Genomic DNA, 60,948 nt, shown 5'->3' with positions numbered 1-60,948 from the left:
TTCTTGAGTGGAAAATTTTAAATAAAATAGTTTCCTGTTCGTAAAACTGATCCCTTTTCGTCCTTAGATTTGCCATCCAACACTATTCGGTAATTACCCGACGAGATAATTACCCTCGAGCTGCAAGTGAGCACCATTCAGTGTAACAATAATTCTTTTATTTCTGGATACAAAATGGAAATGTGTAATCCATTTCCAATTGCTGCAGATTGTTCACCGCTGAAAACGGTGCATCAATGGATCGGAACGAGTAAAAATGAAGGAAATATCGATTATTTAAAAAGGGGAAATCTCCTTAAATGTACGAAAAAAAATTGAAAAGGCCGGGCATCCAGTTTGCAATGGTTTCTAACTTAATTGACGGGCTGATACTGTCGCCTGGCTTGATCGCCCCCGGTATCCTCGCCGAGGTGTGCGCCGAGGTACCTCAGCACAGCTATGCCCAACCTTTCCTATCCTCAGGAAGAGGTTCCACAGAAGACGGACCCGTTCGTCGCTGCTTCCTCTCCTGGGTACTCTGACGGCTACCCTAGTCTGCCTTATTCAAGGCTGAGTATCCGAAGGACCTCTTTCGCCACCTCAGCCCACAATTTCTGTCCTTTTCCTAATTGAACCCATGCGATTCTTCAGAACACCTTGAACAAGGCGACCTGATCTTTTCCTCTACTTTTGTGTGCATTTTCCTCACATTTTTAGCGTGAATAAGAAGCAAAGACAATTTTCCATTGTGGTCGAGGATCATAAGTCATCCTCAGTAACTCTTGCACCTTGTAGTTTTCCTAGAAAGTTCCCGTAATTTTACCATTCAGGAAGAAACCCATAATCCAGAATTTTTTTTTAATGATTGCTACCTCATAACAAAACCCTATCCAATGTTATTTTTGGATTCTCGAAAAAAAAAAGCAGACGGAACAAAACTATTGCACTTTTATTTTTTAGAACATGCAGATCATACTAATCCTATTCTGCGTGCTCACGGGTATACTGGCTTATACAAAGAATCCTGACACTTCCTCGGTAAGTCCCCGTCCCTTCTACCTTCCTTATATCTCTGGTGAATCAATATATAGGCACTAATTTTTTATTTATTTGCCAAGCGCAAATGACAAGGATATGACGCCAAGCTCAATTTACGTAGCTTACCTGCGTTAATGATTAAAGGCATTACTCCACGAATCTGAGGTGGTACGGATTTCAGGTGGAGTATTCGTATACGGGATGGGAGACTATGGAGAGGGGGTGATTCCGTCCATTTCTTCCTAATTACCGTAAAAAAACGGCCCGGAAGATACGGTTTCAGGCGTTCTGGCGCACTATTTTCTGCAAGGAGTTCGACTGGAGCGCGCCAGCCTTGTGCGGCGCCGCATCTTCCGGGCCGTTTTTTACGGGAATTAGGAAGAAATGGACGGAATTACCCCTTCTCCATAGTCTCCCATCCCGTATACTAGTACTCCACCTGAAATCCGTGCCACCTCAGATTCGTGGAATGATGCTTTTAAGTTGAGAGTCTCACCTAGGATTTAGTGGATTTAGTGGGAATGGATTTAGTGTTAATCACTACTTTTGCTGAGTATTAGGATAGAGCCTTAGGATTTTCAGAAGTAGCACTTAGAAACTTACTTTAAGAATTACTGGAGGAGAACAACGACTACAACTCCTGCTACAGCTTGGATGCAAACGACTACACGGAGCGCTGGACTGTGTAATGCGTGCAGTCTACTTAATGGATTCCATTATAACCACAATACTGTCAACAAGGGGAACAGCACACCATGTTTTTTAAGTAACATTTCAACTCGAGCAGTAAATGAATACAAACAAATCAAAGAGGTACGCGTAGAGGAATTCTGTGCTGAAAATCTTCATCTAAAGAAAAAGTTCAGAAAATTACCTATTTCAGGATATGCGGTTGCCTTTAAATAATATGGAGAAAAGAATAGAAGCGTGGGCCAGCAAGTATGGAGTAAAAGTGAGCTTCTGAAGCTTCACGTTTTCCCCCAACGGTGGTGCACACTGAATAATCGAGTGGTTAGACATCTATCAGATATCATCAAGTTTATTAAATTCGAAAATATTTAAGAAAAATCCTAGTGAAGGTTTCGATTTTGAGCTCAAATGACCGCCAGAGAAGTGGTTTACAGGAATTCGAATGAAAAAGTAAGACCATCCTTACAACCCTAGGAGACAGAGGATTCAGGATTACCTAGAAAATCCAGTTAAAGGCAACATACCACGAATCTGACAATATTTGAATCTCTATAGAAAAAGGTTAGGAGTGTAGATCAATTGTGTAAGCAAACTCCCTCCAATCATCTTTTAAAAAAAAACTTGCCGCCCCGTACGAATTCTCCTACGAGGCACCTCATGATGCCATTTCTGCGCTCATCGTTGGTTCCCTCAACAACCTATCGAGTGGTTTCACTTAAACAGGCTGCTGAAATGCCTTATAGGGAAATAAGGTCATTTCCTATGCCGTTTTCGAGGGCAGGGGAATTCAGCGTTAACACGCTAATCTATAACTCTAACCTTGTCCTCTTTTGGAGACATCCCAACATCCCAATTCCCGTAGTATGCTCCTTTAAAGCGTTCCAAGGAGAACGTTCTCCCCCACAGAAGTGATTAAATAAAACATGGAAAGTGATTTAATGTAAAAAAAAAGTTCCTGACAAAGAACTTGTTATTATCTTCAAGCTAAAACCCTTGAAAACTCCTCTATGCAGTTTATTTCGTCATTTGTACGGATGTAAGGAGTAGCGAGAGGGACAAACGTTCATTTGTCCAGCATTATGGTTCATTATCCAGCACAGATGGTCGGGTGAATAAAAAACAATAAAACAGTATCAGGTACGGTACAGTAAGCGTAAACGATTGCACTCGAAGGGGAACATTCGCCGGAACCACTCATCTTCCGAGTCCGAGTGGATCTAGGTCCCGCCTGGATCGCAACCGCCGCTACGCCGTTCCAAGCGCACTCGCTTACGCAACAGCACCTAGCTGCATGGTATTTTGACCCGGTCATACAATAAAAATAGTGTTTTAGTGGAAATACGACTGCTATAAGAAAACTGTTGGGAACAGAACGAACGAATTTTTCGTTTCCGTCAAGAAAATGGTGAGCAAATTAGATCAGTTCTTCACTAAGTTCCGAAACACTTACGAAAATAAGGTAAGCTCACATATGTTACCGTGGATAAAATTTCAAAATTGGGAATCATCTTCTTGCAGAGGAACTCGTTCTACAGTATGTATGAAACTACATGGGACCTATTCCAAAATTTAGATGAGAATCAACAGGCGGTCGTCAACTTTATCATCAACACATATCAAGGCCGTCAATTTCAATCACCAAGATGTGACAGTGCGAAATGTTTCCTTGTTTTCTTTTTTTCTCCACTCTTTTCGAATGTTTTTCTGCAATACATTGAATTTTCCAGGGAAATGTGGGCGAGGATGGAAACCAGACCAGAATGGAAATGGAGGCGGTTATGTTCCGGAAAATGACCGCGATTATCATAACGAAGAATTTCAAGGCAGCAGCAGCAACGAATGTCCATGCAAACGTAACGGACGATGTCCATGCAACAATGGAGATTATCCCAGAGGAAACGACAGACCAGAAGACCGCTACCCTAACAATAAAGGAGGATCTGGGGAAGGTGGTAGCAGCAGGTGTCCATACAGAAGGAATTATCCTAGTGGAAATGACAAATTAGAAGAGCGCTACCCTAACGGAAACGGTGGATTTCAAGGTAGCAGCAACGGATATCCATGCAAACGTAGCGGAAGATGTGCATGCAAGAACAGGGATTATCCGGACAGAAACGACGAACCACAAGACCGCTACCCTAACAATAAAGGAGGATCTCAAAGCGGTAACAGCAAGTGTCCATGCAACGGTGGATGTCCATGCAACAGAAGGGATTATTCCAGTGAAAGCGACAAATTACAAGACCGCTACCCTAGCGGTAACACCGGATTCCAGGACAGCAGCAGCGGATGTTCATGCAAACGTGACGGAAGATGTGCATGCGAGAATATGGATTATCCGGATAGAAGCGACGGGTCGCAAGTCCGGGAACAGCCTGACTTTAACGGAGGATATAAAGGAACCAGCAGCAGGTGTCCATGCAACGGTGGGTGTCCATGCAACAGAAGGGATTATTCCAGTGAAAACGACAAATTACAAGACCGCTACCCTAGCGGTAACGCCGGATTCCAGGACAGCAGCAGCGGATGTTCATGCAAACGTAACGGAAGATGTGCATGCAAGAACAGGGATTATCCGGATAGAAATGACGGATCAGAAGTCCGGGAACAGCCTGACTTTAACGGAGGATATAAAGGAACCAGCAGCAGGTGTCCATGCAACGGTGGGTGTCCATGCAACAGAAGGAATTATCCTAGTGGAAATGACAAATTAGAAGAGCGCTACCCTAACGGAAACGGTGGATTTCAAGGTAGCAGCAACGGATGTTCATGCAAACGTAACGGAAGATGTGCATGCAAGAACAGGGATTATCCGGATAGAAATGACGGATCAGAAGTTCGGGAACAGCCTGACTTTAACGGAGGATATAAAGGAACCAGCAGCGGATGCCCATGCAACGATGGATGTCCATGCAACAAAAAGGATTATTCCAGTGAAGACGTACGATTAGAGGATCGCGAATACCCTCAGGATAACAGAGGATTTCGAGGAAGCAACAACGGATGCCCATGCACCGGGGGATGTCCATGCAACAAAAGAAATTATCCCAGTAAGAACGACACACCACAACGGCTCAATGAACGACACCCGAGCAGCGATAATAGGGACACATGGGACAATGGATACACTGAAAACAGGCGCTCTTACCGTTATAACGGAGGATACGGTGGATCATATCGGGACCGCCACAGTACGGAAGAAGATCGTTCCTTTGATTTTGGTCGAGAACACCACTATCATTGATTGTTCGGTGTTTTGCATGTTGTATGATAAAGAACACTCTTTCCTTCGTCGTATCCTCAAATTTGGATCATAGAAATTACAGTACTATACGAGAAATGGTCCTAAGGACATGGTTTTACTGTTGTTGTTTTACTGCTTCAAGACAAATACATAATCGAGTTCAGAGGTTATGCAATTTTGAATGCGGACACTTCTGAACTAAACACACTTTTTTTCGGAGAAAACTCGAACCGGTAACTCATTTCATCAGAAAAAAAAATGGAGGTTTATTAGCAGACTTTTACTTAGAAATGAAGATGACGGATAAGAAGCTAAGAAAACAGCATAAAAGCAGCATATCTAGCGAAATTGACGAAGTACGGAAACCTCAGGGAACCCGTAGAGTTTGGGTTGCAGATTAGTGAATCCAGCGTGACTCCGCCTCAACTTCCTCTAATCGTCGTAAAACGTGGCGTGAGAAAAGCGTTTTTTCCTACGAGGTACGTTAGAACACGCCTACTCGTAACGTTTAAGTCCACTCAGGTTATTCATTAGTTTTACTCGAGTAGGCTGGTGAGCATGCATAACTGGTCTTTGGACGGCTTGCTGCACAGGCGAGGCGCGTTATGAGTTACCTCGTAGGAAGGAATGCCGTTTCTCACGCTGTTTTTTACGACCATCAGGAGGTTTTGAGCGGAGTCACACTGGGTTCCGTAATCTACCACCCGAACTCTATGGGTTCCGTATAGTCTCCGTCCTATCCGTCAATTTCGTGATACGCTGTCTTTAAGTAACAATGATTAACGAAAATTATGCTGCTGCGTGCGTACGTACTGGCGTACGACTTTGCGGCTTGAACAGTTGATACTCCTGTTTTCCTACAAGACTTTCACCGTATCGGCAGCGCTCGCTGAAACTCTTTGGAGAGAAGACACAAGAAAGATCTCCGAAGTTTCTCCTTCTTCCAAAAAATAAAATAAAACAGGAAATCGATAACTCAGATACTTTGCAAGATTGTTTGTTTTATTTACCAGTTCCCAAAAATTTCTCCGTGCAAAAATTCTGTGAATATCGGTGTGTACTTTGCGAGGTTTATTTATTTTTTGTTTATTTATTACGCTCAATGGCGTTCTAAAAGAGTGTGGCTAGGGCAAACTTAAACAAATACCACAAATACATAGTAACGTCCAGGTTCATAAATAATAAGGTCCCAGCGGTTTTCGTCGAATACTGAAAAAAACTAACGAATAGAGGTTCTATGATGTAAAACAAAAGATTTCTTACCTTAATGGGACCCACAACTCACGTATTTCTTCAACTTACCTCACATACTCGATGAATATTCGATGAAAGTTGAGTCTTCTGATCTAAGAGCCGAGTTGAGCACATCGAATCCTCATTCATGTATTTTATCCCTGCCCCCAAGATCCAGTTCCAATACTCAGAAGGGGCCGTCATGCCATTTTTCTCTTGTCTTAATTGGTCTAATTTAATTTTTCGTTACTTCTAACCTTGGACGTCTTGCTGCACTTATAGGTTTTGCTCATGTCATTGTGTTCTCGAACCTGTTTCTCTGCATCTGGATTATTCACTTGTAAATATTTTTTGTTGCACGTAGTCGGCTGAAAACGAAATGAAGCATAGTGCAATTACGTACGCGTCTTCACTCGAGGCGGTGCAGTGGAGCGTAGCGGTTAGGGGCCTACTGGGACCCTCGCTGGCACCACCCAACGCTGTCGTTTGTGACGATCTGCTGACTGCTGCTTCCACCGCGCCGTTTCGAGCGCGTACGCAAATGCACCGCAACTACGCTCGTGATTCATGTCGTTTTGACCCGACTATAGTTCCACGAGCAGTCGCGCTCGAGCAACGCGGTATCGCTCGCACACGGCTTGCATACAACTGTACCGTTTCTGTATTGTCCTTAAGGCTTTTGAAATTTGATTCAAAATTGTATTTATTTCGGCAAAAATGTAGTGGGGGGCATTCAGTGGCGCCCGTATTTCCCGACGCTCTAACTTATTTTTTCTCTTGGACTAATGCTTAGGCCTTAGTGCCCCGACTCATTTGATTATTTACTTCGAGAAATAAGGGCGCAACTGAGTGGGTCCCTCCCCTCCCCGCAACTATATTTTGTTCTTCTTTTGTTTCTTCGCCTACTCTTCCCCTCTTACAAAAGCAAAACCATTAACATGAAAATAAACACATAAACAAAAACAATATAATGACTTAAGAACAATACGGATACAGTATAGATCTCCATAACAAAAGCAAATACAGCAAACATATCGAAAATACGAAAAAAGAAACATAAAAGACGAAAAAAAAAAGAAAAAAGAGTGAAAACAATTAAGAAATTGTGGACAAATTCGATTCAGATCACGTCACTCGGCAGAATTTGGCAGATTGCCAAGCGAATCGCTCGCTAGAGGTGAAAAAGCGCGTTGCTCCAGCGTGACCGTCCCCATAACTATGCCTATAACTCGTGAAAAACTGCAATGCTGTGCTTCTTTAATTATTCAATTACTTAATTATTTAGAGAAAAACAAGACATTAAAAAACAGGTGATTCACTCGAAATTAAGCGGTGGGACCCTTACACAAGTGCAATCCGATTGGACCTAGCTAGTGTATCACTTCGAACGCAACCGCTTGTGAAATTGCCTGAGGTTTTTTTTCCCCCGACAGTACCTAGAACGCTTAACGCTTGAGGCAATGTTCAGTCCGAGTGGACTTAGCGTGGGTCCCAGCGCGAACGCAGCCGCCTGTGCACTTGCACCGGGTTTCAGATCGTTTTAGCCCGATGTAACTAGAAGAACTAGATGGCATAATGCGTGTTTCCAATGATACAAAATCAATGGGAATTTTCTGTCCCATTCTGTACGACGTTAGTTGGCACGATTCAGACTTACATACGAGCTGCACGTCTCCTTGGTGTTAATTGAAACACCTACGTCTTGAATTTAAATTGGCATTCGTGACGCAATCCAGCGATGATGTCCTTGAGAATAAATTTACTGTAGCTTCGCGTGGAATACACTGAGATTCAGTGGAAATATTCGACAACTTGCAGCATCATGCAACTAATAATCCCCGGGACCCATGGTCCCACAAATTTTCGAATGTCCGATAGTGTACAGTTCACTACAGTGCATCTATTTATGACATGATTGAGTTTTAATATACGGAACACATTCGTCGAAACGAGCAAACAAAACAAAAACCTCCGCACGTATAGGAGGTGTGGCCGCGCGCGGCGCTTCAATGGGACGAGTTACGCGTGCGAGCGGCTGCGCGTTCTTCGCCCTGTTCTTTCTTCTACGAATGCATTAATTATTCTTGATTTTATATGCTTGATTCATACTTGAATCACAACAAAGGAATCGATTCTCATCAGGACCTGTTTAGTTCCTCGTCGCTTCGTCTGCCTTCATTTTTCTCTTTTTTTCATCACTTTTTTTGTTATTCTTGACTTGTTCACAGGGAATTTACTCTTCTTCACAATTTTTCTTAGCTGAATATAATTCACATATGTTCTTTCTCTTCTTTCTATATTGATTTAAATCTGGATTTCGAATCTAAGCGTCTATAGTGTTTGAATTACTAATTATTTATTCATTTTTTCAAATACTAATCTCAAATTTCAATACAAATGTTGCCGCTACGGCGACTTGTAGTAAATTTATTAGAAACCAGGATTGGAACTTTATATCTGAACTTGTTTACTTTTTTATGCGTTCTATGTATAGAACATTCAGTGGTTAACCCTAAAGACTACCATTTTAATTCCCATAGTGTTTACAGGTATTTTTCTTCGCTCTTTACATAACATATAGAAAATAAGTTACCCTAGTGACCTTAGTGCATTTTCTGCGTTTTTTTTTTATTTTACATGAAATGAACTCGTTAAGTTTATTCTTTTCTTTGAAGATTTTCCCGTCGGAGTAGTCACTATTACAAGTATCACATTACATTCTTTCATTTTTCTTTTTCATTCTTTATATTTACACTCTTCTCGTGGACTAGTCTCTTAAATGGCAGTTAGTTTTATCTGCTTTTGTTTTTTTTAGGCGTAGTCCTGACAGATTTGGTCGTAAAAGGACACGATGGGATGTGTGAATAGTACAGATCAGCATGCAAAGTTACGTTCAAAGCATATCGATGAACAGGTTCGGCTCATTTTTTTTCTCATTCACCCCCATTATAACTTTCTGCATCTATGAATGGATCCACATCTTGTACCGGTTATTCAGTTCAATCCTTAGTTACGATAGTCGTTGTGCTTTCTTTTACTACTACCCTTATTCGTGAAATTTCTCTCTTTTTCCTTCTTTTCGTATTCGAAAATAAATGGAGAAATATATTTTCTTCTTTTCGTATTCGAAAATAAATGGAGACTTGCTGTTTGGTATGTATTCAATTTTGGTTTTACTATATTTGAGAGGGTAACGGTAGAAATTTACGTTCAGCGATTAGAAATGCTGCCAATGCATATTCTCGAAAAAAAATACATGGATAATAGTTTGGAAATATATCCCGAGAGTAGACTGGATGTACTCATATCCTTTCAATTTGTGAAAATGTGAGGCTTTCTACTGTTTTTACACATCACAACAGTCTAATTTTAAAGTGTCCTTTGTTTTCGGGCTTTGTTTTATGTAGCTTAGTTTAGTTCTTCGTATAGACCTAAAATTTTGCAGCATTCTGCAACTTGTTCACTGCAGAACTTTTATTTCTTCTCTTTTTCACTAGTCTCCTAACTTGAGGGAGAATTTTATTTATGTTTATTTCGTTATACTGGTATGCAAGGGAGTGAATGCTTCATCGTGAAGCAATTTTCAAGTTGTCATCTTTAAGTCCCGAGGGCGTAATAAATTAAAAGAGCTGCGCTTGTCAATGGTGCATGCTCCATTTCGTCCATCCCGCTACAAAACTGGAATATGGTGGTTGGATTTCGTGGAGAGTTCATCAGAAGAAATAAGGTTTACGAAAAGAAAGGGCAGTGAACTTTTTTCTTCAGTTAAAAGCTGATGGAGAACGTGCCGCTCGAGAAGTGAAGCTCCTTCTTCTGGGAGCTGGTGAATCCGGGAAGAGCACAATTGTGAAACAGATGAAAATTATCCATGAGACTGGCTATAGCGATGAAGAGCGGAAGCAGTATCGGCCAGTAGTCTTCAGTAATACCATACAGGTGTGTTTTCACTTTTTTTTTAAAACAGAAATTAGTTGTTCTTTGTTATCTACCGTACTTTTCCGAATTTGATATGCTTTCAGCATGAATTGGAGGAATTTGGTGAGTTGCATCCATGTCATTCCCCTAGAACTCACTCGTACCGTTTTAGTGTTGTTATTTGATGCACACAATTGGTGTTTTGTTACAGTTTAATTCTAGGAACCCACACAATTTGTATTGTAAGTGTAGATTCATCATAGTTTTGTTAGTTGCCAACAACTCCCTTTGTATAGTTTACTCCACTCATTCCCAGTGGATTTCTAAAGTTGTAAAGTCGTAGATCAGTTTTTTAAGGTATTTAAAAAAATTCCAATGCTATTTGAAGGTTTTTTTCTGCTCCATTGATGAATGGACGCTTTAAGTCCTCCTTTTTTCAAAGTAAAAGATGGTAGTGAAGTACTTGACTTGTGAGTTTCTTTTTCCTTCAACTGAACTCTTTCTGCTGCAATTTGAGATGACGGCGAACAGGTTAACCCCCTAAAATGGCTGAAATTAGAGTTTATAATAGCGAAATCACCTCTATTCAAACTTGTCTTTTGCTTTTGAACTGATTTGTGGTCCTCTTAAAAGATGTCAGAAGTGTTGAAGCGACGCTACTGTAGCATATCTAGCCCACTTTCTGCAAGTCTCATAAATGGCAAGGATAGCGAGCAGAAAACAAGTCTTCTCTTCTAACAATTTACATACAGATGGTTAAGTGAACGACTATAACTATTAGAAATGACCTTGGATAACAGGAATTTTTATTTGTTTAATTCCAAACGTCGTAAAGCAACTTATTCAGCTATGCTTTTGACCTATGAGAAGTAGTCAGTGAGTTTTTTTTTCCATTCAAAGTCAAGCCGAAGACGTTTTTGCGTATTTGACATTATGCTAATGTCTTAGTAAAGGTTTTTTAACTTTATTTTTTAAAGCGATGCAAGTAGATCATCCAAGGCAAAAAAATTAATTAAAAACTAAATAACTATTATTTATTGGTTGTATTGACCAATACGAATTATGTTGCTAGAATTCTTGAACATGTATAGACTTTCGTTTCTTATTTCTCAGTAAATCCTTAGATTTTGGAGAACCTCCTAAATGAGTCGCATTCGTATTGGTGTTTCCTGATGTTTCTATATATGAAAACTTAGGATCTCAGTTCTAGTGAGGTGCAAAAAATCCACTGATAAGTGACATGAGAAGTTCATCACATTAAAATAAGTAGTAAAGTTGGATTAGTAATAAGAGTGCAAGTATTTGGTTCTCCACTGTTCATTGTGATTTTTCAGTCAATGGTTGCTCTTCTTCGCGCTATGGGTACATTAAAAATCGAATTTAACTCACCAAGCCGAGTTGAAGATGCCCAACAATTCTTCAGCATAAGTCAAACATGTGATGAGGTACTATTTTAGAACTTCAAATATGAATTACCGTCATTTTTGTTTTATTTCCGACTTTCTGATGAGAATCTGCCTTTCTTGAGCTGAAGACATTTACTTTATACTCAATTTTTCGTTGGTTATTTGTTTAGATATGACTTATCTCTTCCATGATGTAGTGAAAAACTACAAACGGCAGCTACAGCTTACCGCTCCGCATCCTTTGATATCTGTTTTCCTTCCAGGGTGAGTTGCCACCTGATCTAGCAAGTGTTATGAAGCGCCTCTGGGCAGATCCTGGAATTCAGGAATGTTTTATGAGGTGAGTTGTTGTTATTACTGGTTTTTTAGTCAGCTTTTTAGAAATCTCTTTCCATTATTGCTTTTTCGCCTTAATCTCGCATTCGTTTTATATTGAAGTTACTGTTTATTCACCTTACTTGTTCCATATATACCAACTTTGTCTTGAATTTTACTTGAAATGATAACTGTTATCCTTATTTTTAATATACTTTGTCTTCTCCAGTTTTCTCTGTTGTCCCAACAGAATGGTTTTTTTTTCAAGAACGTTTCTGCTTGACGATGATAACTTTGTTCTTCTTTCTTATGTTTCAATGTCTCTTACTGGATACTTATGTTGACTTCCGCTTTCAGGGCAGTTTCCTTCGATTAGTTTAAAAAGCGCCTAAATGACATGTTCTGAAATCTCATAACCTTACAACATGTTCAGTTCGGGTGATTTACGTGGAATTTTTGCAAAAACATTGTAACACCTTTTCTTTACATCTTTATGTGTCTCCGAGAACTACCGCTGCCAGCTTTATGCTTTCCCTCCTATTTATTGAAGAGGGTAGAAGTGCTAGGTAGCAATGCTACCTTTACCTCTAACAACTTTGAGATTAGAGAAACTGCACCATTTTCTTTTCTTCATTTTGCTTTTCTCCTTTTTGGAAAGATATTGCTTCGGATTTTTTCTTAGCTATTCGATCAAAATGTTCAATTTTTTGCTATGGTTTCTTTTTTTCGTTTTCATGTACCTATTTTAATTCATACAAATGCAGTTGTCCACTTTTTCCACTTTTAAATTGTAGATCACGCGAATTCCAACTAAATGACTCAGCCCCGTACTACTTGAATTCATTGGAACGGATTGCACAACCAAATTACATCCCTACTCAGGTTTGTTAGACGAGTTCTTTCCTCATTTTCACAGTAAGATGGAGTCTATCGATTTTCACATCATATTTTAGGACGACGTACTACGAACTCGAGTAAAAACCACTGGCATCGTTGAGACACATTTCACGTACAAGGATTTACACTTCAAGTTTGTTTGTTTCTGAATGATCTTACTGGGTTCTTCCAGTCATTGTAATTGTGTTGTTTTAAGGATGTTTGATGTTGGCGGACAACGTAGTGAACGAAAGAAATGGATTCATTGTTTCGAAGGGGTTACTGCTATTATTTTCTGCGTTGCAATGAGCGAATACGACATGGTTCTAGCAGAAGACGACGAAATGGTAACATTTTCCATGCTAGTTACTTTTCATTCTCTGGCGTCAAGTGTTCCCATTTAGAATCGCATGATCGAATCTATGAAACTTTTTGACTCAATCTGCAATAACAAATGGTTCACGGAAACGTCCATAATTTTGTTTTTAAACAAAAAAGATCTGTTCGAAGAAAAAATCAAGCGTTCTCCATTGACACGTTGTTTCCCCGAGTATACCGGTGGGTTTTTGCGATTTTCTTAGAGTTTCTTATTATTAGTTTTCTTGTTGAATTCATTGTTTTCTTTTGTCTTTTTTTTTGTTCAGTTGAAATGGTTCCTCTAGTTAATTTAGCGGAGTACAACTAGATTTGGAGAAAAGTTTAGTAATTGGCAGCAGCTTGTTTGGAAAACATTAAGCTAGCTAGTAAACATTACTGTTCTAGATGTGGAAAAAATTTCTCTTCCTTATTTATTATCAAATGATCAGATGATTGTGGAGAAGGGATGTGTTTATCAATCGGTCGATTTTAAAAAGTTTCGCCGAACTGGTTCAGCACAAATCAACGCACATGCAGATCACACTGCAAAACTTTACCAGAATATTCTACTTTTCATTCCAACAATGTTGCTCACAAATTGATGTGAATACTGTATTTCTGCAAAACTGCAAAAACTGATGGTTGTGCATCCACACCCAAATAATTTTTGATATATCCTGCTGATATTGATATCTCGTTATCGTGCAGAAACAACATTAAACTTAGAACGAAAATATACTTGCGCTCCATAGATTTTAGTGGAAACAGCTGCATACCGGGATTTGCAACACTGAAGAAATAGTTGTCGAATAAATTATTGTTCGAAATTATATTAATTGATCGATATTCAAAAATTCGATAGAGAATTAACAGAAGATTTCTTAAACCATACTCACGGCCGTTACCCAAGAAATTTCTATCATGTTTTTTGTCACTTTCAACAAACTTTACCGGCTTCTCACACTGAATTCTGAATTAAGTCAGCTGGCATGGGTTAAAGGTGCGAATGGTAGAGTAATATGTGGATATTTGGGTACAAAACAAATCTATATGCTATCAGTATATTCAGGTAAATATTAAAGACGTTTATTTAAATTGCTGTGAAAAGATATCTCGTGCTTCCCAGAGGATAGCATTTATTCTGTGATTGTGATTACATTTTCCTATGAGAGAAGTTTTGACTATTCTTGTGATTTCGCCGGAGAAGGCAAACATTTTTACGCAGAAAGCAATCTCATATCAAACAAGAACGAGGAAAATCTTTTAGCTTGATTAAAGGCAGCAGAAAGATGATATATTTACATGGATTTTAAGGCAAATAAATCTAGGAACGAGCAATCCTACCCATTTAAAGGCACTACACCATGAATTTGATGTAGTGAAAGAATCCACGAGAAGAACTAGAGTTAGGGTTGTAGATTGTGGGATCAGGGGTGGTTCCGTTCATCTCTCCCTGATCGTCGTAAGAAACGGTATGACAGGTGATGTTTTTTGAGACGATTTCAGTTGCACCTTCCCTTGTGCATGCGCTGCATCCATGTGCGAACGGTCTAAGATCAGTGATCTTCTCTCCAGTTTATTCAAGTAAAACCAATGAATAGACTGCTAAGGGGACCGGAACGAGTGCATAGAGGTGCGTTCTAACGTACTTCGTAATAACCAACACGATTCCCACGCCTTTTCTTACGATGGTCAGGGAGAGATGGGCGGAACTACCGTTGATCAATCTACAACCCCAACTCTAGTTTTTTCCGCAGATTTCCTCGCCTTATCAGATTCGTGGCATGCTGCTTTTTAGAAACGAACACAGCATTGGAGTTTGGTGGAGAACGGATCTTCTTTTGTCTTAAAAAATCAGCGCAAACTGAAGTTATTGCAGTCAACCTAAGCGTAATTTTTTTTAAAACCTGCTGGTAAGCTTCGTTTGCACTTCAACATTGGACTTTAATGAATATAATACCTGGTTTTTGTTATTTCTGCTAAACTGAGTGTATGGATTCCATGATTCAAGAGCGGGAGTGTTGTTTTTGTAGAAAAGGTGATAGATGATACTTGTTCGCATATGTCTTTTCAGAAAAGGGTTTTAATATACCCTGCTGGAAATCTTTCGTCTCTATCATGGTTGAAGGCATCACCCCACGAATCTGAGGTGGTACGGATTTCAGGTGGAATATTCGTACACGGGTTCCGTCCATTTCTTCCTAATTGCCGTAAAAAAGGAAGATGCGGCCTGTGCACAATGCTGGCGCGCTCCAATCGAACTCCTTTTAGGAAATAGTGCACCGGACCGCTTGAAGCCGTATCTTCTGGGCTGTTTTCTACGGAAATTAGGAACAAATTAACGGAATCACCCTTCTCTCAATAATCTACAATCCCGTATACGAATACTCCACCGGAAATTCGCAGCACTCCAGATTCGTGGGGTAATGCCTTTAACTTAACAAATCAGCTATGGGTTGTGAATTTACTACAGGCATAATCATGTGTTGTTCCCCTTTTCCTTTAGATATATTAGTGACAACGAGATGTGATCTTCCGATTGTCATGTGAAACTGTCCTTTTCTTTTACGCAAAATTTTCGTCTTACTTTAGAGCTAGCACATGAGGCTGTTAGAGGTGCTGATCACAAGCGTGATCAATACTTTAATAAGATTCTCGACTTTATTTACTTTTCGCTGTGGATTTCTCTCATTTCATTGAAAACGTGGGAACAAAGAAGTTTTTATAATGGTCACGATCATGATTCCTATTTTGCACAGTGACATATTATTATCATGTTATGCAAAATTGGTATGATATAGTGGAGTCAAAACGACTTGAGGAAAGGTGCGGTTGCGTAAGGAGATGTGCTTGGAGCGGTGCGGTGGAGCGCAGCGGTAGCAGGAGGATCGAAACGTGACCCTTGCTATCACCGTTTGCAATTCGCGATGGTCCCACCTTGATTCCACCCCGCCGTTTCGAGCGCAGCCGCTTACGCAACTGCAGGATGCTTCACGTCGTTTTGACAGGACTATACTTTGGTCGCAATAATCATTTCTCCTGCAGAAATTACGCTGAAAATATGATTGTACATTTCAGAAGTCTACATGTTCCACCTATTTTCCACTCAGAAACTAAGATTTTCTTGAAAAGCTATTTTTTTTTTTGCGGCAGCATGGATAACGAACGCTGTTAATCGTAAGAAAATGAAAAAAAGATTTTTCTTTAAACAGTTTGAAGAGATGGTCCTAAGAGGAATGTTTCTGGGATGATTCCATGTAATTCTATCCAACACTAAGAAAATAAGTTGCTGTTTGTTATTCTTCAAATTTTCAATTTTCTTCAAATTTATTTTCAATTGTGCGTTATCAAGTGCAAAATATGTAACAGATATTTATGAGTTACAGTTTAATTCATTAGGGCAACCAGATTGTAATTATTAATGAAATTAAGAGTTATATGTGACAACAAATTTTCTTCGTTAAAGGAGCCAACACTTACGAAGAAGCGGCCGCGTATATGCAGTTACAGTTTGAAAATATGAATAAGCGACGGGATGGCCAAAAGGAAATCTATACGCATTTCACTTGTGCAACCGACACAAACAACATCCGCTTCGTGTTTGATGCTGTGACCGACATCATCATTCGTGAGAATTTACGTCAATGTGGACTTTTCTAATGACATTTAAACATTGTATAGTGCTCAACATTCAATGCAGTTCCGTTAGCGCACTGCTACAGTGTCGAATTGCTGTTGGTACTTTAGAAAAAAAAGCAATAATTTGTAGTCCTCTGTTTATTCCTTGTATTTTGCCCACAATTTTGTATTACGTTTTATTCGTTTGCAAGTTTTACACGTTTATTAGCTACTTTTACCTGCAGCAGCGACAGAAATCACAGTTTCCTATTTTCATATCATTTGCTTTTGATTTTTGTCACTTTTATTATTGTGTTTGTTAAGATATTGCCTTAAAATTGCTATATGAACAGATTTTGCAGCTTCGACACGTGCTTGAGTTTACTTTTTTTTCATAGTTTTTAATTTATTGTTTGTATCGACTTTCACTCTAGAATTCTGTTTCGTCGATTTTCATAGTTTAGGTGCATAATTGTTTATTACTTGAATTCTCGTTTTTGTAATAGGAAAATAAGCACTTGCTAGTTGAGTTCAGAACTTTTACTGTAGTATAAACGATTACAAATAATTATTATGACTCATCACTACATGATGAAGCAAAGAACAAAGATTTTCTAAAGTACTCTAGCGTCTGAACTCAACTAATCCTTGTAATACATACCGACGACTAGGCGTTCGAACGGCTAACTCAGTTAGCTGTCGCCTCTCACTCCGTTCTCATAACCGATCAAGTTTTCACAAATTTTTATCATGCTTGTTCTATTTACTGCAGTTATATGAATCCATTTTGTTACAATGTTCACTGCGAGCTTGTGAACGGTAATTTCTTTATACGGTAATTGCTCATGACCGCAGCGGGAAATGTGACAGATGGATGAAAGCTTCTCCAATGTTTTGCACACTTTCACACCGTTTTTCTACTTTAAAGATATTCATTTCTTGTAACGCGTGCACATACGGTTTTAATTTATGCCTAAGTATGTTACGTGTTGCGTATTTAATGAAGCTTATTATGAAATTTGCTTACATATACTATGAATATTTTGATGAAGTTAATTTGTAACCACGTGACTGGTGTTCTGACGCCAGACAGCTCAAGTTGAGCCTCCAAACGTCGTGAAGGGATGTGTCTTTAGAAAGGTTCGGATTAATTCTAAGAAAAAAAAAAACGTCTTCAGGATCCTCTGCGTTTGGAAATGAAATGTTTTATGAGGGGGAGCGGGAGAGGGTTTAAATGAATTTTGAATACTCGTGTTTAACTTTAAACTCCTCGACTCCATAAAACAAAAATCGAGTTTTTTTTTTCCAGCTGGGCTTATCTGATTTGAACTTCTGTGCCATGATAGAATGTAAAAATAAATCTAATAAATAAAATAACTATAATACATACAGTACAGAAACAATACAAGAATACAGAAACAGGTGAATGTCGAGAATTTATTGCTTTGTGTACATCTGGGGAGATGAATTTGTCAAAGAATCAATAAATCGAAAATTATACGAGTACATAAAGCATTATAGAATGTGAAAATGTCTTTCTACAGTAAAAATTACTAGTTACAGTCACCCCAAGAATCTTTTGGATTCGATAACGGCCACATATTGGTCAGAATGCATAGTTTTTAACACACACCGAGACACATTCCTTTTTCTCTTTCTTTTATTTCTTTTTTTCCTCCTCCGATGCAATCAAAAGTGTGCGGCGAACACGGCGGTTACTGAGAAGATTCGATGCCGACTGTATACCTTATAGACGGTATTATTGATTTGACACTTCGTTTAAAGTACAAGTTTCACTTTTCCGCTACAGAATTCAATCAAGTTATTTCTTTTGAGGGTGATGTAGTCATAAACGTTGTCAATAAAGGACATCTTTTTCCCAATTTTTGAAAATAAAAATGTCATGGATACACCTATCATCAATATGGTGTGTTACCTTATACTCGTTCGATTTTAACATTACCGCCACCACCACCACCCACCACACACACAGTAACTCTGATACCGGTTTTCACAACACGAGTTCGTCTGCGTGTGTGTTTGTGTGTGTTTGTGCGTGGAAAATTCGCGCACCACCACTGTTTCACTCGCTAATTTCAGCAGAACGCCGCCACTTTTTTTTCCATCCTGACATGTTCTCATCGTTTCGTCGTCGCGTCGTCTACAATTAAGACTAAATGAGGAGTTGTGAGAGGGACGCGTTCAATCGACCAATATGTTATACCTTGACGAGCGGGAACGCTACAGTTCTAGGATGAGCTACGGGGATCTTACCGCACCTATAACCTTTTATGTAGACCAGTGTGGTGATTTAGAGAGCCACCATGAAGAAAAAAACCTTCCCCAAAAAAGAATTATGATTAGAAGAACAAAAAAAATCACAGCAACAAGGACATAGGAAGCGATGTCCACCACATCGGGAATTTCTGATGTAAGAAGATCCTCGGCCCCTGACCGAAACAGCAATTGTGAAAATACAAGAAAATGAAAGAAGTACACATCTGATCATCAACGGCGATACGTCCTGCCAACCAACCGAAACCGGAGTTGGAAGGAGTGGGTGGAGTCGCGCGAAATTTCTGCGGACGAGTTTTCCGGTGCAGGAAATCCGATGCGCACGTTCGAGTTTTCGATGGGTCGTGTCTGCCGAGATGTAGCTGGGATGTAACAAATAAGCCTATGCCTAAATAAAGTAAACAAATATGCTAGCCTTTCTTTAGCACATACGAGTTTGAAACCATATGAATTGCCTTTCAGGATATGCCCATGTCTCTGTACTTCGGATTCAAAACCGCAGTAATTGAAGAGAGGTCTATGAAGGAAAGGAGGGAGTTTGTGTGAAGAACCTGAAGAGGACGCAGTTCCTTTCAATTGAAGGTCTTCCAAGAGTAGATCTTGCAGGAATGAAAATATGCATCCGCCAGAAGGTAAGCAGAAGTGGCGACACTGGTAGCCAAGTCCAGCGAGTGATCACTGACTCGGTGGAACTTACTGAACAAATGTTTGTTGTTTATTTTGTGATACTGTTCAAGGACATCGTCAATGTCACTCAGGAAACTTGCAAATGTGATGCATGTTGATTGCGAAGGGATGGAGTGACGGCACAAGATGCGGATGTCCGCATGTTCGATGAGGACGGGCCATCTTAGTATCTAAGTAAGTAAGGAATTTTGTGATCAAAGGTAACATATCACAAAGTTGACGATGTGGAGTCTTTTCGATACAATATAGAGTTGGGTTGCAGATTACGTGTATCACCATAGCTTCGCTCAATTCCCTCATTATCATGGCAAGAATTATGACATCGTTTCACCCAAAATTTCATGGCAGCTTGGTTCAGACGGATTTTATTACCGTCTTCATTGACATTTACGATTGATTTCATTTACTGTACTCCATCAATGAGATTTATTACATCATCATTTACTATCTCAAAAATGTACCGTTTCCGAAAGCGTAGAAAAAAACGCAACAAAACGCATGGGAGAGTTCACACAGTTTTGCGCCAATCGCATCGTTTCTGCTCTGAAGTAGCGAACCTGCGCTGCTTCAGGAAAATCACTGCCGTTGATCTCGTCTCGTCAACTTATTTCGATGAGATATAGATTTCTTCCACAACGGTTTTGGGGACAATATGTGGCGAAAGCTAAGCTCGCCATGACAGGGCTATTTAGTTTGGGGAAGAAAAGTTTTCTTGCCACTCCAACATATACACTGCCCTGAACACTGAGCCCTGCCGTTTCAGACGTTGGACGGCATGGCGGCTGGTGAGAGGCGATCAAATCACAGATTGCTCAGGACGTCTTTGATTTTGGATCAAGGTGACACCTGTGCATTTCATCACGGAGACTGTTTCAGATTGTGTGCTTGTAACGCGAGAACAGTGTTCACAGATACTGACCCACATGTCCTCGGTATGAAGAACGTTTACTGCGAAAACGGAGGAGTACAACTTGAAACTGCTAGATTGTGAAACTTCGTCATACGTCTAACTTGGACGTTCTATGAATGTATAGGACCAGCTGACGGACCAAGAGCTCCGTGCTTCTTTTTCTGACTCCACAGCCATTCCAGCCCTCTGTTACACAGCGAAGACGTGAGCACTTACCGCTGCCACGTCTAGGAAGCTACTTTCTACCCATAGAGCTCCTGACAGATGTCTTCTGAGGTTCATCCGGCGCAAACAACAGCTAATCGGTCTTCGAAGACTTAAGAGGAATGTACCGTCTTCGCGATCCAGCGGAATATATATCGAAAGTAAAGCATAGATGGGCCTTTCATATTGTGAGAAAAATCGACGATAGATGGACTAAAAGAACACTAGAGTGGATCCCAAGAGGTGCTAAACACCCTCAAGGGAGGCCAACAACAAGATTTGGTGATGTGTTCGCTGCCTGGATGCTCAACAACCTTGTCAACGTCACTCACGAAACCTCAGAACATCTTCAATGACAATGGAGAGGGGAAGAAACGAGTGAAAAAGATACTATGGCCGCACGTCCAGTGAAGAAAGGTCATCTAATTATCCAAGTAAGTAAGATATAGATTCTGTGCTGAGCGTATCGACGCTTTTATGTTCTAGTTATGGATCGTGGTAGCGTCGAACGCTAGATTTTCCGTAATATTGCCACCAACACTAAAGACCTCGCCTCACGTTGTGGGTTCTGCAACACGTTGCTCGTTAACAGTGTAAAGCATGTTGGAGGTAGCGTATCACGAAATTGACGATGTTGGGAACGAAATCTCTCCGCTAATACATAGAGGTAGAGTTGAAGTCCAGCTTAATTAAGTTCAATTCACCCCAATAGTCCACCAGGTTTCTGAAACAGCTTGTATGATCCTGTCTGCCGAGCGATAAAACTTCTTACAGGCAATACAATAGAACAGTGGTATTCCACATCGCAGTCTGCAACTGTGCGACTGAGGTAGCTTTAGCTGCTTATTGTGTGTTATATCAATTGCATTGTGGACGTCGGACGACGATGAAGGCGCCCGTGTTCTACCGCGTAATAAGTTGCATCGTTAGATATACCGGATCATACTGAGGTTTTCGACACGCCTTTTCTGTATTACTGAGAGAAGTGAGCGCATTACGCTCATACTATATTTCACCCTTATCACTATTTATATGTGAAAAGATCGCAACACTGCCAAATTCGCGGTACCCTGTTTTCAAGACATACGAGATTTCATCTTTACGTTAACAATAATTAACTCTCCAAGTTTTTTCTTCTTTAAACCTCGGCATTTTGAAAATGATTTATGTTTTCTTACTGTGGCAACAAGGTTTTGGTGAAACTTTATTAGCGGCCAGACGTCTTTATCAAAAGTCAATCTCACCGACTAGAGAGGCTGCTGAACCCTCGCATCCTCACAGATTGTCACCCAAGGCACTCATTTGTCTCGAAATGTCCGACCACTAATAAAGTTTCACCAAAGCCTCGTTGTCGCGACATGAAAACATACGCTCAGGTCATTTTCATCCTTCAAGGAAATCGAAGTCATTCCGTTTCCAGGATCGCCACCTAGTCTATGCACGACGTGTGCATTCTCTTTGCTTATGGAGCATGTTATTTTGATAAATTCTCATGGGATATCAAAATCGCAGTCAGTTGATGTACTTTCGTCAATCACTTCGAGGCCAGACGAGCCGAGGGATAGGAAAACTTGCGGAAACAATCGCAACGGTGGTTACAATCTCTAAACATGGAGTTCAAGAAATGTTTTCTTTTGCTTCACTGATGATTCAGTTCATGTTTTAAAGAGAAAATCCAAAGGTGGATCACTGAAAAATAATGACAGTGTATCAAAAAACTTTTTCTGACAATTTCCACCTCTTGACGTACTAACAATGAAATGACGAATCTTGGAAAATTGACAAACGCTGACAACAAGTTTGTGTTTGTGTGAATAGTACCTCATTCTTCTTTTTTCAATTTCTTTTTGCACTTGCACGAGTTCATCTAGAGGTCGTTTGAGGGAATTTCTGAAGGATGCAGTTGTCGTCACTTGGACATCATTGAAAACAAAATTTTGTACGTCAGAAATCCGCAGTAAGGACGAATGTTTATTCTAAGAAGTAGCAGAGGAAAACGAACAAATAACGAATTCGTAGAGTAAAAAGAACATACCGTAAGTAGAGAGAACCCGTTCGTAATCTTGAGTGTAAGCGATGGAGGCAAATCACAGTTAGAAAAGTGGCAACGAGAGCATAACGTGAGAAGTGAACTGAGCGCAACGAACGGAGAAGGCAATAAAGACAAGATGAAATTTTAAGAAATCACGTAATAATGCACAATAATCTAGCACAGCACACTTCTACACGACATAGAGCCCGCTCGATGCAACGATCACAGAAAAATGACCAACGCTATAGAATATACTAAATGAGCACGGAATCGTCGAATAAATGGAATGGGTAAGCTCCGTCCATATCTATAGGGCATAGGGTTGTAGTTAGCTTTGTTGTTCTATTTCCATTTCCGGCCAGAATGGCCAATTCTTCTTCTGATACCACACAGGTGGAGTGTCGGGAATTTTTCCACAAAAATACCGGTGTACAGTAAGCGAATAAAATTCTCTGGAAAAACACAAAACACTTAAACTCAAACACAAACACTTAAACTTTGTGGTTTGTGGAAGATTCGGGAAACAAACGTCCAAGACTAACCCTCGATCGTCGACTCCTTTTCTGATATTGGTAATCAAGTCAAAATGTACCACATCTTCGTCATTCTTATCATATTTTTCCTCAGCTTCGAAAAATTCTCCACGTCGTACTACTACCTGTAGATAATCAATAATTGATCACTTCGATGGAGATAAAAATCGCGTCGTCCATTTCTACAAACAGTGCACCTACATCTGTGAACATCAACTGCCCGTACTTTTCCATGAGAGGATATTCACAACATTGAAGAAATAATCTGAAGATAAACTTAAAGTCCACAAAACTGTGTCAATCCCATATCAATAGCACTAACTGTCCATCTACGGTTCTCTGGAGACCTCCAACCCACGAGGTGTTACTTGGACATGACCTTGATTGAGCTCGTTCGGGACATTCCTAGAAAAATTTACAATCAGCTAAAATATAATGAATTTCTTGCAAGTAGCTCAGTAGTACCAGTCGATAAACACACCGCATATTTCTTTTCATGACAATTCGGTCGCGAACATAACAAGATGACGTGACCGTCTTTGTGTACCTGAAATAAATGAGAGAAATTTCACGCTTCATATCACTGGTCCGCGGGGGAGAAGATTTCTTGATTTGGAGGGCAGGGCATCCAAAAGGTCCAAAAAGGTCCTAACGGCTAAGTAGGCAGGTTTCGTGAGGTCTGAGCCATTAAAAATGGTTGCTTCATTTAGGAATTACTCTAATTAGCACAGTTGAATGACGAGTTATTGTTATTTTTGTCAAAACTCGTCGTTATGGTTCCAGAGTCTCTGTCTGAAAGCCCAACAGCTAAAAAAAAATCATCCAAAATTCGTAATGGCTTCTTTTTGGTTGGAGGTCGATTACTAAATGTTGGAAAATCGCCGTATATAAGGTTGAATCCGACGAGAATCCGCAATCCATCCACATAAAGCCAAAAATCACTGCCGCTAACTTGTTGACTTTTTGTGATTTCACTCCTATTACTATGTTGCAGGAGATTGAAACGAAGTCCAAGGAAGAATTTGGCGAATGTTTTGTTGATCATGGATTCTTGACCTTGTCTAGTGGCTCAGATCTCAAAAGAACTTGCTCAGGTTGCCATTACTACCACTTTTTGAATGGCATGCTACTCCCTTCCTTTCGTGATATTGTTCTGCGCTGTCAGGGTAAATAGAGTGTTATGTATTTGTTTGTTGCATGCTTTTACTGTAGGTAGTCGTTTCATAATGTTGCTCTTTCGATTTCGTAAATTTGAATTCGAATTGTACCCGGGAGTCATGCGCCCAGCCGCGTGCTATCGCGCGGGAAATCCTTTTATATAAAAAGCTCGCTCACACATGTAGGGTCGTTTAGTTCGTCTTGTCCAGTGGGGCACCTCGCGGCGGAGAATCGTCGTTCGACTTGAGGGCAAGGCCTAAGCCGCAGTGCGATCGAGATGATAGCGTCTCTAAGGGTATTTTTCGGAAGTGGGCATGGTGGTAGCCGAACCCATAGTGGGTGAGAGGTCGCCGAAAGGACTCAGAGCCCCCTTGGGGTCTCAGCGTAAGACCCGTAACCTTGAGGGGGCGTGAGTTGCGCCAGAATGATTGGGGTCTCAGCGTAAGACCCGTAGCCTTGAGGGGGCGTGAGTTGCGCCAGAATGACAACGCAGAGCGGCGGAACCGTTCGGGGCTGTAGCGCTGCATCGGATAAGGCTTGCGGAGGAACGGCCATGTGGACGAGGTTGTGCGTGATTGCCCACTTATACTTTTAACCCTCTAATTGTATGTCTGTATTAAGGATATTAGAACGCTACTTTGTGTTTAGAGAAATGCATGAAGGGACAAGGGGTTCCTCTATCATTACGTTCAGATGGGATGAAATGCTACAACCTCAACAGCACGCTTTTTCAAAGCGCTCATAGATCCGAGAAAAGGAAAAATCAGAGGAGAATCGTCATCTTATACTCTTTTAGACGCTAGGAACGTGCCAAACTCTCCACGACTCCATACAGTACAATCTTACAGTTGCTTAAAACTACAATCGCCGCTACGTTATGATGGGTCTGACGATCTGAGGCTTGCATCCTCGGTGGAGCCGAGCAGTGACCTCTGACTCTCTGCAATATACAATCGATGCGACGGTCAATCAATAGGGCGATAACGCGAATGCTAATAAAAAAGGATTTTGCCATGGTTGCATGATTGCGACTAATAGTAGTCGCAACCATAGCAAAATCCTTTTTTGTAGTACGCGATTACGACTAACAACAATCACAGTATAATCACACGAAAAAGAGCGAAAAATCATTGAAAACTAAAAGAAAAACCATCAGAGCTCATCATTCTATTGATTATCGCACAATCAATCGACGGATGTACATGGAGGGGGAAGATGCGGCTCCGCCGAGGACGTAAAACGTCAGACCGACGCAATACGTTCGACTGCGACTGTATGTCACCTTCTATGCAGTATGTGTAAGTAATTAGTAAGTGAATAGCGGAAAGAGAAATAAAAACTGCAAATTTCAAATTTCGTTCTCAAAAACTCACCTCAATTCCAAATGGTATACGATTATTTCCGCAGAATTCGGCAAACACATTTGTCAACACAACCATCAAAAATGTCGATACATTTCGTAGTATCATCTAAAATTTGACAGTCTAGTATTTTGTAAGAAAGTTAACTGGCGGCCTTCTGAACGTGGAAATAAATGAAAGACGAAAAACGAAGTGGAAATGAAATAGCGTAAAAAAGAGCACACAATGTTGGAATTTCTTATATTCAGTATACGCACGAAAAGAACTAGAGTAAGGGATATAGCTAACGAATATGAGCACGAACACCTTTAATTCCCTCAATCGTCCTGAAAAAATAGCGTGGGAAACGGTCCTGGCGACCGAGTTTTCCTACAAAACACCTAACAACATGTTACGGTTGCGGGCGCAGGTGTACGTGTCGCGCTTGCCAGTGGCCCAGCAATGGCGCGCTGGTGCTGCTTCTTCCGCTCACTGGCAAACGCGACACAAAAACCTTTGCTCGCAACAACGTGACACGTCATCAGGTGTCTTGTAGGAAAATCCGATCGCCACGGCCGTTTCCCACGCAGTTTTTCAGGGCAATTAAGGGGCAGTTGGGCGTGATCGCACTCCTAGTCGTAATCTGCTGCCGTAACCATATTTTTTCCCTGGAGTTGTCCCAAATTTTTCAATTTTGTGGTTTGGCGGCTTTAAAGAACACGATTGTTAATACGGAACTACAGCTATTCAACTCAACTCATTTACACTGTAGCGCTTCCAAATAATTTCTGTCCTTAAAATCCAGAAGCTGTGTAGTCACACCAGCTGTTGATAAATTGAACCACTTTCGTATTTTTGCTTTCGGAAGAAGATTTAAAGGTACTCATAAAGATGTCAAGTAAAGTTGACTGCTAAAGTCGTAAAAGGAACGTTCGATACCGCGGTCGAACCACAAATCTGTAAATTATGACAATTTTTGATGGTGGTATGGATGGATTAAAGTTTTTATGTGATTCGCAACGCAAAGACGGGGAAAAAACCGCACACGGGTGCGTATTTGAACGATGATCCCGCCAATCTTTTGCGTTTAAAATGCGCATGTAAGGTCACTCCGTGTGTAGCGAATGTTTGAGAAGTGGGGACCGAAATTTTTCACATTTTTCACATTCGATCAATAACAATCAATAATAATGGCAAAGGTGAGCAATACATATTGTAGTGAAACAATACACAGACTGTCCTTGAGGAGGAGTCGTCTGTTTGTCTTCGAAAGAATTCGCATAAATACTGACTGCATCATAGGAAAAAGATAGTTAGGGCAACATTAAAGATGTTCATCGATTTTTTTTTAGAGAAATAAAAGGGAAGGAGGTTTCAAAACCGGAGAAACTGAAGTAGAACCAAGTGTAAAAAAGAAATCACAGCATAAGATATCAGGCGATAAAAAATTGTAGGGTATATAGTTGTTTGAAATCAATACCGGCAAGGGAACAACAACCAGGAAGAAAAGTTGGACTTCCTCCTTACTTCTGTTTAATGATTTAATGTTTGAACACCTATTGCTGCAAGAAAGTAAACAAAAGTTCTTCTTTGAAGAAGATGAAAAAAACAATGCCTAGGCGAAGAGCACGGAAATCACGTGCTCACCAAACCTGAGATCATCTTCAAGGCTGGTAGAAGGAATTATTTACTGTTACCTACTAAGTATTTTTTTAACGTTTTGGATCCATCGCTTTCTACGCTGCTGCTAGCGGGAAAAAAAGAGTTCTTTTCCAGAAAAGTGCGTAATACAAAGCCCTAAAATTCATTAGGAAAATTTGGTTCCATTTTTGCGGCAAGACTCATACTTTTTTGTTACCCTTTACGCCTTTTTTTGCTTGGCAGTGGTTTTCTAACGAGTTTTTTTTCTTTAAATTTTATAGAACAAGACATTATAACAAAAACAACTAAGCTAACCAATTTACTTATAGCGCTCACTTATTTCTAGGACTTATCTCGGATTTATCTCTGGGATTTTAGTGTGATATAGAACTTAAGGATACGTGTTGAGCAATCGGTAAGAGATTCGACTGTGAGTGAACGATTGATGGTTCGAAATCGCCCTATTCCTAACCAAATTCTTCACCCTTCCGCGATCGATAAATTTGTGCCAGACTTGTCTAGGAGAATAAAAACGCTGGGTTGACACATCGGGTAGTCACCGTAAGTCTTCGTAAGGCTGCGCACGAGTTCATAAACCTCAAACGATTCTGAATCGAAGTCGAACGCGTAGGCGTATCTCAAAAGGATTGAACTACACTTTACTGATTTATTTATTTGAAAACATACATAGGTGTGCCATAAAACAGAAACAAGAAAAAGAAATAGAAACAAACGCAACAAGCTACAATTTTGCCCAAGTTTTATACAGTAGGGTCAGTCCTTCATAGCATTGTGTGGTTGACAGGTCATTCTCCAGCTACAGAATCCAGAATGAGTGAGAAATTCTCAAGCATGCACCCTTTTTCCAAACCCAAAATCATTATCCTTATTTTTAGAGAGAACTAGTCGAATATACGGTGAGGTTTTTAGGAGTAAACAGTGAAAACGACGCCACAACACATGCGATTGACGAGCAAATCACACACACAAAGATTTGAACCGTTATCAATCATCGAATGCGGAGGAGCGAATCGTCACAAAGTACAGGTTTTCCGTAGTAGCTGGAGCGCGCTAATGGTTCCTTTTGAAATGAAACGAAGAACGAGTTTTCGCTAATGGTGCGTTTTGCGGGCGAGAAAAAAATGAGACAAACAAACAAAGTGAAGGAGATGACTGTTACAGTGTCCTTCATTGCAGATCTACGAGTCCATAAGTGTTCGGAGAACAAATTTTAGCGCTTCCATAAACATTGCATTGTTGTGCAGGTCCAGAAAAATCACCTGGAATACGTTCCTTCCACGAAAACCAATAGTAGTCGTAGGAAAAGCTGTCTCCAGTATAGATACTCGTTCAACTAGCACCACAACCACACACGTTGCCCCATCAAGTAGGCCATAATGACTTCTTTAGGGCTTGGAAAAACGCCGAACCGGTCCTTGAATGGAGGGAGGATCTTAGCAAACGTCATTTGATCCTAGCATACTACACACGTCTTCGAAACGATGCGGCGACGAAAAAAAAATCCCATTCGAACGAACAGCACCGGTTTTATCCGTCTACGCATGCGGAATTTCACTGATACCGTACCAACGGATGTACAGATGACGAGAAAATTTTTATTTGTCATTAAAAAAATAGAAAAAAAACGATGGGGTAGCGCATGAGACACCGGTGCGTCATGTATTTTTGGTTACTAATGACTCATCTAGCTCAGATTTTGGAACAAACGATCCACAAATAATAAAAGTATCTGTAATTTTTTCCTGCTGATTTCCTACCTAAGATTGATATATTACTACCAGTGGGTGAGCATACGATGAAAAAATCACATTAAGATTTTTCATGAGTTAAAAGAATCACACTAAAATTTTTTAGGTTCCTCTTAACCTTCACACATTAATGTGGATTGAATCACGAGATATTTCGTTGTCCTCTTCCTTATTATCGGATCAAATGAGGAACTGAAAGAAATCGTTGAAAAACGATGGAAAATCTGACTGTGGCGTCTAAAGGAGGAAAATCTGACTGTGCCGTCTAAAGAACGAAAATCCTCCTACGTACATAGAAGTGCAACCGTTTTTTTTTCTTTTTAGATCCCATTAAACGTTCCTTGAGATCTTAGACGACAACAAATAAATCAAGATTCAGCAGCAGCAGATCTAATTCCGGATAAGAGGAACGGTATTACAGAGGAGAACCAGAAATCCTGTCTTATAATTCCGTTCACAGCAGCCTTTTTCAAATGATAAAAGTAAAGATGAGGAGTGCGTTTAGCAAATTTTAATGTAATTCTGAAAAAGACTTACATACGGATGTTTCGAATTAATTAGACTAGTTAATTTAAATTTAATTTTAGAATTTTTAAGCGGATTTTTTGGTTTAATTTTAGAATTAGATTAATTAATTTAGATTGTAACACAAGAAACTTTAGGGAACTTAAAGAGAAAAGAAGGAAAAGAAGAAAATTTGGAACATGTATAAAACACAGGTTTGTAAAAATCCGCTCAGGGAACTGAATGAATCCGTTTAAAAAAACCTTTGGCTAACGGTGAATCAAGAAAAATGAAGGAAAAGCGCATATATTCAAAGAAAATCCAAGTTTTCGGAAGATCATGCAAGAAAGTGAATGCGTAAAATTGGGTGAGAAATGAAGAGGGCTAGAATTTCAGGAAAGGATGAATGGATGAATCAAGGAACTGCTAGGAAATAATCTAGGAAAGGGATGAAGAATAAAGGAAAGGAAAGGAAAGGAAAGGAAAGGAAAACAGAAAAATCTAACGGTTGAATGAGTGATTGAATGACTCGGTGAATGAATGAATGAGTTATCAAATGAACAAGCGAATAAATGTGTGTATGTATGAATGAATGAATGAAACACAAGACGCAGGCAGAAGAAGTATGTACGGTAGCGAAATCGGAATCCGATCAACGTATCGACCTGCGATCATGTACGAACGAATGCTTTTATTAGTAAATATGACGAAAAAAATTAGGAGGAAATATTAAAGGTAAGGAAACAGAGAAAAAATGAAAAAGGGTTGAGGAAATATCGAAAATCATCGATCGCAAATATCGTGGATAAGGAATCCATATTATCCTTTTAGTTATCGTGTAGTTTTTCTTTTATTTCTAATTTTGCGTCAACCTATTTTCTCGGAGAAACTGAGCATGAAGAAATTGGCTGAACAACCGACTGACAGAGTATTTAGTTCACCAGCAATTTTTATGGCGAACGTCCCCGTTCCCTCAATGGAATCCAGCATTAGATATGGATAGATGACCATCGTAAACGGGAAGTAAACAACACAGCCTTCGCTCTCTTTAGAGTTCCGAGAATAGTGGACCTCACAGAGGTGGAACTGCACTCACCAGCAACTATTTTGCTCTGGATTACACTAGCAAAACACCAATTAAGAAAAGTACCAATTAGGAGCATCTTTTTCCTGTTGGATCGAATCCAGAACGAGTTTTCGGTTTCAAGCGGGAAAAAGAGCGCTTTTTCTCGAACAGAGCAGCTCTTAAAAGCGATTGGAAACCTAAACGATTCATAGAAAAGAGGGGCGTAATCAAGAGTGAGTTTAATAGCTTCCATAATAATAGATGAATTATGGAGGGAAAGTAAGAACGTTGGAAAGTAAAAAAGAGAGAAATAAATGAAAAAATGAATTCGCAACGATGCCACGAAAAAAAAAATCCGTTGAGATGAGCACACCAATTTTATTTTCGAAAAGAAAGGAGAAAGAAAAAGGAAAGTTAAACAACCCCGTTGGAAAGCTCCGAAGCTCCGAAAGTTGGATGAAAAAAGAAAAATGATAAGTGAAAATTTTGGTAAGTTTGATTACAAAACATTTTCTTCACGGGAAAAATGATGAAGTAGCAGCACTCTCTCCTCTCAGAACAATCCCGACAAATTTCAGGCAGTTACGGATGAATGAACAAATTTATCCATAGCTGCCGGACGATTATCGCCGATGGACCAATGGATTGAGACTTATGCATCTGCCAGCTCACTTCACCTTTACTCGAGAGTCTGCTTTCCCAGCGCTTTGCTATGCGACGAGAAACGTGTGCCAATATTGTTACCACGTCTGAGACGTTGCTTAGCACCGATCTTTAGAGCGATACAGAGCGACCAGACTTCTCAATTTTAAATCGGCGCACTTCACATCGAGCCGAGTCCGCGAATTGCTGCCTTCGCCGTCATCGAAACGATTATTGAAAGCTAAACGGAGATGAGCCGGTTACGTTCTGAGGAGAAGGAGTGGGGGGTTGAACGACAGGGTTCTGGAACGACAAAAGGGCTAAAAGCATGTTGGGGAGCGTAACGAATTAAAGAAAAACCAACAAAACCATCAACGAAATGAACTGTTCAGCAGCAGTTCATAGCACGGATTTAACCAACTGGAAAGCATTGCTGGATTAGAGTCACGGATCTGGACCGCGTCAAGGTCATCGCACATCGCAAATTTTACCACCACCTTCTTAGCACACGGATGGAAAGGAACGAAATGAAACGAGACGGAACCGGCGGAATATGACATCAGGTCATCTAAAACCTCAGGTCGTAAGTGAATGGATATTCTTCCTTAAGATGAAAAGTTCCCAAATAGCAATTTTCACAGGAAATTCCTAGCGGAAGAACTATAAATGAATGAGCGAGAGTAATTCATCTCAAAAATATTTTGAATGCAAGAAAATGAGAGAAAAAAAAGGGCGAGAAGAAAGCTGCACTCGAAAGAACGATCAATGCTTCATGGAAGCGTTAAATTTCCTCTGCCAGCAAAAAAAAGTAGGTGTAGAGGCGAATGCAGGAGGTTGAGGAACACAATAACAAAACCACTCCAGTTCGACGTAATTACATCCAGGAGAGAACTCGTGCAATTATGGACGAGTTTCGTGCACTTGAAGAGGAGAACATGTCGAAGGCTGACGCGAAAAACAGCGGCGAAAAGCTTACGGAAAGTGAAGTGTGAAACTTAAGAGTGTGGATGAGGCTTCCAAGAAGTGCGTTCTACACAGCGGTGACGAGTTTTTCACTGAAAAAATCACCATTTCAAGCTCCTATGAGAACGGGGAGTCTCTCTAAATGAAAGCATGAAATGCGATGAGGTTTTTCCCTAAGTTATGGGCTAGAAAGGAAATGAGGCCAGAAATCTTTCAGGAATGGGAAGCATTGGTGAGTGGAGCTAAACAAACTCTATCAATTCTCATTACACAATCACATTATTTATAAAGAAAAAAACTTTAGGGGAAGTGTTGGACATTGTTTATTAGTAATAAAATTTTGAAGTATGAAAGAAAAAAGAAAGAAAGAAACGCGATGAATTTGGAGGAAGTTCAAATATTTGTCTGGTCGATCACATTTTGAGAAATAGAGAAGTCTGAAATACGATAGAGAAAATTAATTCGCTTCATTACTGGAATTATATGATTGTTTTGAATATAACTGAGTTAATTTGAGATGATGCTTAGGCCTTGGTGAAGAGTTTGGTCAGGAAAAAATTGCTTCAGTCAGAAAAGAAAGAAAATCCAGAAACCAGAAAAAAAAAACTTTTGCGCCCCTAGATGATGGACAACAAATTAAGATAAAATTTGAAAATTTCCGGATTTAAAAATAATAACAGCAGTATAGTAATAATAATACAATAATGATATAACAATAATAGGAAATTTAAATGTTTCAGGAAAAGATAGACAATGGTACCTTGAACATAAAAATTTTGCTTCCCTTACAATTTTTTAGAATACTCTAAGTCGGAAAGAAAAGGAATTTTCTGGCAAGCTGATCTGATTTCTGGAAGACGTAGGAAAATCACAAACACATTTTTTCCCCACAAGTAAACAACTTTCTCGTGGAGATTGGAACAGCATAGTAAAACGATGTTATTGTAACTTTAACGAAAAAATCCAGTAAAAAATAGAACTATATACTGCGAAAATGACAGACTGGTAAATCGATGTGTAGAGCACGAAAGAAAAAACATCGGTGAGTAAATGGAAGAACTGGTAAGGTCAAGTATATATGCAAGGAATTTGTATTCAGAGAATATTTCTGCGTTTATAAAAATGTGGGAAAAACAAATAAAAACAAAAAATTGGAATTAAACTTCAAAAAAAAAAATGCGACAGATTCGTATTATTGTAGTTCTAGCAAGCGATACGTGGAATCTGTTGAAAGTCACAAATAGAAAGGAAAATAGAAACAACATGTTCGCGCTAAATTTCAAGAGAAAACGGTGATTTTCACAGGATACTGTAGTTTCGAATGTGGGTGCGTGTGCGTCGTCGAATATTACAGACATGATCAATGCAATATTGAGTGAGGAATGAAAATTTTGATGGAATAATGTGGGATTCGCTGGCGTTGTTGGCTGTCAAAGGTAAACACGCTCACACAGACATACGTAAACCGTTCGTCACGGTAAATATACCGTACAAACCAGGCACACGACCGAATAATTGCGGCCATTCAAGGGTCAAACCGATAAACATACATATGCGGAGGATTTTCGGTTGGTAAACAGTAGCGCTGTGCGATGCACTATGCTATAAACCAAACGAATTCCCCGGGTGCAAAACTGTCATCCACAAATCCCTACCGTTTTTTCAAACTATGCCCAAAAACAAATTGAAATTATTTACAGATATGTACAATACAAGAAAAAACAATATAGTATAAGTTTATTATTCCTATTAGTACTTTGAAAATGTTAAATATTTGTATGTTAGTTGTTTCACGTAAAGGTTTAGATGTTAAACCTTCTTAGCAGTGTCGGGCCGCATGTGTGGTTGAATAGTCCGCAAATGCGGACTACTGTAATTTGCGAAAATGCGCCCTAAATTACATGTGTCTGACCCAATATTTTACGACGAGCCAATTGAAAACTATTCGGAAACAGAACTGCCGAGCGCAGTTACTCCTATGAAGGGCTGCGGTGTATATTTTTGCATGGATGCACTATTGGTCGGGAAAAAAGTAAAATTAAAAGGATAAAGTCACTGGCGTATCAATCCACTTGGGATGCGCCAACGCGTTTTACTGGAATTCGTGATCGTTGAGGTTTTGGAACGCGTGTTGGCCTATACAATGACTTGCGGGGACCAGCCGGTGATCAAGTCAGTGTTTTTATCCTCCCAGACAAGTCTGGTACCAATTTATCGATCCCGGAGTGATGAAAGGCTTTGTTTGCACTAGGGCGGTTTCGAACCCTCGACCGTGTGGCCACAACGGACCTCTAACCGACTGCGCCATACCCGCCCTCAACCCGACTATACCCGAAGAAAATTCCTGATAAAACGGGGATGTTCAGAAAATACTGTAGTTTTGAATGTGTGTCGTCACAGAAACCACTGAAATACAGCTAGCTAGGGAAAAGGAAAAATCATGGGAGGATAAAGCAGGCAGGGTGAAAGCGTTGAAAAAAATGAGCCCTGTAAAAAGAGCGAGAGCTCTGGAGATGCAGATAGCGAGGGAAAAGAACCTCGGCTACAAGTATTGATTGGTCCACTTTAGAGGATGTGGTAAAGTTCTGCCGCGTAAACCTGTTCGAGCAAGTTCAGACAGGTCTCATCCTATCGAATCCCTCTCGTATAGTCGCTCCCAGACTTGTTCAACTAACGGAACCCGTGCGCGACGCGACTGACGCGACGCTCTCTGCTTTTTGCTTTTTCATTCGCCCTCTTTTCTCTACGCCGACCCAATCGATAACGCATCGTGGTCATTCGGTTCAATCGATTTGGGACTCACTATGTTTTCGTTTGCGTTGCACTTATTATTTTAATTTTCTAATATTTATACCACTTCAACTATAGTTGTGAATAGATGGTCCTTTTTTTGCTATGGAACAGTGCGCAGTGAAAATCCCTCAAAGGTAGCTATCCAACAATGTGGAGGAGGAAACATTTAGAAAAAAAACGATCCTGAATTCCAGTATTTGGTTCTGTTGAGGACGCATGCAGTAGGGGGATTTCCAGGTTCTGAATCTTAATCTTAACATTTTTTGTGAAATCGAGAATAGAATTCAAACTCGAAGAGTTCGTTTCAGACCATTTTCAGGATAAAATCATTGAATCCTAAAGACAATAAGGTTAGAGGAGATGTCCATAAGAGCAAATTATTATTATTTTTTCAATTGTGTAGCAAGATAAACGAGGATTTCTAAGAGGAAAAAGCACTAGAATAAACAGCGGTCATCTTGAAAATAAAAGAAGATTATTGGATTGATTATGAAAAATAAAAGTGATTATAAATATTATTTTACGCAATTTTAGTATTTTTTTAGCTCAATTCAAATTGAACTTCTGAACCCTAATACATATCAGAGGGAAAGTGAACTTGGAGGGGGGAACTCAATCACGCGCTTATTTCTGGAAGCCCTATCTTCCTTTTTCCAGAAATAAGAGCGCGGTTGAGTGCTCTCTCCATTTCCCAACTATGCTTCATCCCATATCTAATACATGCCTCATGCGTCGAGGGAAACACCAAAACAAACGAGATCATTAATCAATTCAAAAAAAAATCCAAAAATCAAAAACCAATAACGTTTTCTGCTAAACACTCCATGGATTTTACAGAGATGCCATGGTTGTGAGAATGGAAACTTTGAAAAAAAAATTCGAAAAATGAAGAAAACCAAAAAATGAATAAGTTTCAAGACGAATCATGGATAAAATTAGGAAGTTGTGGATTTCCGCGGTAAAATAATCGAAACGAGAACGAATAAGATGTCGCTTCGAACAATGGTTCATCCAGGGCGGGCTCTACCGATGAAAACACGAAAGAGAATGACGAATTGCTGATTCAGAGTGACCAAAAAAAAAAGAGAAAAGCGCACAGAACTCAGCGGTCCCCGTCAATGGATCATCCGGAATGCTGCTTCCCAAATAATCGAAAAAAAACTCAAGTGTTTTCTCCTTTCGAAAAATCAGTTAAACAAATTAGTAATAAATAAAATAAAAAATCAGAAATTATGCCAGCACCCACCTCATTTTACCGCTTCGCGGCGCCTACGCGCCAATTCTACGCCGTGGGACCCGTGCCAGACATTCTATAGATTTATGGTCCCAACGCACCAGTTCAACGTCGAGGGACCAATCCCACCCATTTTGTAGCCAAGCTTCCGAGCGCTGACGCACTAAGCGGACGCCGTGGGACCCGTCCCACACCATTTTAGAGCTTTGCGGCGCCTGCGCACCAATTCGACGCTGTGGGACCCATTCCATTCTGGAATTGCACTTCACAACATACACACGTGACAGACTAAGCCCGTTATTATATAGCATGATAATTTTAAAAAAATATTTTGTAGAATAATAAAACAGAGAAAAGTCCTCGATATACAATGTATTCCGCATTTATACAGTGTAGATAAATAAAATATGTAATATAACATAATATAATAATAATAAAATACAGAAGAAGCTTCGATTTCCAGTACCTGCTGCATGTGAGTACGATATACAGTGTATTTACACTACTAATCTAACGTGTGGTGTCGATAATCCTAAAATTGATCCTTGATATCGATTGAAAAAGACCGCATCGCAGACATTGTGCCAATGATAAATGACAATTTCTCGTAGTTGTTTGGCGCAATTACCGTTCACAACCTGTTTCAGGCTCATAAATAAAACAAGACGAAGTTGATTAAGGATTCGAATTTGTCAAGGACACTTTTTTGCCTCTTTAATTTTCTTCACGATAATCACAATGCAACTGAAAAATAAATATGGCAAAAATAACAGTTTATTAGAAATCAATATGACATCTTACCATCCTCGGTTCATTAAAGGTTGAAAATTTCGATAATTGGGTTCTAATAACATTAAAATATTCACTGATTGTTAGGAAGAAAAGAAAATTGCTAGAAATGACTATAATCTCGACTTTGGACAAGACAGATAGAAGAAAAATAGAAAAAAAAAGTTAAAAAGACAGAAAAACGAGAGACAGAGAGCTCCAGCTCCGAAAATCCGGAGAAAAAAATGGAAAAAATGTGTAAAAGCGAGAAAAAACAGTGAAACTCGGGAAGAAAGTACAGGAAAAGAAAGAAAGCGCACGAGGAAGGACCGGAGCCTGGCAGTGCTCCTATGAGGAACTATATGTGATAGAAAAACGTGTTCGAATCTTTTCGACGCAACCAACGCGGGGAGGTGACTGACGCCTGAAGACAAACAGAAAACACGTGATATGAACGCGATCAATCGATTCCTATCGCTATCACTATCGCCGCGTCGTTCTTGTTTTGTCTGCTTTGTTTTGTACTGGGCGGGTCGAGCAGACGAACAGCGGAGGATGTTGCCGCCTAATGTCAATCTCAAAAAAAAATCACTTATTGACAATAGAGGTCGCTCAGGTCTACAAAGGAATAAGTGTGCAGGTGATTGAATGAATGATGAATGAATGAATGAATGAATGGACGAACGAAGGAACGGATTCCACCTAATCACACCAGAGGTCGATCAGGAGAACGAAGTGGATGAATGAATGAATGAATGAATGAATGAACGAATGAATGAATGAATGAATGCATGCATGAATGAATGAATGAATGAATGAATGAATGAATGAACGAATGAACGAATGAATGACTGAATGAAGAAACAGATTTCACCTAATCACATCAGAGGTCGATCAGGACTACAAAGGAATGAGTGAGCATATGAATAAGAATGAATGAACGAACGAATCCATGAAAGAAAGAAAGAATGAATGAATTAGTTAATTAGAGTGGGTGAACGAATGAATGAATGAATGAATCCGCGATATATGAACATTTTGTTCATCAATTAATCCAAAGAGGATTCGTAGCGAATTTTGCATGATTTCATCTTCGATGAGTTGAGAAAAAAACGAAACAAGCCAAAACGAACAAACATTGAACGAAAAAAAAAACATTCGATTGACTTTCGAACACAACGTTCATTGTGAAGGACGAAGTTTTTACGCGCTATTGGCATGCTGACTCCACGGTCGACGTTCTCTTTTTATTGAACAACGATCATGATCGACTGATCGCATTGCAAAATCTACTTTGCACATTTTTTATCGGTTTATCTGTTGTATTTCTTCTGTAAAAAGAAATTTTTTTAGAGATTTTTGAGGTTTCAACAAAAATGAAGGACAACAAAAACACGTTATCCCTATATGATACTGGGACAAGGCTAGAGAGATCAAAAATGATTCTCAAAGATCAAAAAAATAATAAAAATAATAAAAATAATTTTAAAAAATAAATAATTCAAAAATAAACAAATCAAAAATAAAAAAAATGCAATGGCTGCGTTAGAGAAGAATATTGATAGCTTCCATGTACTGATGGATGTCACAATCATTAAAAATAATCCTCTATAAGAAATTAATTTTGTAACAATGAAAATTGTTGTTATAACAGGGAAATACTATTGTAAATGCGAAAATTACTACATAGCACACCAAATATTACATATTTCCAAGCATTTACTCTAGAATTGAGGGAAATCGGAACTGATTTCCTCGCCGCTATATGAAGAAAATGAAATAAAGAAGGAAAAAAGCTTAGCTTATAAGCACTTTAACTAAATTTTACGCTATGGTGAAACATTACGCATTTCAGGACCACTTACTTTATATAGGTGTGTGGGCGGTGCTAGTGAAAGAACAGCCAATAACAGAATGATCGCCGCTGATGATCGTTTTCTCGTACTTTTTTTTTACAGGAGACACTTTTTTAGACATTTATGAAACTTTTAGAATTTTAATTAAAATTATAAAATTCTATTTTTATTTTTTGAACTTATGTCTGTCTAAATAAGTTGGATTTCGAAAAAAAAAAGCTTTTTAAAAAGGAGTAATTGAAATCAGGTCCAAAAATGTTCATATGTGAATGAGGAACTCCTGAAAAGAATAGCGTTTATTTTTTATTTTTTATTTTTTATTCCCCATATTTTAAGTCGCATTTTCTCTCCTCTCTTTATCGACAGCATATTTCTTCCCTGGAAACCTGGAAACTAATAATAAATAAATAATAATGAATAGATAAAAATAATAATCAACAAATTAAATAAGTAATCTGTTAATTTGTAAGAAGCGCGTTAAAGAAAAGTGAGAAGAAATAAATAAATCAACAAAAAATTTTCTGTCCTATTTTGAGCGTCCTATTTATTTTTTGAATAAATGCAGTGAGAGAAGGCAATGCATAATAAATGCAATACAAGTGAAAATGATTAATATAACGCTCGAAAATACATACGTCTTATATGACCGGGGTTGTATTTAGGGAATATTTATAAGCTTTTTGAAAAAAAACATATTCGTGGAGCGGTTGTGGCTGAGAAATGCAAAATAAACTGAGAGACTCCACTTACTCACGAAAATGAAGCAAAATAGACTTTTTTCATCGATGGAATTCTATCCAAGTTGAGACTCATTGGAGAAAAAAACCTCCTTCATTAAAACAATTAAATCGCTCTACCCAGCATTAATGCAAACAATGAGTTCGAATCAATAATGGATGCTAGAATGTGGATTTCTATCCATCTGGTTCATATGGGGTTCGTTGACGTTGGATGCGATGAGTTACGGCGTCCTATGAGGAATGAAAAAGAGGTAGAAAACACGCAGATGCACAAAATTACCATAAACACAACACATTTGTCCAGAAAATTAAAAATAAACAAAGAAAACTATGTAACGAATGTAACGTCAGGTGGAAAATGAATAATTTTTCATGACTCATTTAGGAAAGATGTGATATGTTCCTAAATGATGACATTTTTTAGCTTATGCGTTCTTAGAAGAATGAAAATAAAAATCAAAGTTCTAAAATCAAAGTTCACCGAGTACAGTACATTGACGATATACAGACGGTATAGTCTAATGAAAATTACGAGTAGAAAAAGGAGAAAAAAAACGAAATAAACGAATATGGATCAGAAAAAAAACCGGTGGATACCAGTGGAACAACCTCCATTTGAATCCATCGCTTTCGGCGTGTTCAGGACCCGGACGATTTTTCGCTGTAATAAGCTGCACTGGACCTCGTAAACAATTGTCGTAATGAATCAATTCATCGTTCAACGTCTAATATCAACTATGAGTTCAAACTGTTGCAATTTCGGACGAGATTTCAGGGAATGTTTATGTTATTGGTGCATAATCCGTAAAAAAATGGCTTTGAAAACAGCAATTATTGACACTTTCGCAAAAATTTCTAACATTATATGAGGAAGTTTTCGTTTATAAGGAAGACAAAGAAGTTTTCTTCCATGATTTTCGCACGGTAAAACGTAGCGAGTTGCTCCATACTGCTAAATAAACAACAAAAAATAAACAAAAAATAAAAACAATTTCATGTTTAATATTTGGAAATTGCTTTCCAAAGAGACTTTTTGATAGAAGGAGGACTTGCAGTGACCAAATATGTAAACTTCCCAAAGAGCATGATTCATAGAGATTCATATTTATTTCATTTTCATTTTATTTCCAGATTTCAGAGTAGATGGGATTCATTTTTTTAGCTTAAAATAAAAATTTCACCACGCTTTCAGTATTTACATCTTCTAAATGGCAAAGAACTCTCATGAGATTCACAGAAATTTGGACGAGTTCACTTAAAAGCTGTAGCATCGCATAAATTGGTCCTTAGTTCATGTTAAAAACTCGCCTAGGACCAGTTCCAGAGAGTCCTTAATATGAACTAGACGTGCTAATTCCAGTGAGTTATATAGCTCCGCTTTTTCTACAATTTCATAAACTTCCTGAATCTACATACTGTTTATGGTTTTAACTTGGAGAGTATTTTGTGAAATGAAAGAGAAATCTAACATAATTCTTAGAAGAAGGAACCAATCTAGCATAAATAGGCGAATAACGGTTGCTTATTCGAAACTTTTGGTCTGCTACGTGGACACGATACGCTGAGAAGGAACAGTTGTCGCATGATTGTTGTGGTCAGCGATCATAGCGTAACACTAACGGTAACAAATGTATTTTACTTTTTTTTCCTCTTGAAAAAAATCCAAATTTCTATAATTCAGTATTTAATTTTGACTTATTCAGTTTCTACAATTTCTATAAATTAGAAAAAAATTCACTGCTCCGTGGAATTTCAAAGGGAAACGTGGACAAATCGATAGCTAGAGTTCACATGGGATTTTTCGCTCGCAGTAAGGATTTAATTCCCGGTGAGCTGGAGAATTCAAGTTTTCAACTAGGCATATGTCAACTCGCCGCAATTATTTTCTGGCGGACAGCAGTTGTTTCGTGATGTCAGTTTGGAACGCCTAAAAAGCATGTTTAGGAATTTTTCTTCTGGAATAGTCCCTACAAAAATTACTGTAACTACTTGGAACCAAACAGGATGATATAACCTCATGAATACACTTATAAAAGGGGAAAAATTAAAATCTCAAACTTCTTAAATAGCGACACAGAAGAACAAAAGAGCTAAAAACGAGAAGATGTTGCAAAGGAAATTCTATAAAAAGCACTTGAAATGGGGAAAAAAATCCTCCGATTGAGGAAATGTTCATGTGAGTTCGCTCGCTGAATTGAGGCACTACAGCAGTATTTCATGCGGCGCCATCGACTCGACAGTCATCCATCAATCCGATCCTCTTATTCTACCACGAAATGAGGACACACGGCCGCATATATACGAATACGAATCCACAGACTTCAACAGGTGATTTGCTTCAAAAAATAGCAGCTCTCCGGACACGACGATGAGGATTTTAGAATCCACGTGGATGGATGGTTAGTAAACAATGCATTTATGATGCGGTGTTCATGCATTTTTCTTTAGCGATCGCCTTTAAAAAATGGTGGAACTCTTCCTCATAAATCGGGAAATAGAACAGCTAGAAATGAAGACGATACGTTACGTCAGACTGAAATATTAGAAAGAAAAAGTTTCTAATGGTCATAAAGGCAAAATGTATCAATATATAAATTAAAAGATATAAATTAAATAATTTAAAATTGCTAATTTATTTGATGATAATTTAATTAAATAATTTAATGTTATTAATTTATTGATGAATAAAATAAATTAATATTAATAATAATTAAGACCTTAAGAAGTCTAAGAAGATTACAATATTTCATGTTACCCTCACTTAACTTAAACTTAAAAGCAAAACTTTTTTATTTTCTACTAAAAAGATTTTCCTGCTTTTTAACTGAAATTTTCTGAAATTTCTCAAAAATTCCAATTCTTACGTTATTATTTAGGCATCAGTTCACGATCTTACAAATCAAATACGCAAAAAAAACCTATTTTTCGAAAAAAGGAGACAAAGGAGGAATTCAGTAGGAAGAAGCACTCGAACCTACAAATGTTCCCTGTGCTCAGATATATGTGTACATAAAACCAGAAAAAACTCAGACAGAAGGGAAGTCGCAGTGAAAATGAAGGGGTCAAATCAAGGAAAGGCAGAGGACGGACGGGGAAAACTTCCATAACAGCTGGCTCGAGGAATTGAGGTGTTACAAAAGTTTAACGATTTTACATAAACACATACGGGTGCCGCATCATAATGGTTAAATTTGCCGCTAAACGTCGAGCAACGCTCGAACATCTGCGCTGCGCGTTTAGAATTTTTTACGGATGGCTCTGTGATTGGGATGTTCTTAAAATTGAAAAAGTGGAAGCCTAATGAACAGCATTATTTTTACAGAAAATTATTTATTGAAATTTTATGCCTTCTTCGAAAGATATTCTTGAAATTTAATTTCAAAAAAAAATTGTTTTAGCTTCAACCAAAAGATATTCGTAAAATTTGAATAAAAGAGTTAGTTTTAGATGATGCATATGTCACCCGACAATATTTTCCTACGCGAACGACAAATAATCCATTGTTATGGCGATCGTCGGGAAAACATCGATCAGATTGAATGTTACACAAAAGGCAGAAATTTCACAATAGGAAAGTTCGAAGAAATCGATGCAGGTGAACAATTTTATTAATTGTTATATAATTATGTTAAAGTTAATGGTTAATTAATATGAATTGTTTAGTTAATGTAAACAATAATATACGTATTTTTTAAAATATTTTCTTGGCTATAGCTCAAGAAAATCAATTAGAAATAATATAATTATTTGAAAATAACATTTATTAACAATAATATAATTATATTATTCATTATATAATTACATAACTTATTTTTACTTCATTTTTATCTCTTCAGTCAGCCGGATGAGAAGTTAAATAAATAGACGATCAGACAGAACAACGTGTAATGTTTTGTTTACTCGAGGTTCCGTTTCTTAAGCTGCAAAAATAAATACGAAACGTTCATTGAACTAAGAAACATAAAAGAAAACCGATAGAAAAATATTAAGGATTAGGCAATCAAGTCCTACCGAAAAAATATGATGTTACCGTAATTTTCCTGCGAAAACCAAGGAAAAAATATTTGGAACTATATTCCTCTTTATTTTTTTATGAATATTCGCTTATCTGTGTTGGTGTTTATGGATTTAATACAATTTTGAAAACTTAGCAATTCGATTGAGGAAAATTCAGTCAAAAGAATTCTATTTTTTTAAATTTTTAACCTTAATTTTATTTTTAAGTTTAATTGTTATATTTATTTATATTTATTTTATATTTTATTTTTGGTATATATTTACATTTATAAATTTTTTATTTCTATATTTATTATATTACATTATACATTCTAAATTATATTATATATATTATATATTCTATTATATTTCTCATTATATAAATAGTTCTTCTTGAGCACTGTAGAGGTTCTCAGTTTTTTTCAGTATTTTTCATCCGCTAGAGATTTCCTCACGTGAATTTCCTCACGAAAACCGAAATTAGTTATAAAATTATTAACCAGGGTTTTATTCCAGATCAAGCTGGCGATTCAAAAAAAAGGTAACAGTCCGCTCGAGAACGCAACAAAAAGGAGGGGGGACGGTGCGGGGAAAAAGACAATAACACTGTGCGACACAATTGTAACCGTCAAGGTAGGCTAAGAATTAATTGGTTAAATAATTAATTGTAATAACAATAACATGTGTTAATTAACTGATTCATTTTCTGAAGAATCCCTGTTTGTTCACGAAAACCTCATACATATGCGTTGAGAAGAAAGAAATATCACATACATAACATTAGTTCCACTAAATATGAATCACTTTAGGTCACACGAGAAAAATTCCTGAATTCCCTGTTTTCCTGTGCCCGACAAGGTAGAGTTTCACCTGCAAATCTCTTTTTTTTTTGTTTTTTTTTCAACCCTAAATTACAGTAACAAGAATTAAACGAACTTTGTGCGACACGGCACGACTACAGCTCTAATTATGTATGTGCCGGTTTGCACGCGCGAGACGAATGAGATGAGCAATTCCAGAAATTCCACAGTCAAGGGACATCAGTTCTCCAAGGAAATAGTTGAAAAATTCACATAAAAACTTATAATTAAAGGAGAGGAAATTGAAGACGATGCTTTAAATGTAATAATTGTAATAAGTGGAAAAATTGTAATAATTTGCTTTGAATTATTAAAAAGAAGACGGTTAGGGGGCAACAGAGTAAAAAAAAAATCGATAAAGGACACTAGCGGAAGGAAATACTGGAATGGAACGAGGAAATCGTTATTTTTCTATCATATATAAATTGGATAAAAAACATGGAATAATAAATAATAAAATAAATAATTGAAATGAATACATAAATAGATTCGGAGACATAAATAGACATAAATAGATCCAACAAAACTAAAGAATAAATAAATAAATAAATAATGAATAAAAAAATCAATAATATAACAACTAATAAAAATGAATACACAAGTGGATTTAGATTAGATAAATTCAAATTTTATCATCAATGAAGATTTTCGAAAATCCTCCACTCACTCCACAGTCAAAACGCCGGAATTCCGGATTTCACTGCGTAAATATTTGTGGATACGGGGGTGGGGGATATAGGAGATAAACAAGTTCTGTACTGACGTACGTACATACGTAGCCGTATGTATGTCTGATTAAAAGTCAAACAATAGGAGAGTCAATCAGTGTTGCTGCGTTCGTCAATCTTCATTCAGAATCTAGAATAATACAGAAATGTCTCGTGGATGAACGGGAGTGTAAGGAAACCGGTCCACGCAACGAAAACCATGCCATCAATCATCAACAGAGATTATTATTAATACGGATGAAAATGAAAGTGAGAATAGAGAAGAGAGAAATCATACACATACGTTAACGAATATGTAGAATGAATCAATTAATTGAGAAAAATACTCAAAATAATAATATAATAAAAAATAATACAATGTAAATAGAGTGATAAAAAATGAAAAAATATAAATACATATAATATAATATATAAAAAATAGGATGAATCAATTAATTGAGAAAAATACTCAAAATAATAGTATAATAAATAATAATATAATATAAATAGAATGATAAAAATAAAAAAATATAAATATACATAATATAATATATAAAAAATAGGATGAATCAATTAATTGAGAAAAATACTCAAAATAATAGTATATTAAATAATAATATAATATAAATAGAATGATAAAAATAAAAAAAGTATAAATATATAATATAATATATGAAAATAAAAAATGTAGTATAATATAATATAAATAAAATAATATATAATATAACATAAATGATAAAATACTTTATAAATAAAAATTATAAAAACGATAAGATTTACATGGAAATATAATTGAAAATCAATACACCCAGTACAAGTACAACAGAAATGGATCCCAACGTTTAAGTACACTAGCGAAAAGTCTAAATAAATACGTAGTACTCTCGTGGATAGGTGTACATACTTGTCATCAAAAAAGCAGCACCCGTACACCAGCACCGTGAAAAAAGAATCTGTTAGAAGTTTTCTTGGAAGAAAAAAAAGACATAAAACAAGGATATTATGTGGTTGAGGGAAACATTCTAATGTTATTTGTCGTTCAAATTCTCGTTCAAATTAATTACTTACTGAGACCTGGGCAGAAATTTCCACCTGCAGCATTCTCACGTTGATTAGGTAGGTAGTTCTGTTTTTTTTTCTGGAGAAAAAATCACAAAATTTGAATTGTAATCCAAAATTTAATTGAGTCAATTTGAATTTAAATTGTATACAAAGTTGTAAATCTCCAGGCGAATTCCCTGATTCATATTACTTGTAGCGGTAGAGAACTACATAGTGATGACTTTTCTACGTATATGTTTAAAAATAATTTTTTCTTTGAAAATGCGAACTAATCCGGCTTTCAAATATTTTTTGAATTCAAACCGAATGAAATTTATGGCACACAAATGTGCCGCCTAACTTAAATGTTCAACAAGAATATGGAATAAATAACGTTTTGCCTCTCCAATAAATCCTGAATGGCGAACAAAAATAATTCACTTGTGGAACGGCAGCAATATGTTCCAATAGCCTTTGATAACGCGCTCCAAACGTTTCGTATTAAAAGAAAATAATAGGAAAATAAAAGAAATTTTCATTCTAACTCTCTTATTCCCATCACTCAGAACCGTTTTGAAAATATATTTATTAACTGACTATTTATTTCGGTAGGAATATGGATCCTATCCGAAAAAACACTCGCCAAAGATTTTGAACAAATCCAACAGGGTCCCAAAACGTTTGATCTCTCTCTCTCTATCTATCTATCTCTCTATGTTCCTCTCTCTCTGTACACAGGAAATAAAAAATACCTTCTTCATTTTATTATTTATTCATTATTTTATTATTTTGATTATTTGATTTTATTTGAGTCGATAACGGGACAACAGCTTCTGCTTCTGCTTATTTCCAACGGTGGAGGGGGGGGGGGGGGGAAGTGGGTCGGGAAAGGGGTGGGTGGATGGATGCATATTTTTCAGACAATTTAGAAACAGTACCTGCTTTCTTGGAATTATTCCATTAAAGTAAGACGTTGATTGTTCTGTGAGGTGAAGATGTGGTAAAATTTGTAAATTTATAAACCCTATTAATTAATAAAGTTCCTATGATATGACACCACAAAAATGGACTAATTATATTTTTCCAAAAATTATTATTATTATATTTATTTTTCATCTATTATCTTCCAAAACATATGAACAAAGGGGGAAAAAGTGAGGATGGTCATTGACGTGAAAATGTTACAAGTATTTTCCACTCCCAAAAAAACCCTGAATGTAGAAATTCTGGAAAATAACAACTGTTTCTTAGCGCCAAAGCGATCGTAAGTATTCGCGGTGAATTCAACATAAGAAGAAGTTACGAAGGACACGTAAGAACGACGATTGCGTAGACGCTGAGAATTTGCTTACAGAAGAGAATGGCGGTTAGTTTGGCCGAATGTTAGTTCAACGACAACAGACCAAACATTACATTCGACACACTCAACGATGAGAGAAGCGTGAAGCGACAGACACAGCAAGCAAAAGTGGTTTAAGTGTCGAAATCCCCCATAAGAATACAATGCTTTGCAGAGATGTTGTGTAAAAAGCGAAAAAAAAGTAGGATAGAAAAAAGAGGAAAAGAGAAGCGTGAAGGAGATCGCAACATACGTAGGTATCCGTTAAAACATAGGATAGTCTTGAAATAACGTCCATTCATTATACACACATTGAGCTCATACATTTGACTACATATGTACATTAGATACATATTGATTCATCGTCATTAAAACGTCCGCACTGTTCCACTGTCTCATTTTGGAACCTGTATAATGTATGTAGAAACAAAAAAAAATCGAGAAAAAAACTAAATAAATAAATATAATATAAAAATAAGATATAATATAGTATAAATTTATATATATATAAACAAAAGTAAATATAATATAATAAGTATATATATATATATATAAATACTAAATAATTAAATAATTCATGTAATAATAATAAATTAATTTAAAACTAATTCAAAATCGTAGAGAATTTTTACAACTATCGCAAGGACTCAAAATTTAAATCCATTTCCCATTTTTCACTCATTCACCTTCGATTTACTACTCGAATGTGTTCTTAAAAATGTACCAAGTCGTTCTCATCGCTTCCCAAAAGAAGCATAGCGGGCTCTCCTCAGTCGACTCAAGGATAACGGAATAGCTAAGGTACAGAAAGTACCCACCACCCTTCCTCCTCCCCTCCACCCTTCCCAAAAAACCCTAATTCATTCAACTTGACCATTTTGAAAGTTGATCAAGGCATTATTGCATGCATCTTCTTTCGTTTGCGTTATACTGGATGCTGTTACCGTATCTGTCTAAGAGCCTTTAGCGGATAGTGATCACATATTACTGCTTTTTAAGGTTTTCACACATTTTTCTACTTGTCGAAAACTCTTTAACGGCCGGAATACTCTTTCTATGTTGTCAATTTGGAATGCGGGACCGAACGGCTCCGAAATTGTCCTTTAACTTTGAAGAACCACTGGTGTAGTGAAAAAATGTAAACAGTTCCTCTACTCGCTTCTCTTGTACTTTAGGACTACCTTAGCTTTTTTTAAAGCAGTGTTTGAATGTAAGATCGTGCAAAACCCTTCTCTAAACCATGTTTCCTTGTATGGCTTTCTTTTTGCTGATGTTTTTTTTTCCCAACCTTATTTAGAGCCTTGGACGAGTGTAGCGTAGTCGGTTAGAGGTTCCGCTTCCTGCACGATTGATCGGAGGTTCGAACCCGTCCTAGTGCTCGCCAGGCCTTTCATCCCTCCGGGGTCGATAAATTGGTGCCAGACTTGTCTGGAAGGATAAAAACACTGACTTGACACATCGGCTAGCCACCGCATGTCATTGTCTGGGCCAGTTCGTGGACCTCAAACAACTCAAACGATTCTGAATTGATTTGAACGTGGTGGAGGGTCCCAAGCGGATTGATTAACGCCAGACACTTTATCCTTTATTTATTTATTTAGGGCAATTCTTTCAAAGAGCTTCTATATGACAGATTACTTCTATGAGAGATAAGCAGACTGAGCGAGAGTTGCCGATTTTGCGTAGATCCCAGCTGCACGTGCTAACCGCACGATCTTGCTTTTCCTCTATTAATAAGAAAGGTTGCATTCAGACAGATAACGTCTCGCTAGGGTTAATGTTGAAGAAAACTGGTTGTAGTTTCTTCAGATGTTAGATCTGATTCTCTCCGATTTGAGTTGAGTACGTCTTTTCACCGTCGATTTGGCAGAATTCAGAAGGGAAGGCCTCTCGGATGACATATCAGTCTCCCCTCAGATGAACAGAAGACAAATGGAGGTAGCTGTATTGGTATCGGAGTAGAAATGGTTAACGCGCCATCTCCATTCTATTTTTCTCGATGCTGTATTCGTTTCATGTAGTTCTGGAGGGTGTGGGGATCTTTGTAATCTTAGGAGGTCGTATAGAAAGAAGTTTCCTTTTTCATTTCCAACCTGTTCATAATTAAAATGACTTCAACTTCACCACACCGTATTTATAAGAAAGCCACAGTCTCACATCAGATCAGGTACATAGCTATGTAACTGATGTGTACGAAGTTGTTTGTGTTTATACGATCATAGTTCCAGAAAAAAAAAATCCTCTATCGTTTGGAATGAACGTAGGTAGAGTAAAAACATGAATAAAACATAAAAAGAACATGATAAATGAATTTAGGTGGATGCCATTCCAGCATTACAGATGGAGTCGCCAAAACAGTGAAATCATTTTAATGTCTTATACATCTTTTTCTTTTCTCCTTTTCTTTTTTTTTCTTTCTCCTTTCTTTTTTCTTTTTTCTTCTGACGTACTGTGTCGCCTTTCATCTTTCTGAGATCGATGTGCCCATCCATTGACAGCTCCTAAATTTTTATGGCAACAATCCAGCGTTCTCATTACGTTGGACTCGTCTCTCTCTTCTTTTTCCGGCACCACCGATTTGACCTCGGTGGCAGCAGCTGCGTGAATTTTGTGTTTCATAGGAAATAAAAAAAACAATTCCACTCAACACGTACAGTCTTCTTGTATCCTGAAATTCGATCAAAATACTATTTCCTTCCAAATTTAGCATGTGTAAACGTTAAAAAATTCCTTTTCCTTGCACTCAACCCCGTATTTGGTAAGTTCTTTATCGTTTTGTTAACCATTTTGAGCTACATATATTAAACTATTCACAATAAAAATGTTATTTTTTCTTATTATTGTCACTTAGTTTTGTGAAGAATCACTGCGTATTTGACGTTTTGTTGGGTTTCAAATTTTATTTGAAAGTAATTCAAACGATGACAACAATTATTTTTGTTTGTGAATATTCGGATACGATAGCCCGGAGCGTTCTCAATCCCAGAAACATCTCACCGATGTGACGAAACTGCAAAGAAAAAAAAAGAGAAAGTCTTTTAAACAAAATTATTCAAACGTAAGATCGAAATTTTCAATAGAAGGACTCACAAAGATCTCGTATTTTTAATAATATGCCATTTTTTGTCTCGTTTACATTCAAGTAATACTGTAGCGTTTATGTTCGCGTAGGGACCATCAAAACTTCCGTTGAACTAAACAATATTCAGGTATTCATGATTAACAGCAGTTTATATATATATATATATAAATATATAAATATATATAAATATAAGCTTGGATGTTCACTAACTGTCATGAAGGACATCCTGGCGTTCGGAGGGGTTGTGCAAATAATGCTCATCCGTCTACAACCAGCTACCGAATTAGGTCTCATTCTAAAACATTATATAAAAAGCAATCAATAATAAATAATTATTTTAATAAATAAAGTTACAAATAGATTGTAGTTTCCTTCTGAACGATGTGATTGTTATATTAATAAATCGATCAATAGTAATCAAATCGTTAAGATAGTTTAAAAAAATATAGATAATTAGTAAACCAATATGACAATCACTGGTTAGAAAGGAAACTACGAGCTCACAGCGACATTCCACGCTTTTTTCAGATGAAGAAAGTATATAGTTTTTTTCTACAGTATATAGTTACATACATCTCCATTTATAGCAAATTAATAAATATTTGAATTTTCCCTTACTTGACTGCTATCTCTCTTAGGTATTTTTCAAAACAAGACTATCGTGTGACCAATCAAAAAATACGGAATTTCTCTTTAAAAATATTCGCTTCAACAGCTGAAAACTACTTCAGTTTAGGCTTTAGTGCAAATTTCGCTGTTAATCTATCGGGACACATTCGAGAAATCCTTCTTCTGTTTAGCTTTAGCTCGAAATTCCTACGGAAGCGGCACCGTGCTACTCAAATTAAGATGTTTCCTTTTCAAATTCCTCTTAAAAGGCATCACACAACGAAACTCGTCGTAGAAAATAGCGCGCTGGAACGCTCGAAGCCGTGTCCTTCGGGCCATTTTTTACGGGAATTAGGAAGAAATGTACGGAATCATCCTTCTCTCTATAATCTACGATCCCGTACGAATACTGCACCTGAAATCCGTACCATCTCAGATTCGTGGAGTGATGCCTTTAAGGTGGATTATTGTTGAAATTACGTGTAAATACAGCTCCTTAAACTCCTGAAACTGATGAAATCAATCCCTTCGGCTTTCTTTTTGTCACTCCGGTACGTAAGCAGACGAGAACACTGTGGTATCTGATTTGTTTCATATTTTTCCCCTGCTACACCGACAAACTACATCCCTAGCACTAGCATGCATGAAAAATCCTTTAAAATCCAAGCTTACACTTTGACAGGAGTTATGTTGGTAAGAGAACCGGGCGATTTGTAGTACGTAACCCATCTTGGCAGGCACTGACCGCAGACTGAGTTGAAATTTTTTTTGTTGCACGGAGAAAAAAGTTGTAAAATAATAGAAAATTAACCTAAAGGTGTTTTTTAACCTGAAAATCGGAATCAAAAGAAACTCACTTGGGACAGCTGCCTGAAAATAGAAACTGTGAGCATGGACGGTGAAGGTCATTCAAATAATGAAGTGATTTATAATTTGAATTCCTGATCTTTAAACTTAATTCAGTAGTTTCCCAAAGGCGAAAAAGCATCTCTCTTCGAGAATGTGACGCAAATTGTTCCAAAAATTTCTGTACGTGAACTTTTCAAGTATTTTTGGCCTACCTTCAGTTCCCTGTTTTGACATTTCAAAAGGTTTTTTATTTAGAGATTTATTTCTAATTCTATTGAATGACTTTTTCATCGTCGTGTCTCTTTTCCAAAAGACGTCCCCGCCCAGAAAGCTATCATTTATCATCAGCTGAAGTTTTCAAACCGTTAAAAGTTCACCTCACTCCAAGAGTGCAGGTTTAAAATGAGTGCAATGCTGAGGAACTTGGGTAACATCTGTAAGTCACAATATTATCTAAGATCTACAAATATCATCTACACTTTGTCCATATATTAATATAAAACATGCAATACATCAAAGAAAATTGAAATAAAATGGAAAAAGGGTCAACTGGTACTCGGTTACGTCAAGTTTACGAAAATTGTGGAAGCTACAGCGTAGTAGATGGGTTACGATTGCATGGATTTCTCTTATCTTGAAAATTTGCTCGATGCAACTGCTGCTACGTACTCTTACGCCAACTTTAATACATCTTTAAAAGCATCACTCCACGAATCTGAGGTGGTGCAGATTTGAGGTGGAGTATTCGTATACGGATGGGAGACTGTGGAGACAGGGGTGATTCCGTCCATTTCTTCCTAATTGCCGTAAAAAACGGCCCGGAAGATGCGGCGCCGCCCAAGGCTGGAGCGCTCCAATCGAACTCCTTGTAGAAAATAGTGCGCCACAACGCCTGAAGCTGTATCTTCCGGGCCGTTTTTTACGGGAATTAGGAAGAAATGGGCGGAATCACCCCCCTCTCCATAGTCTCCCATCCTGTACACGAATACTCCACCTGAAATCCATACCACCTCAGCTTCGTGGAGTGATGCCTTTAAAGGACAGCAAATGTGTGGGAACGTGAGTAGCAAAGGGTACACTATCGCAGAGAGGTCTTTTTAAACGTTGCTCTTTGTTGGTTTTCCAATCCAAATTTATTTCGGTATCGGATTACGCGGCGCTAATCTGTTGTTGTTCACCTTTTCCGTCAGGATTTTTTTTGCAAATTAGCTTTGCAAGAAAGCATTTCAAAGCCTTTTTATGAGAAATTGTCCATAAATCTTCTAGTGAGTGGTGTAGCGCAGTAGCGATAAGAGGTTCAACTGTGGCTGCAAAATCGATCGGTGGTTCGAAATCGCCTTAGTGCCAACCAAACCTTTCGGTCAAAAAATTGGTACCAGACTTGTTTGTGAGAATAAAAACACCGACCCGACACATCGGCTAACCCTCGCAAGTCGTTCTATAGGCTAGACATGTGTTCGTAAATCTCGACTATCCTGAACTACAGTGAAAATGCGTTGGCGCATCCCAAGCGGATTGATTAATGTCAGACACTTCACCGCTTATCCTTTAAGTCCTCTATTCAGCTCGGTTAAGGATCATTAGTAAAGCAGAGATCTCTTTTAAAAATCTCAGCGCTCTAGCTTCTGTTTATTTGTTGATGTGACGCAAACTCCCCTAAACTAAACTTTTTTTGTGAAATATGGATTTGGTAAGAAATTTGTCATTGACATGGTTTAATCGTGAAAATGATTCTTCAGGCTTCCAATAAAGCCTTTTAGAGAAAAAAAAATCTCGTGAGGAAATCATTGTAAAGAAATATCCATACATCCATACGTTTGTTTACAGAACTGGTGTGCAACTTTTATATAAACAACACCAAAGGCCATCAGATTAGAGCCGTATTTGATGAATCCGATTATCGTTTATGCGAGTGATCAACAGAGGCCAACAGTTGAAAGAATCGCTGTGATCGAACCTATGACTTGCTTCTATTTATGTTACAGAATGGTCATAGTCTTCGAAGTATTAATTCTCAATACGAGTTTCATGGATGCAGCTCCTGGATCGACATAGGAATCATCCTAAATTGTTGGAGAAATTTTGTCGGAAAAAAGTCAGGTTTTTATCTCGAAAATTATTCCTTTGATCTAATCTTTTTTTCCAACTTCCTTATCCTGAATTGCGACTTACAAATGCTACTAAGGATCCTCGTTAATAAATTAGATCCTCGTTAATAAATTTCTTTCACATATGCATACCCTCTACAGCTTCGTAGTTTCTCAAAGGCAGTGTATTTTGACGATTTTGATGCGCGTTCCGCACCACCAGAGCATAGACCACGGATAGTGGATTTACGAAGCTAATGTGGTTCCGCTTATCTTTCACTGGTCGTCGTAAAAACGTCGGTGTGGGAACCGCTTTAGTTCCTACGAGGCACGTCAGAACACGCATGCGTGTACACTCCCACTCAGCAGAATATTCATTGGTTTCATTTTTGTTGAGAAGGCATCACTGATCCTCGACTGATTTGGATGCGGCGCGTGTACAAGGATTAGGAGAAGATGAGCGGAACCCCGCTGGGTTCCACAATCTAATACTACCCGAACTCTACGCTGTGGATTCTGCACCACGTCAAAATCATGGTACACTGCCTTCAAACACAGCATACCGCGAATCTGACGTGGTGAGGGAATCGGAAAACTGGAGATGGGGTTGTAGATTGCAGGATCAGAGGTGGTTCAGCTCATCTCTCCCTGATGTCTCCTCACTAACCTATTCAGGTAAAACCAATGAATAGGCTGTTAAGGGGAGCGGAACGTGTGCATAGAGGATCGTCCAAACGCACCTCGTAGTAACCAAAGTGGTTCCCACGGCGTTTCTAACGACAATCGGGGAGGGGTGAACGGAACCACCACTGATCCCGTATGGTGAATATACTGGCGTATGAGTGTCGGATTAAGAAACAATGAAATTGTGAAGGGTGTGGGGGGGAAAAAGTACTCAACCTAACACATATCCCAGAGGCACTGCCATGGGATGAAATGAGTACAAAATATTATTGTACAAACTGCAGCTTTCTACTGTATACCCAACCCGACATTTCTTTTCAGGCAGCTATCCGCGGTTAGTGATTTTTTCTAAGCTTTTTGAACCAGAGTATGTGGTTTCGCTCTGTGAAACTAAGTTTGCGGTCAGTGCATGGCGAAATGAGTGAAATTTTTCCGGACATCTACCACCAACACTGTTAAAGGCTAAAAAGTGAGTATTGCCCAGTTCGACTGTCTTTATTTAACAACGGCTAACGCCAAAACGTTAGCCGTTGTTAAATAAAGACGATCAATACCAATCTTGGCTACAGCTCAAAGAAATCAATTAAAAGCTAAAAAGTGAGTTTGGTGGAATTTCGGGAGTCATAAACTTAGAGGAGAAAGCTCATTGACGTCCAGAACAAATCAGAAAATAGTTATCTAAGGAAATTGTACGAGGCACAAGAAAAGCTCGTAATAAATCACTAGACATATCATCAATATCACGAAGTGATATCAATTATTTTCATTTTCATTCAAATAAATAGAACGCTCATCGAAAGAATGGTTCATTTTACTATTACCAAATTACTCGACTATTAGCTAACTGCAATGGCTGTGACTTGTGAACTGATACAACTCAAAGGTAGGGTAGCATAACGCTCGAGGTTCTAATGTTAAATTATAACTTTTATTTAGACGGTCAGAATGTCGGTGATTGGACGATCACGAAGAAGCTTGGCGAAGGTGGATTTGGAGCTGTATACCTATGCAAAAATAAGGAAGGGGAACTGAACGCACTTAAAGTAACATACCTGTCCATTAGTTGCTACTAGCCGGATTCGTAGTGACTTAGTGTTTCAGGTAGAAGCTGAGAATGATCCCTTGGGGTTGCTTAAAATGGAAGTCTATGTGCTAATGGAGCTTAAAAAGACTAAATTCCAAGGTGGGTAGGAATTCCGTTCATTGGAAATGTCAAAAGAATTTTCAGCACGTTTTCAGCTCGTCATTTCCTGGGTCTTAAGGATAGAGGGCACGTTCCAGGGAAGTTCAATTATGTGGTGATGACACTTGTTGGGAAAAGTTTGCAGGTTATTATATTTGTTTATGACGTTAATATTAGAAATTTTCTGAATAAAGTTTTATCAGGAATTACGAAATGAGGCACCAATGAAGAAATTCTCTATGGGCACAGCGATTTCCGTTGGTAGACAGTGTTTGGAAGCACTTGAAGATCTGCATAACGTCGGAATCCTACATAGGGATATCAAACCAGGGAACTATACCATTGGTAGAAAGGAAATGAATGAACTTAGGAAGGTACAAACAAAAAGATTCCCATTTCCACTCGATAGGTTACCAACAAAGCTGGATAGACGATTCTAACCCTACACCACAATAATGGAAATAGATGACGTAGGAGCCTCGAAAGCTTTTTGGTTTCCGGGATAAAAATTTATTTGCCAGAGTAAGAAGCAGCAGTTGCCTCCCTATAAAATCATCACCCACAATCCTAGCGTGGAAATCTTCCCAGGATACCGCATGTATGTAGCTCCAAAACGAAGCAGGGTCAGATTTTAAGAAATGAAAAAACCTCCTCCTGCATGAGGTTACGTAACCATCGAGAACTGGACCTACTGATCGCCGTTGATGAGAATGAAGACAAACAACCTTGATAGTACCTTCATTTTCAGTATGACTTGATTATTGGCGGGGGAGTCGTAATCCAACGTGATGAGGGCGGTAACATAACAGACCACAACTTCGCATCATAACTGCGAATCACAGATTTTTTATACGGGGCCTAGCGGCCCGTCCCGTACATCAAAAACCTCCAGAGTATAGGGCTCGTTCATTGTGATCTCAATGCACTCATCCTCTCTGTTCCTTTTATGACTTTTAGCACTTATCCATGAGTATCTGATTTTCTGCACGCTATGATCTTGAATCCAAAGAACAGCATCCTCGATCTTCGAGAAGGAAGACGCGCTCATCGGATGCAGAGGATAAGAAGGGCATGAGATTGCTACTTTCTGCCCCATGTCAATCATCAATTGCTATCCTGGCTACAGCTTAAAGGCATCACTCGACGAATCTGAGGTGATACGGATTTCAGGTGGAGTATTCGTATACGGGATGGGAGACTATCGAGAGAAGGGTGATTCTGTCTATTTCTTCCTAACTGCCGTAAGAAACGGCCTGGAAGATACGGCTTCAGGCGTTCTGGCGCACTATTTTCTACAGGGAATTCGACTGGAGCGCGCCAGCCTTGTGCGGCGCCGCATCTTCCGGGCCGTTTTTTTACCGTAATTTGGAAGAAATAGACGGAATCACCCCCCTCTCCATAGTCTCCCATCCCGTATACGAATACTCCACCTGAAATCCGTACCACTTCAGATTCGTGGGGTGATGCCTTTGAGCAATTTAGCAAGAGATGATAAAATAGCGTCAGTGATAATTATCAGCGATTCCTCATGTAACTTACAACGTTACAATTCATTCGAAACGTTACGTTAAAATCCATTCGAATACCAGACAGAACGTTCGCATCACGGGACACTTCCAGGCTACAAGACACGCTCGTAAATTGGCGCGCTCTTGCTACAAGGAACGAAATTAAAAAGATTTGCATATTATTGTAGCCTTCCAACTCGTTCAATCATTTTGTGAGTCCCCTGTCGCAAATTCCTGCTACAAATGTTAGGCACCATACGCCGTGACCATGTCACGCGAATTTAGGAGAAATCGTGGAACAATAAGCCAGGCATTATCGGCTCATCACTCAAATCCATGATGTGCATCACACTTCAGAATCATTGCACTTTCACGTGCTTCACTGAAAAAAGGTCGTTCCATCCTTTGAAATTCACTCCGAGAATAGGGTCCACTGGAAATGCGTGGTACTACTCTGTAACCGTTCTCGTGACGTTGACTTTTTCCCTACTTACAAGCTTCTCATCATGATATTCTATCAGTTTGAAGTCAATTTGCATTCTGGAAATTTCGTGAGTGCGATGGTGACGTTCGAATCGGTAACTCCAGTATGTACTCGCCATCTTGACTCCAGCCGAAACCTCCACGACGTTTGTCACTACCTCAACATGCCCGTTCCGGACTTCATACAAGGATAATCGTGCTTCCGGCGCTATTTCTGCGGCTTTCTCATCGAGCAACCCTCAGAACTCGCAGCAATTCATGAGCGGCAAAGGTTCCTTCTGTAAGACGGTCGTTGAAGCGCTCTACAATTGGGATTACTTCCCTGAGATGCTGAGAATTCGTTACTCTACTCTGTTGCTGGTGTTTGCGCTACCGTCGTAGATGACTTGGAAGCGAGGCACAATGTCCTTTGCCTTTTCACCAAACCATTCTGTCATCTGCACCGCGTCGTTGTGATTCATGTGTCGTTCCAGCTTCTGGCGCGCACGAGCGTCCCGAGAACGTGCCGACGTTCCACGTTGTGATGATGATCATGACAACGTTGAGGATGACAGGACACACATGATTGCTTCCGACGTCACTTTGTCCAAAACCTAAGACACTTCTGCCCACTTTTCACGCTCGCCGAGCCCTGAAGTGAGCGCTGACTCAGACGGAGGCGCCAGCACTTATTACTCTTTCTTTTACCTTGATCAAACTATTCCTCTTCTTCCTCAGTCACCCTGTAATACGGGACTGACAGAAGAAGATAAAGCTAAAATCATTAGTGGAAAAAAAATACACCTCAGGTCTACATGCTCGACTTTGGGATGGCTCGCAAGTTTATCAAAGAGGACGGGACGCTACGCAATCCACGGTACTGGCAAATGTATTGATTCCATCTTTATTGATTAACACTTCAGTATCGTTTAGAGCTCGTGCAGGTTTTCGTGGTACTGTGAAATATGCGCCTTTGGCGTGTCATGTGCATCGAGAACAGTGTCGTAAGGATGACATTGAAAGTTGGATGTATATGCTTGTGGAGATCACGTGCGGTAGACTCCCATGGAGAAATTTAACGGTAATTTTACTTCGATTTAAGCATATCGAAAGGACATATTTTAATAAGCGTGATGCAAATGGTAGTGTCGGAGCTACCGTAATGTTTCAGCGTTTCTAGAGAAGACGATTTCAATTTTGATGAGTATAGTTTGAAATTTAATTAGTTAGTTTTATTTATTAGTTATTAGTTCAATGGGCCGGGCGTGGCGGAGTCGGTTAGAGGTCCGCTGTAGCCACACGGTTGAGGGTTCGAAACCGCTCCGGTGCAAACCGAGCCCTTTATCCCCTCGGAGTCGACAAATTGGTACTAGACTTGTCTGGGAGGATAAAAACACTAACTTAACCCATCGGCTAGCCACCGCAAGTCATTGTATAGGCCTACACACGTTCCGAAAACCTCAACGATTACGAATTCCGGTAAAAAAAAGCGTTGGCGCATCCCGAGTGGATTGATACGCCAGTGACTTTATCTTTTATCTTTTAAAATCTGTAATCACCGCCACCATGCAGATTTAGGTTTAAATCGGGACTTTTCACCGTAATGACAGCCTTATGCGGGCTTCAAGCACGAAAACAAGGGAGGGATTATCCTGACATACGGTGCTATCCTTAATAGCCCAGTTAAAGTTTATTTTGGTAGCGAATGAGTTGTTGAATCCCAACGTCAAAGTCTCAGCAGATCATCTTCCCATTGCAGGTTCTGGGAAAGCAAGCGTCAAACTCGAGAGAAAAAAAAAACAAAATTTTGAAAACGAGTCTTACAACCGTTAATTCGCTAGAGTTTCTTTCGACCAAATTTGAAAGGTAGACAAAATTTCAAAAATAAGAAATTAAAGTAAACTGTTGCAATGGGAAAACCCTCGACGCAGAGTCGATCAAGGAACGCATACCTGTCGGGAAAACATTTGCTCCCACATCCATAAAACTTACTTCTCTCAGGAATCAAACGACGTCGGTATGTTCAAGAAGGATTGCAAAGGAGAGCGATACCGATGTTTATTCGGCGGCTGCCCACGAGAATACACAGAGATTTTTCCCATTTTGGATAAGGTGAGTAAGGGTAGAATCCTAGATCAGATCCATTCAATTCACATACTTTTTCAAGATAGATAATGGTGTTCTGTTGAGAGCCATACTAATTATATATCGTGAAAAGAGTGGTGGCCGCATAAATTCAATTTTTTTTCTCACTCGAAAATGTCGTTTTCAAAAATTACCAGTTAGAAGAGTTCGGAGAATTTGAAATCTCGTCGCCAATATCTTTTTCACCATATAAAACAAGTTTTACCAGTAAACCTGATTTCAAACCTCATACCTATGCACTATACATATAAACGGATCAATGTCATTAGTTGAGGATTCTTCAGAAAAAAATTCGAAAAGAAATATGTGGTCAGAAAAAAAAAAACTAAAATCTGGTGTCACAGATAATTACAATGTTTTTTCTTTGAATAATGTTTTTCTTCTCGTTCTAATCGAAACATGAGAAATTTCTTCTACCTACTAAGCTCTAAATAGTGTTAAAACTTTGAACACACTATGAAAGTTATATTAAAGGCATCAGCCCACGAATCTGAGGTGGTACGGATTTCAGGTGGAGTATTCTTATACAGGGTCGTAGAGTATGGGGAGGAGGGGTCATTTCTTTCTAAATACCGTAGAAAACGGGCCGG

The 60,948-nt window shown here is 38.5% G+C and overlaps 6 protein-coding genes across 8 annotated transcripts in view; 4 read left to right on the top strand and 2 right to left on the bottom strand.

The window, feature by feature from the left end:
• Positions 1–942: 942 nt before the first annotated feature.
• Positions 943–4,951, top strand: RB195_003977 (uncharacterized protein; the record flags this gene model as incomplete). Its single annotated transcript, XM_064201873.1, has 6 exons — positions 943–1,017; positions 1,627–1,830; positions 1,901–1,969; positions 3,041–3,166; positions 3,226–3,358; positions 3,435–4,951. The coding sequence occupies 6 exons, from the start codon at positions 943–945 to the stop codon at positions 4,949–4,951; spliced, it is 2,124 nt and encodes a 707-aa protein (XP_064057754.1).
• Positions 4,952–9,035: 4,084 nt separating this feature from the next.
• Positions 9,036–19,751, top strand: RB195_003976 (uncharacterized protein; the record flags this gene model as incomplete). 2 transcript variants are annotated; one of them, XM_064201872.1, is made up of 11 exons in its annotated part: positions 9,036–9,098; positions 9,950–10,120; positions 11,434–11,544; positions 11,769–11,845; positions 12,615–12,702; positions 12,774–12,850; positions 12,914–13,043; positions 13,101–13,254; positions 16,520–16,681; positions 19,492–19,598; positions 19,704–19,751. In XM_064201872.1, the coding sequence occupies 11 exons, from the start codon at positions 9,036–9,038 to the stop codon at positions 19,749–19,751; spliced, it is 1,188 nt and encodes a 395-aa protein (XP_064057753.1). The 2 variants fall into 2 exon arrangements, with proteins under 2 accessions (XP_064057753.1, XP_013306926.1); XM_013451472.2 differs by lacking the exons at positions 19,492–19,598; positions 19,704–19,751 and having other exon boundaries at positions 16,520–16,713.
• A 677-nt stretch (positions 19,752–20,428) lies between these two features.
• On the top strand, positions 20,429–20,644 carry RB195_003975 (uncharacterized protein; the record flags this gene model as incomplete). Its single annotated transcript, XM_064201871.1, has 1 exon — positions 20,429–20,644. The coding sequence occupies one exon, from the start codon at positions 20,429–20,431 to the stop codon at positions 20,642–20,644; it is 216 nt and encodes a 71-aa protein (XP_064057752.1).
• Positions 20,645–23,127: 2,483 nt separating this feature from the next.
• On the bottom strand, positions 23,128–30,755 carry RB195_003974 (uncharacterized protein; the record flags this gene model as incomplete). 2 transcript variants are annotated; one of them, XM_064201870.1, is made up of 8 exons in its annotated part: positions 23,128–23,251; positions 23,342–23,457; positions 23,534–23,597; positions 23,655–23,737; positions 23,814–23,879; positions 25,864–25,959; positions 28,752–28,875; positions 30,670–30,755. In XM_064201870.1, 8 exons carry the CDS (start codon positions 30,753–30,755, stop codon positions 23,128–23,130), a joined length of 759 nt encoding a protein of 252 aa, XP_064057751.1. The 2 variants fall into 2 exon arrangements, with proteins under 2 accessions (XP_064057751.1, XP_013306927.1); XM_013451473.2 differs by lacking the exons at positions 28,752–28,875; positions 30,670–30,755.
• A 19,970-nt stretch (positions 30,756–50,725) lies between these two features.
• On the bottom strand, positions 50,726–54,722 carry RB195_003973 (uncharacterized protein; the record flags this gene model as incomplete). The annotated part of the gene is made up of 5 exons (XM_064201869.1): positions 50,726–50,759; positions 50,840–50,943; positions 51,042–51,126; positions 52,113–52,191; positions 54,530–54,722. 5 exons carry the CDS (start codon positions 54,720–54,722, stop codon positions 50,726–50,728), a joined length of 495 nt encoding a protein of 164 aa, XP_064057750.1.
• A 1,187-nt stretch (positions 54,723–55,909) lies between these two features.
• RB195_003972 (uncharacterized protein) overlaps positions 55,910–60,948 on the top strand; it is a gene marked incomplete at both ends in the record, with an annotated part of 7,716 nt that continues 2,677 nt past the window's right edge. Inside the window, 8 exons of the mRNA XM_064201868.1 lie at positions 55,910–55,943; positions 55,997–56,103; positions 56,162–56,243; positions 56,300–56,388; positions 56,447–56,617; positions 59,023–59,090; positions 59,147–59,294; positions 60,215–60,325. Of these exons, the coding sequence (XP_064057749.1) occupies positions 55,910–55,943; positions 55,997–56,103; positions 56,162–56,243; positions 56,300–56,388; positions 56,447–56,617; positions 59,023–59,090; positions 59,147–59,294; positions 60,215–60,325 (810 nt within the window). The remainder of the gene's footprint in view (positions 55,944–55,996; positions 56,104–56,161; positions 56,244–56,299; positions 56,389–56,446; positions 56,618–59,022; positions 59,091–59,146; positions 59,295–60,214; positions 60,326–60,948) is intronic.

The sequence above is a fragment of the Necator americanus genome, chromosome IV, assembly GCF_031761385.1.
Source record: "Necator americanus strain Aroian chromosome IV, whole genome shotgun sequence".
Taxonomy (NCBI): domain Eukaryota; kingdom Metazoa; phylum Nematoda; class Chromadorea; order Rhabditida; family Ancylostomatidae; genus Necator; species Necator americanus.
This window is presented reverse-complemented; position numbering and strand designations above follow the sequence as displayed.